General features: G+C 40.3%; 1 protein-coding gene and 1 pseudogene across 2 annotated transcripts; both read left to right on the top strand.

The window, feature by feature from the left end:
- Window positions 1-12,892: 12,892 nt before the first annotated feature.
- On the top strand, window positions 12,893-32,826 carry LOC308104991 (integrin alpha-M-like). The gene is made up of 30 exons (XM_080455626.1): window positions 12,893-13,024; window positions 14,061-14,163; window positions 14,375-14,478; window positions 17,976-18,046; window positions 18,271-18,382; window positions 18,766-18,899; window positions 19,992-20,137; window positions 20,515-20,665; window positions 21,785-21,941; window positions 22,043-22,107; window positions 22,415-22,538; window positions 22,851-22,990; window positions 23,096-23,242; window positions 23,338-23,550; window positions 23,667-23,800; window positions 24,772-24,923; window positions 25,006-25,163; window positions 25,243-25,368; window positions 26,725-26,798; window positions 27,724-27,865; window positions 27,985-28,098; window positions 28,233-28,312; window positions 28,856-28,948; window positions 29,092-29,161; window positions 29,279-29,377; window positions 29,551-29,631; window positions 29,822-29,932; window positions 30,829-30,942; window positions 31,039-31,155; window positions 32,663-32,826. The coding sequence occupies exons 1-30, from the start codon at window positions 12,994-12,996 to the stop codon at window positions 32,777-32,779; spliced, it is 3,480 nt and encodes a 1,159-aa protein (XP_080311752.1). The 5' UTR covers window positions 12,893-12,993; the 3' UTR covers window positions 32,780-32,826.
- An 8,802-nt stretch (window positions 32,827-41,628) lies between these two features.
- Window positions 41,629-70,783, top strand: LOC308104990 (integrin alpha-M-like; annotated as a pseudogene). The gene is made up of 30 exons (XR_013935010.1): window positions 41,629-41,683; window positions 43,474-43,576; window positions 44,097-44,194; window positions 44,675-44,745; window positions 45,078-45,192; window positions 45,496-45,623; window positions 46,609-46,802; window positions 46,895-47,045; window positions 48,242-48,442; window positions 49,759-49,882; window positions 51,943-52,082; window positions 52,190-52,336; window positions 52,438-52,650; window positions 53,932-54,065; window positions 58,250-58,380; window positions 58,531-58,585; window positions 59,098-59,216; window positions 59,334-59,485; window positions 59,588-59,713; window positions 59,979-60,052; window positions 62,590-62,731; window positions 62,857-62,954; window positions 63,114-63,193; window positions 63,276-63,402; window positions 63,528-63,626; window positions 63,777-63,863; window positions 65,135-65,245; window positions 69,466-69,579; window positions 69,676-69,789; window positions 70,667-70,783. The product of XR_013935010.1 is annotated as an integrin alpha-M-like (transcript).
- Window positions 70,784-72,089: the final 1,306 nt, after the last annotated feature.

The following is a 72,089-nucleotide window of genomic DNA, read 5'->3' as shown; positions in this document are numbered from 1 at the left end:
CAAAAAAACGCAACCCGCAACTACCAATATTTACAAGCAACTTTACAGAAATACAAGCCCAAAGTCGCTTATAATACACGGACATGGCAACACAGGTGTGTGTGTGTGTGTGTGTGTGTGTGTGTGTGTGTGTGTGTGTGTGTGTGTGTGTGTGTGAACGGCAGGTTCACGCTGCCCTAGCAGCGAGAGCCGCTCGCTCAGCGCTCGTCTCTGATTGGCTGCCATCCTCGTGCCGAAGGAGGGGCTGCGCAGGTGTGCATTAACAAAGATGGTTAATTTATGAAGACTAGACTAGAAATGCAAATTTGCCCGATATGCCCTCTATTCCCACATATCTGAGTAAATACCTCCAAAAAGTTAGCGACACCCACAGTCACAAAACTAGAGGGAGCATTAACAACGATCTGGTACCACCCACCCATAAAACAAACATGGGCAAATTCTCCTTCTACAGCACTGCCACCCAGGTTTGGAATAGTCTAACCCCTTCCCTCAAAGTGCAGTTCGCTGGGCCCTTTTAAAACATCCCTGAAAATTCACCTTTCAGGAGGCCAAAAAAGGAGGTAGTACTATTTTCCCGTTAGACAGACGACCCCCCCCCCCCCTGTTCTTGTTGCGAACGCAGCGGAAGGAGGCGCGCCGAAGGCGCAAGTGGAGCTTACTATGAAACCGTGCTCGGGTTGTGCGTCTGTCTGTGTGCACTGAAATCCGCCTGCCCCTGGGTGACTAATTACACTCCTATGAGAGAAATATAGCAGCTACAGTCAAAAATAACACATCTAAAAGCATCTAGACGAGTTCAGCTATTGGGATATCTAAGAATGACATTAGTAGCAACACATGGGCCAGATTTGAGAAAATCAACAAGGCAAAGGGCCATGAAGAACGCAGGAATGTAGACAATGCTCTGATTAAAATGCACAACAGCCACAACATGCCTAAACCAAACACATTTCAAAAACTACAAAGACAAAAAACATTTACAAAAAAAACAAAAAAAACAACAAACAAACATAACAATTTAAAAAAGACAAAACATTTTTTGGGGCTATAGCGGTATGGAGCCTTCTTGTGGCAGCCCTGTTCTCACTAATTTCACTGTACCACCCACTTCTCTTCAATTGCTCATTCCTTTCGATTCTTCTTATTGTTATTTTCGAGCTGCGTTTGCTTCCCGCGTTCGCGCGTCTTACTTGTACATATAGTTTTATTTTATTTTTTCCCCCTTTTTTATTTTTTTTTGTTGTACATAGTGTTATCTTTTTCTGTTTTTTTGTATTGATATTTGAACTGTGGTGCCACTATATATGTATATGAATTGAAGGACCTCATTGGAAACAAGACCTTTTATGAACGGACCTTTTAGACAAAGTATTTTAAATGCTCTTTTACATTTTTTTGCCTAATAAAATATTCAATCAATATTCAATCAAACCTGTGCCCGTTGGGCAACGGCCTACTCGGGAACGATGCAAGTTGGGAACGATTCAATACCCGTTATATGCCATTGTAACTGTCTTTCTGTCTGTGCCCATATATGGAGATCTGTGTATCTGTCTGTCTGTCTGTCTGTCTGTCTGTCTGTCTGTCTGTCTGTCTGTCTGTCTGTCCTTCTCATGGCCATATGGAGTCCTTGTGCAGTGGTAAACGTCTGTGGAGAATGTGTAGAGAAAGTCTGAAGTGTGCAAAGTGACTGTGGAAACTGATAAGTGGACTGACTAAAAGTAATCAAATGGCAGGTGTGGGGAATTCAACAGGTGTGGGGAATTTGGCGAATCAAGCTAAGGCTGGGGTTGCCATGGCAATCAATTGGCTCATTTGGCCCACAGCCAGAGCCTTTTCTGGCACAACCGCCTATCCGACTGAGTCGACGACGGGCACTGCACTCCCTCGTGTCGTCTACGTGTGTGCCGAAGTTGAAGTCGGACGGTCGAACGGTTCTCGTGGATTACAGACATACAGAGATTCGGTGCATTTATTGTAAGAAGATAGACCATCCCAATTGGAGCCACTAGGCGACATGGTACACAAATCCTAATGGTCTCCTAAGTGGGCGCCGGCGTCTGACGGAAATTCTCGCAAACGTCTTATGTTTATTGGTGCCAGATCCCGCGAGAGTGTGTTGTTGGGACAGGGAAAGGTCGATAATAAAGTAGATTTTCTCCTGATTTGTCTCACAATTGTAAATCATAGTCACCACAAAGTGTTATCTCATTTCTTCATTTGGGGTAAAATAGAATGTGAAACTTTTAAAAATGATTTAGTTTGCTCATGTTGTTATAATTATTATAATCATAGTTAGTATAGACAGGTTTCCTGTTTGTAAACATGAGAGGATATGCGCGCGCAGTGGAGGGGTGAGCCTATAGAGGGCGCTATTACCCGCAGCAGCTCTGGTCAAATCTACATTCATAAAAGAAATGGTCTTCACCGGGTTTAATGAAAGTAGATTCAATTATGCAGTTTGTAATATCTTGTTTACTCAATACAAATTATTTGTCGGAAGTTAGATCTGTTCGTCTTTTATTTGTATACAATAGCAGCATTACGCCTATTATGCCTATAATAGCAGCATTATGCCTATCTAACTCCCGAACACAACAACAGAGTGAAGGGCACTTCCGGGTTCGTTCTACCCCGGGCATGCGCAGATTGCGCATTCTGCTCTGTGATGACGTCGCGCGGAAACCTATGTATTAGTATTAGTATTATTAGTAGTAGTATTAGTAATATTATTATTGTTATTATTATTATGGCCTGTGTCTACAAGTCTAACTTTTTCTTTTTTTACCAAGATGTAAATACATTGTCAAGTTACAAGCTCATTAATAATCTAGGGAGAAATGTCAAACTTAACTTACACAGACCAACTGCATTATATCAGTATTTATAATTGTCCATGGAACCCGAAAGCTTTTTGCCCCAACAAGAGCTTAAACATTGAACCATGTAGAGGTTTATAAGCACACTGCAGAGACATTCTCAATATTACCATAATGAAAGGTTCAAAAATTAAATGCCTTCCAGCTGTCAGGTGAAAAGCTAAGGCTGGTGGTGACTCCATGTGTATTGGAGGAGACCGTGTTGTGGTAGTCTACTCCCTCTCCAGGCCAACGGTGGGGGTTAGCAGCATGGGACTGCAGTACACAGAATTGCAGTACAACTAAGGATAAATGCAGTACAACTAGGGATAAATGCAGTACAACTAGGGATAAATGCAGTACAACTAAATGCAGTACAGATAGGGATAAATGCAGTACAAATGGGGATATGACAATAACTAAAACTGTGAGGAAATAACTACTTATAGCTGCTGCGGGGGGGAAAACACATTAAGCCATGAGATATACAAGTATGAATACAGCTTTCCAGTGAAAGGCTTTTGACTTAAGTCAATCAAACATAGGCTATTCTATACAAAATAATAATAATACAGCACAAACCAAAAGTGCTGAGCTGTGATTAACAGTGTGCATTATGCGATCTGTCATTTATCATATCAGGTTTCTCAATCATGGAAGAATGTGATTTTAGAATTACATTTATTCTACAATAAAACTAAATCAGAGATGTTTCAGCTGCAATACAGAGTTGACGTTGGTTCAACATATACAAAAACATAATTTAACACAACACAATCACATACAGAGGTGCATTATGAAGCGCACGCACGCACGCACGCACGCACGCACGCACGCACGCACGCACGCACGCACGCACGCACGCACACACACACACACACACACACACACACACACACACACACACACACAGACAGACAGACAGACAGACAGACAGACAGACAGACAGACAGACAGACAGACAGACAGACAGACAGACAGACAGACAGACAGACAGACAGACAGACACACACACACACACACACACACACACACACACACACACACACAACTGGATGTATATACAGTTAACAATCCACAAGCAATGTTACAGGTAATTGTTGGTCATTCACAACCTACATGTGAGACCATTCCCCATCTAATGTTTCCCAGAGCATATTGGAGCATATTTACCCAAAAGGTACCAGCGCACCCCCGCGGTAAGAGCGGCCAGTAGAGGGTGACAACACCGTGTTAGCACACACACTGTCCACCCCAGGATTGAGGATTCTCATTCTCCAGCAGCCACTGGCCAGACCTTGCTGGCGGACAGCTTGTCTCACGGTACCAGACGGTCGCAGAGCTAAGCCACTAACAAACCTACTGCTTTGGAAACCAATCATATCACCACCCCAATATGAAAGCCAGCCCCAATGACTTTAGTTCTGCAATGCAGTGGGTCTTATTCTTACTTTTTTTCTCCTCCTTTTTATATATATTTTTGGGCGGTGAAACCGCCCCTATATGTGAGGTTTGGACATCGACACCCATTGCACCCCCCAAACACTGCGCTGTGATTGGCCACCAGTGTACCCCCCTAACCCTGCACCGTGATTGGCCAATCACAGTGAAACATAGTGAAACATGACACATGTGCATAGCCCTATAAATAGGACTATGCACTTAAAAAAAACACATTTATGTTTTTTTGGGCGGTGAAACCGCCCCTATATGTGAGGTTTGGATATTTGCACACCAAATCCTGCGCTGTGATTGGCCACCAGTGTACCCCCCTAATCACAGTCTATTCAGGACTGTGATTGGCTAGGGAAACATGACACATGTGCATAGCCCTATAAATAGAACTATGCACTTAAAAAAAACACATTTATGGTTTTTTGGGCGGTGAAACGCACGCACACACTTAAAAAAACACATTTATGTTTTTTTTTAAGTGAATCACACATTGTGGGTGGAAAGGGTATTAAAAAAAACACATTATTCTTTTGAGCTTCCATCGGAATATGACTTTCATAAAGAGTGTTTCAATAAATGTATTTATTTTTTGTACATGATTGGTTGACTCCATTCAGTATTGTGATTAGCTAGCAAGACACCGCCCACTTCACACTGGGTGTGATTTTTATAATTCTTTCGCATTCATGCCTTACTTTTGGTGACAGCGAAACAGGGAAAACGTTAGACAGAGGGGATGACAGGCAGTCAGGCACCGAAGAGCCTCAGGTTGGATTCAAACCCCAGCGGCTGCAGGAAGGACTATAGCCTTATTTACTGTAAGTCAGTGGTTCTAAAAGTGGCGTGCGGGGACCCCCAGGTGTCCTTGGAAGGTTACCAAGGGGTCCCCAGCAAACTTTGTTAATATAGCGTCACAATCATTTTAACCAACTTAACCATATTGTATACTTCGGCCATTAAAAAATAGCAGATCTGCTATTTTTGAAAAATCGTGAGGATTTGTCCAAATCTTTGAATATATTTTTTTATTCAAAAAATGTAAGCGAACATTTTTAACTCAAATATTTGCTTCTGGAGGAGGTCCCTGGAACAAAACATTTTCAGATGGGGGTCCGCGGCCAAATACAAATCATTGTGGGGGTCCTTGACATGAAAGGGTTTGAGAACCAATGCTGTAAGACAAGTGGTTATATGCTTAATACCAGTAGAGCCATCCAATTGAGCCCAATGCACGTTTGTTTTACTCTAATAGTTTCCAGACAGTTTTAGCAACAAAAACTGTCTTCAGTCTCTAGATGAGCAAAGCAGACTGACTTGTGATTCTAGCAGTGAACTTCTAAAAGAGTAGCCCCCATGTAATGACATGGTGTAATGACACCATTGCAGGTCACAGGGAAGCATTGCGGCCATATGTGCGACATGAGATATTAGAGACAGCCTCTGTTTCAGACTGTCATTATTGTTCTGGGCTCCCCATTCTATTTTGGAGCCACTAGGTGGTGCTTTTAGTCTGTGTCAACTCTATGGTGTCACCACCTCTATCTTTGTCACTATGGTGAAGTTTGTCCATTTTAGGAACCTATAGGTTGATTCAAATGAAATAGCGGGCAGTGGTATATATTTGTGTTGGGTACTAGGGCTGCAAATCTTCAAAGATGCATCTACATTCATCTTGCTTGTAATCGTCTTTGAATCATTGCTTATAAGTCAATATTTTGTTAAAATAGCTTTTTGTACCTCAGATCATGAATATTTGTTGACTTGGTGAAACATCAATGTATTTTGAGACCAACCAATATTGGTCTGGGCGATATATCTACCATTATTTAACTTTTTCGATGACATCGGTATCTGCACTGTTGCCTCCGGACCCGATTCCGGATAAGCGTTTGAAGATGGATGGATGGATGGTGTTGTGTGGAGACAGAGTGCTGTGCATTTTAAATCCTAGTACCTACGGGTTCTTATTTCTTTTTTGCAGTTAGTTATTAGTTAGTTGCAGTTAGTTTGCAGTTAGTTTTGCAGTGTTTGATAAGAGGGTGTCCCCATTTGTAACAACTTTCAACCTCATTATAGGTACAAAAGCTTTCAAAATAGCAGATCTACAGACTCAAGGCATCACGTTGCGTTGATCGGCCCAACATCTGGCATCAGTCAGGCTCTAAATTCTGTAAAATATGAATATCTATTGCAGTCAAGGCCTTATCTACCATCAGAGGCACAGGCTGCAGCGAGAAAGCTTTGAGGTTATGGCTAACACCTCTATCTTGTGCATGTGTGACAGGGTTGTTTTGTACTAGTGCTGTCGCTCTGAGTCGAACTTAAATGTACTTGCTGACTGTCAACCAGCTTGATTGCAATGACCTGCACCTGCTAGATTAAGTTTAGCCAAAAACCTTGAGGCTTGAATTATTATTAAGTGCCGTCTCAAATTGCCTGTACATTTTAGCCTATTGCCTTTATTGTATTTAAATGTGTATAAATGTGAAGAAAAAAAAACACGAAAATGTATTTTTGACAATTTTTCTTATAAGTAATATTCTTAGTATTAATATTCATTTTGACAACACAAGATCTCAAATTTATACATGTACAGTACCTAACATATGAGACGAGTATTGATGCATTTGTATACTCAAATCAAAATTTAGACCTTGAAATAAAGCAAAGCTTTAAATAGAAATAAAAAAATGCTTCAACTTTATTGATTGTCACCAAACAAAATTAAACATTACACATGGTACATTTTGCTCAACACACATGTTCCATACATTAGACCCCAAATGGCAGAAATCAATTAAAATATTGCCCTGCCCCCAACATTTCTACATATATACTACAATAGATGCATTACAGCTCAGAATGAGTACATAATATGGTATTTTATACAATGTTTATTACAATATAACAATGTGTTAATGTCACGGCATGTCTCATGAGTAGATCAGAACAAATGTTACATTTATTGGGTGACAATCACTAAAGCTGAAGCATTTTCTAGGCACTTTTTCTTGGTTCACCAGACGTCCTATGAAGCACAGTGGAAAATTCTGTGTTTCTATGACGTGGGTGTGAAGTCTGGTATCAGGCAATCTCTGACTTCCCAGAAGCTCTCTCTTAAAAAACAGGCTGCGGCGAGAAATCTTTGAGATTACACCTCTATCTTGTGCATGTGTGATGCGGTTGTTTTTTAGTGCTGTCACTCTGTGTTGAACTTAAATGTACTTGCCATAGTCCATATTCACACGGTGGCCATTTTGGAATTTAACATTGCGTTGCTGTGGCAACTGGGGTGGCAACTGGGGTGTAATTTCATTGACTTAATAGCAATATGGCCGCCGTGTGAATATGGTCTATAGACTGTCAACCAGCTTGATTGCAATGACCTGCACCTGCTACATTAGGTTTAGCCAAAAGCCTTGAGGCTTGAATTATTATTAAAGGGATATTTCACTTTCAAATAAAACTGTGTGAAATAAAACCTCGGAGCACAGGTCTCCGCCAGGTCAGGTACGTTATTGTGGCCTCCTGGTGGCGCTATAATAGGCCAATGTGAAAAGGGTGACATTTGTTCAAGGGCTTTTCACTACAATCGGACACTGCATTCATGATTTGAGGCATTTTGTTCCAAAAATGTGTTTTGCAAAATTAGACCTGCTGGTGGTGCTATAACAGGCCAATGTGAAAAGCGTGGCATTTCTTCCTCGGCCTAATAGAAATGTGCGTGTGAAATTTCACGGAAATCGCAAGCTGCGTTCATGATTTGAGGCATTTTGTTCAAAACGGACCAATCCTGCAAACTTTGGAAGCCAATTTTAGGCAATCAGGATGGAATATGGGAAATCGGATAAATCCGTGTTGATCACATGACTATAGAGATACTGTGTACTGATTTGTGTGATGTTTGGACAAAATATGTAGGAGTAGTATCAATAAATGTGTTTTGCACAAATCGGCCTCCTGGTGGCGCTATAACAGGCCAATCTGAAAAATCTGGGCCAGAGGTTCTGAATTGGCATCCAGGGAGTGTGTGTGCACAGTTTCGCAGCGGCCGGGCCAACGGTGCCGGAGATTAGCTGCTAACGGACGGACAGGCAGGTGGACAGGGGGGAAAATATACTCTCTCGCCATGCCTTTCGGCCTGGCGGAGACAGTAAACATTAAAAAATATATCTAAACTAGATAAAGTGCTCCTCGGAGCACAGGTCTCCGCCAGGTCAGGTACATTATTGTGGCCTCCTGTGGCGCTATAATAGGCCAATGTGAAAAGGGTGCCATTTATTCTTAGGCCTTTCACGGCAATCTGACACTGCAGTCATGATTTGAGGCATTTTGTTCCGAAAATTTGTTTTGCTAAATTAGACCTGCTGGTGGCGCTATAACAGGCCAATGTGAAAAGGGTGGCATTTCTTCCTCTGCCTAGTGGGAATGTGCGTACAAAACTTCACGGAAATTGCACGCTGTGTTCACGATTTGAGGCATTTTGTTCAAAACAAACCTATCCTGCAAACTTTGGAAGTCAATGTTAGCCAATTAGGATGGAATGTGAAATGTCGGATACATTCGTCTTGATCACATGACTGTAGAGATACTGTGTACCGATTTACGATTTTTTGGACAGAATCTGAAGGAGTAATAGGCAGCAAACATTTTTTTTTACAAAAGTCAGCCTCCTAGTGGCGCTCTAAAAGGCAAATGTGAAAAATGAAGGGCAAAGGTTTTTCCTTGGCCTCTATTTGAGGCATTTTGTTCAAAACGCCCCAATCCTGCAAACTTTGGAAGCCATGGAATATGGAAAATCGGACAGATCCGTGTTGATCACATGACTATAGAGATACTGTGAACCGATTTGTGTTCGGTAATCGAAATTGCCTACTGTTGACTCTTGATGTTGAAAGTCTATATACCTGCATCCCCCACCAAGGGGGCTATCATCTTCAGCATACTACCTTAGTAAATATCGCCTAACAAATGACATGCCACCAAATGAATTCATTCTACAGCTAGCAGAATTTGTATTTCAAATTTGAAGAAGACTATTATCTCCAGGTCAATGGTTGTTCAATGGGCAGCACGGTTGCTCCGAGCGCTATGCCAATTTATATGTTGGTCTCTTTGATGTATCTATAATCCCTAGGGGTGTGCCGATACACTAATTTCACGAAACGATACGATACGATATTGGGCTCACAATTTCGATACGATTTCGATATGATACGATACGCACTTTTTTTATTATGAAAATATATGGGGGAGAAAAAAAGGAAATGCAAACAAATAATTCTGTTTTTGCATTATTCAGACATGCAAACTTGTAGCTTTTCAGTTACAATAGCCGTTTTGAATCCAAATAGGGCAATAGTGTGACACCTGACCCGAACAAAAACAACATGTTGTCACCCTTTTCACCTCGGGGCTGTTTGCATGCCTGATTATTATTACGAGAACTTCGGCCGCGCTGCGACCTCAGCTCTATCGCCCGCGCCCACATAGCACCTGCGCCCACACAGCGATCTGTGCGCCCGCCCTGCACCCCTCCTCCTCCCCCAATGTGCAGTATTGAGAGCCCTGACGTCACAACATTTGGAGTGATGGCCACTGCACTCTGGTTGATTGGAATACACCTAGGGCCCAGGTACAGCTGATATGAGAGAGGAGATGTGTATGTTAGACACAAATTATGACTCTGAGCAGGCATCACAGTGTTTAAATTGCATCTGGTGAAGAAGAGACTTTATTTTCCTACGTAGGTAGTATTGTGTAAATACTGTATGTACAGTACAGTACAGTACGTACTGTACTGTACGTACTGTACTTGTACTGTACTGTACTGTACCTGTACGTACTGTACTGTGCTGTACCTGTACTGTACTGTACCTGCACTGTACTGTACTGTACTGTACGTACTGCACTGTACTGTACGTACTGTACTGTACGTACTGTACTGTACCTGTACTGTACATACTGTACCTGTACTGTACTGTACCTGTACTGTACGTACTGTACTGTACCTGCACTGTACTGTACGTACTGTACTGTACCTGCACTGTACTGTACCTGTACGTACTGTACTGTACTGTACGTACTGTACTGTACATGCACTGTACTGTACTGTACGTACTGTACTGTACCTGTACGTACGTACTGTACTGTACTGTACTGTACTGTACTGTACTGTACTGTACTGTACTGTACTGTACTGTACTGTACTGTACTGTACCTGCACTGTACTGTATGTACTGTACTGTACGTTACTGTACTGTACTGTACCTGCACTGTACTGTACGTACTGTACTGTACTGTACTGTACTGTACTGTACTGTACTGTACTGTACTGTACTGTACCTGCACTGTACTGTATGTACTGTACTGTACCTGTACTGTACGTACTGTTCTGTACTGTACCTGCACTGTACTGTACCTGCACTGTACTGTACCCGCACGTACTGTACTGTACTGTACTGTACTGTACTGTACTGTACTGTACTGTACTGTACTGTACTGTACTGTACTGTACTGTACGTACTGTACCTGTACTGTACCTGTACTGTACCTGTACTGTACCTGTACTGTACGTACTGTACTGTACTGTACTGTACTGTACTGTACTGTACTGTACTGTACTGTACCTGCACTGCACTGTACTGTACTGTACGTACTGTACTGTACCTGTACTGTACTGTACCTGCACGTACTGCACTGTACTGTACCTGTACTGTACGTACTGTACTGTACTGTACTGTACTGTACTGTACTGTACTGTACTGTACTGTACTGTACTGTACGTACTGTACTGTACCTGTACTGTACTGTACTGTACTGTACTGTACTGTACTGTACTGTACTGTACTGTACTGTACTGTACCTGTACTGTACCTGCACGTACTGCACTGTACTGTACCTGTACAGTACCTGTACTGTACCTGTACTGTACGTACTGTACTGTACGTACTGTACTGTACCTGCACGTACTGTACCTGTACTGCACTGTACTGTACGTACTGTACCTGTACTTGTACTGTACGTACTGTACTGTACCTGTACCAGTACTGTACTGTACTGTACTGTACTGTACTGTACTGTACTGTACTGTACGGTACTGTACTGTCCTGTACCTCTACCTGTACTGTACTGTACGTACTGTACTGGGCAGCGCTTGTTTCTGTGTGCTCTGCAGGGGAACGAAGGTGCTGAGGTTTTGTGGCAGATGATGATGATTGGCTGTTAAAAGAACCCTCAGGAAGTAAATTGCAGCTGGCGAAGTGATTTGCATAAGTATTGGGGCATAATGCGTTTGTTATTGATTGTACATCCTGCAAGTACAGTAACGGTATGGGAAGCAGCTGTAAACACAGGCAGAATATTGAGGAATTTTGGGGGAAAATGTGGAGTTAGTTGGGCCATGTGTCTGCTCGGCCATGAGCCTCATACACTCGTGTACACTCCATGAGTGTGGCCGCCAATTATGGTAGCAGGATTGTAAAATTGTATTTTTTTCAAAACGATATTTTTTTTCCCCAAAACGATACATATCGTCACGAAAACGTATCGCGATATATCGCGGGACGATATATCGGCACACCCCTAATAATCCCACAGAGAATCCATTCTGATAAAATCACTAAATGGTACCGATATATTGATGACATCTTCTGTGGGGGACACAGATGAATTGAATGAGTTTGTAACACTTCTCAATAAAAAAGACCCGAATTCTGTTGTTTACAGTAGAATATGCTAGGGATAGAGTAGCCTGGTAAACCCCTCCCTCCGGAAATCTCATTTGTATTTGATTTCAGTAGTGATTCTGGCCTACAGGCCTGTCTGGGCGTTTCTCCGGAGTTCATAACATGAACTCTCCTATCAGCGTCCTCGCTCACTGTTCTGTGATTGACAGCGAAGGTTGGCCAATCAGGTGGCAAGTTCGAGTGAAACCGAATGGAACAGAGTGCAGCCGACAAAAATGGGACAGGCGGCCATTGTTTCTGTGCGGTGTTTTTCGGTTTTAAAACTTTAAAACGCTCTCAAACTTATTTTTTGAGGCACGGAATTTACTTTTAAGATATCGTTTGGATATAATTTCGTTGTTTAACTTCATATATGTGGTCAATTAATCATGACAGAGCCTATTTAAAAAAAAAAAATGCAGGGGCGGGCAGTGACACGTATGTATCCGAATAAAGCAACCTATTTTCGGCATAGCCCCTTCAAAAGTCCCCTTGCGTCATATTGACTGGTGGTTTGGAAAATTAGCTGCTGATTGTCTGAAGGGGAACGAACTGCTGAAAGGGGTTGTCAGTATAGCATATATATAGTATATATAGTACCATTTTGTATTATACATGAAGACATCCACACAAATGCACGCATGCTCACTCGAGCGTGTTCGTGTGTATACACACGCACACTTGTACGTGCAAAATAGTAATACTTGGAAATACTAATGATGGAGGTTTATGTTAGTCACTGTGGTTTGACACACACCAGTAGGCTGTCTAGAAGAAGCGAAAGTCATCAAAGTGACAATCAATATCAAGATCAAGAACTGATGGGCGGACACGTATGGGCAGATACGATTTCTCTCTCTCATTTCTCTATTTCACACAGCAGTAGCTAATAATTCACTGTGAATATAGGAAGCAGAAAGGTTTTTCAGAGTTGTTCATCACAGGAGAGGATGGGTCACGCTTTACCTTGTGTGATCCTCTGTGAGTATATCAATATCATTAATAAGTCTATTGAACTAGTATATTAACTATTTCAATGTAGATGTAGTGGCTGTACTTAAAAAACAACGTGTTCAAGTTAAGCTGTTATAGTTGATTTTATGCTGGATGTCAGATGTTTTTGCCTGGCTGGAAATGTATAATTTCAGCATTTTAATTTACAAGATTTTATTCTAACGATAACAACAAAACAGGTGCGCACAATACGCCATAGTGACAGCATGGGGTAAATGCTCCATTTTCCTTTTGGAAAAATCGGCATGGTCATTGTTTGGCCTAAACTGGAAATAATAAGCTATCTAGCAACACCTTTTTGTTTTCATGGGCCAATAATGGAGGGCCGACTTCTGCTTGTCTGCTGATAAGCAATACACAGTTTTGTGGTGTTACGTCAAAACATTTGTGAGTTACAGTATTTGCATCTTTATGAATATGCCCTCTATAATATTAATTTGCTCATGGAGACTTCATTTTTTTATGTACCAGCTTTTCATCAACTGGGATTTTTGATATTGTTCCCTAGAGATTGTGTGTTGACAGATTGGGGAAAAAAATCCTAGGAGTCGGGACGCACACACACACACACGCTTTGAAACATTTGTCCCATTTGTTATCTCTGCCAGGCTGAAGATTATGTGTGCGTGTTACTCATGCAGTTCCTCGCTAACACAACTTAATATGCTGTACACAGACAGAATGACACACACACACACACACACACACACACACACACACACACACACACACACACACACACACACACACACACACACACACACACACACACACACACACACACACATGGACGGACGGACGGACGGACAGACATGGGGTAAAAAAATCGGCCTGGCGGAGACAATTATAGCAAATACATTGGAGAGTGTATCCTACAGCTTCTCTCCCCTTCACGCAGGGAGTTGCAAACTTGACAAATGTCACCTGTATGAATATACAGTAGTACAGTAACATTTCTTAATTATAATACTTTGATGAGCTGTTGTTCCTTGTTTTTGCTCAGTGTTCCAAGCTGCATTTGGTTTTAACATTGATCCTGTGGTTTGGAAATCCTTGAGTTCACCTGGTGATGGATTTGGATACAAGGTGGTTCAAAGACAATCAAGGTAAATAAAAGACAGAGCATGGATTTGTGTGACTGAACACAAGTCTAAAACACTGACATGCTTGTCATCTTTTTCCTTTTACCCATCACACTAATTTCTCCCAATGTTAAAACAGTCATTAATTGCCACTGGATAAGTTTCAGAAAATTACATTTCTGCGTGTATTCAATATTTTGTTAACACTTTTCATGTCACGGATTGCTCCCTTTAGCATACTGGTCAGTGCACCCACTGCACCCCTTTCACAAGACATGAGTGGACAAATATATAAGTGTTCTGCTTCTACAGAGTCATGCAGCCCCATGCCTATTAAAGGTAGGAAACATTAACATCAACATAAAAAGTTAATTAAAAATGATATGCCATTTTTGATAAACTGAATCATCATTACATGATGTTCATTATTCAGTACAAATGGTCTCAGCCGCAATTGTGATTTAAAGTTACTTAAAAACAACTTCAGTTTAACCAAGTAACGTGATTTGTGATTATTGTCTCCGCCAGGCCGAAAGGCATGGCAAGAGTATGTTTTACCCCCTGTCCGTCCGTACGTGTGTCCGTCCGTCCGTCCGCGCCGCGGACGGACGTGTGTCATTCTGTCTGTGTACAGCTAATCTCTGGCACCGTTGGCTTGATCGCAGCGAAACTGTGCACACACACTCCCTGGATGCCAGAACAGAACCTCTGCCCCAAAATGTTCACATGGGCCTTTTATAGCGCCACCAGGAGGCTGATTTGTGCAAAACAACTTTTGACAGTACTCCTACAGAATCCTGCAAATCGGTAGACAGTATCTCTATAGTCATTAAATGAAGTCTTTCAGATTTTTCATATTCCACCCTGATTGGCAAAAATTGGCTTCCAAAGTTGGCTGTTTTGAACAAAATGCCTCAAATCATGAACACAGCTAGCGTGCAATTTCCGTGAAATTTTGCACGCACATTCCCATTAGGCCGAGGAAGAAATGCCACATGAAATTTTTCAAATCAGCCTCATGGTGGCGTGATAACAGGCCGATTTGTGTTTTTACCTACTGTATAACTGCACCGATCCGTGTAAAACTTTGTATGCACACTCTCTAGAGGCCAAGGAAAAACCTTTGCCCTGCATTTTTCACATTTGCCTTTTATAGCGCCACCAGGAGGCCGACTTAGGTAAAATGTATTTTTTGATATTAAGCCTTCAGATTTTATTCAAATTTCACGCAAATCGGTACACATGATCTCTATAGCTACAGTATGTGATCAAGATGGATCTGTTTGATTTTTCATATTCCATCCTGATTGACTTTGTACTCCATGGTTGGCTTTACTATGCTGATAGCGGACTGTGGGGCGCAACTCCTCGCAGTCCCGGTTTTAATTCAGAGTTACCTTCTCCTAGACAGGTTGCCATCCAAGGCTATGAGCCCCATCTGCCCATGCATTTTGACCCTTAGCTGGGACAGTGGTTGGCAGACGCCAGGGCGTGTCCACACACCGGTGGGCCTGCACGTCGTGCCTCTGGGGTCCACTGCTACTCCGAGATCCCCTACAGATTAGCCTGGGACCTCGCGGAACCCAGTATCCGTGTGTGGCCACGTGGAGGCACTGCAGGAGTCTTGGTGGTGGAGAGGCTGTGTACCGGCAGGAGGAGGCTTACGCACTCGGCTCCTCTTTTCACCCCCGCTAGGAGGCTAGCCGGTGGTAGTAGCTGAAAGCAGAGAGTAGCAAGCAGGAGCAACATGCAACACACAACATGCAACATGCACTGACTACAAGTACTTCTACGCACTACTGCACATGACGCATCACACACACCCTGTGCGCAAGCGCACGCACACACGACGACATCATTCTAGAGTTCTGTAACCTTGCCCTGTTGCATCGGCGGCCTGACATGTGGTCTCTGTCAAACATCATCCCAGTGCCCAAATCCGGGGACCTCTCAAAGCCGGACAACTACCGAGGCATCAGTCTGACATCATTGCTAAAGCTTACAACCGCATGATCCTAAACAGGGTCCGGCAAGCAATTGACCCTCACCTGAGGGAGAATCAGAACGGCTTCCGAGAGGGACGAACTACAACAGCTCAGATCTTGGCACTTAGGAGAATGATTGAGGAGGTAAAGAGGGACAACCTGACTGCAGTCCTATGCTTTATAGACTTCAAAAAGGCATTTGACACGATCCACCGAGGCATGATGGTGAAGATCCTGAAGGCATACCGGATTCCTCCCAACCTACTCCGAGCAATAGAGTCCATGTACGCAGGAACAAGGGCCAAGGTGGTGACCCCAGACGGCAACAGCGAGGAGTTTGACATCCTGGCTGGGGTTATGCAAGGGGATACACTAGCCCCCTTTCTCTTCATTATAGTCCTCGATTATGCGCTCAGGAAAGCAATCAGTGGGCGAGAGCAGGAACTTGGCTTCACACTAACGCCAAGGAAGTCGAGGCGACACCCCGCAGTGGTCCTCACAGACCTTGACTATGCGGATGACATCAGTTTGCTCTCTGACAACGTGGAACAAGCACAAGAACTACTGAACAGGGTAGAGCTAGAGTGCGCCAAGGTCGGCCTCAGGCTAAACGCCAAGAAAACTGAGGTCCTCACCTACAACGTTCCACCAGAACATCAACCTCTGACTACAGCAGGAGGCACTGTGCTGAAAGAAGTCGAGGACTTCAAATACCTGGGCTCATGGGTCAACTCAACTGAGCAAGATCTTAAAGTGAGGAAGGCAATTGCATGGAGGGCCCTGAATGGCATGACCAGTGTATGGAACTCCAATCTCCCCCGCCAAATCAAACTCAGCTTCTTCTACGCGACAGTAGAGTCCGTTCTTCTCTATGGCAGTGAATGCTGGACCCTGAAACCAGCCCTTGAGAAGTCCCTGGACGGGTGCTACACCAGGATGCTGCGTGCAGTGCTTAACATCAGCAAGAGTGCGCATGTTACCAACATAATCCTGTATGAGGGAATACCAAGGGTGAGCGAGAAGATTGCTGTAAGGAGAATGAGACTAGCAGGACACTGCCAAAGGCACCGAGAGCTGCCAGCCAGCAAACTGGTGCTGTGGGAACCAACACATGGGCACCGGTCAAGAGGACGCCCCACACCAACATATGTGGACACGCTCAAGAAGGATGCAGGAGCCCATAGCACCAATGAGCTGGCCAGATGTATGGAGAGTCGGGATGACTGGAAGCAACGATGGAGGGCTCGTCTGAGGACGACCTAGAGAGAGAGATCCTGATTGGCTAAGATTGACATTTAAAGTTTGCAGGAGTGGCCCGTTTTGAACAAAATGCCGCAAATCATGAACGCAGTGTCCGATTGCGGTGACACTTTGCGCATACTTTTTTCCAACCCTTTTCTTTTTTATATTACTCCTACAAATTTTGTCCAAACATCATGCAAACATCATGCAAATTATACACATTATCTCTATTATCACATTATCTCTATTATCAAGATGGTTCCGTTTTTCATATTCCATCCTGATTGGCGAATTCCGAACATTGCTAGCCCACAATAACCTACCTGACCTGGCGGAGACCTGTGCTCCGAGGAGCACTTTTTCGAGTTTTGTTTGCATTCACTCATTCATAAGGGGCGGTATCACTTTGTTCAAGTGGTGACTACAGGATTTTAGAAAAAAACTACATTAACTACATTAATAACATTGGATATGTATTCATGACGTCCTCTAAAGTATTTAGAGGAATCCTGACATAATAAGCTGATGGTAGACTGGGATTTCATTTGTGACTGTGATTTTAATCTGTACATTTATCTTTCCATCTTCCTTGTATTATGTTAAATACAGTGCCAGCTTTTGCAGTCAACATGTCCCTTGGCTTGACAATGACAAATGACCCTATCACAGGAAAGACAATTGTGAGTTAATTAACAGCAGTTATGTTAATTGTAAAAAAATATATACTAAAACTAAGTTGGAGACCTATTTACTTGGTTTGTGTTTTTAAAGTATTTTCTCTCTCTCTCCCTCTCTCTCTCCCTCATTTTCATTTGTTCCTAAGCATCTGTGACAGTATAATGCATTTTCTCCACACAACTAGAGCTTCTATTTTCAGTTCAGATATTCTGTTCTCCCATTCCAGGCATGTGGTCCAACCATTCCAAGAGAGTGCCCAACTATCACAACATACAATGGTGCATGCTTAGAGATTAGAGAGGTTGGAAATGGAGCATTGGTGCCGTCATCTCTTGAAGGTAAATAAATACTGTATGTTGATTTAAATAGAAGTACTGACTGCAAGATATATATATTTTTACTAGAGGTGATTACACAGTACCATCAGTCAATACCGTCCCCCAGTAATCCAAAAATCAATATGAACATGGTCTTTCACGCCATTCATTCAGGCCACATTTAGGGCTCGTCTGAGGACGACCTAGAGAGAGAGACATCGATACGCTACTTAACTTCACACAGGGTTCTGAAATGTGCCTGTGTAAATCTGTCATTCCACGTCTTACCGTCCTTCCTCCTCAGGAGCCAATACTGTACAAAGACCATGCCAAAAAACAAAACTTTATGATTTTTGATATATTCCCTCCCATGCCCTTTTGATTTTGTTCTTATCTTTTAACAGAGTGTCCAGCAGGAGCGGCAGCAGATATTGCATTCTTACTGGATGGTTCAGGCAGTATTTCCCCCTCTGATTTCAACACAATGAAGACTTTTGTGAAAAGTGTGATTGGCTCACTAATGAGAAGAGATACAAAGGTGGGACTAGCCTAATTGGTCAAGTAAAATTTTAACTTTAAGTGTTCTTCCAAACTGCTTGGGCCATATTTTCTATGCCAATGAAAACATGCTGATCGGATAAAAACTCAATGTAGAGCTTCACTTGCTTAGAGGCAATATTGATATAGAAAGCCACATATAATGAGCAGCAAAATTATGTTCATCTGTGCAGAACTTAAAGTATCAAAGAGACCAGGGTGGGTGGTTTTACTTTCCATGTGTCAGTGGTATTTTTTTTTTTAACATAATGGGTCAACCACAACAACAAACTTTATAAACCAATTTTATAAACCAGTTAAGATACCATTGCAGTACAGTTCAGATGCTGAGATCTAACATTATTGCTGATACTGTAGCTTTCTGAAATTGTTAGGTGTTTAAAAATAAGCAAATATTATTTTTGTAATTTTTGATAAGCTAGCTCAAAGTAACATTTAGTAATGTTATAAACACAGGTACCTTACCAACAAACCACACTCCACACTCCTGGCACTCCTAAGCCTAGGCCTACCTGATGTTAGCATGTAGCCTACTCACCACATCTAGCTAAACCAAAATGAGCCACTTTTAATCCTGCAATTACTCATACAGTATATTAACATCACTTGATTTGTTCTCTTGAAGCTATTATCAATTTTCAGCCTTTCTTTTGTTCATTCTAGACACAGGCACAGTTGTCTTCTCATTATAAATTTTTTTATTTAATGTAATTATAAAGAAAAATACCACACCTGTGGTGTGGAAACCCACCAACATGCTTTGTTATACATTTCTCCATTTGAGATATGACCGATTAGATTATGTAATTTGTATCATTCCTGCATTAAAGTCCGAGTTACATTGTTCCAAGACACGAAAATTGCAATTGCATTGCACTGCTCCTAAAGGCTGCTGTTTCAGCTAAATCTGACATCTGGTCATGTCATTTCAACAGCCATGCAGACGTTTGCTAGATGAACGTGAAAAGAGCCCATTTTCATTCTCTATAATCACTTCAATTGCTTGACTGTAAATAAATGCAACATATATTTCAGTGAGTTCAATGTTTTTCTATTCTTCCTGTGTTTGCAGTTTGCAATTGTCCTGTACTCAAGCCATACCACCATCCAGTATTATTTTGATGCTTTTGCCACATCAGGATCTTGGGAATATCAAATGAATTCTATTATCCAAATAGGTGGAGGCACTAATACAGCTGCAGCAATTAAAGCAGTTGTGTAAGTGACTTTATATTGACAATGTAGCAATGCTGTCAAACATTTTATGACAAGTTTTCATATATATATATATATATATATATATATATATATATATATATATATATATATATATATATATATATATATATATATATATGTATATATATATGTACATATATATATATATATATATATATATGTATATATATACACACACACACACACACGCACGCACGCACGCACGCACGCACGCACGCACGCACGCACGCACGCACGCACGCACGCACGCACGCACGCACACACACACACACACACACACACACACACACACACACACACACACACACACACACATATATGTAAAAATAATATATCATTTTGTTTTATTCCGACAGCCAAGATGTTTTTTCAGGAAACAGAGGATCGAGATCAAGCGTGAACAAGTTCCTTATAGTCATTACTGATGGAGAGTCTCATGACAGACAAGATTTACCTGATGCTGCTTTCCTAGCAAAAAAGCAAAACATTGTTCGATTTGCCATTGGGGTAAGTGGTTACACTCACTCATCATTTTTTAAATGTATACTTAAAATAAAAATAAATAATAATACTTATGAGATCTTTTTTTTACATAGTTGTAGCTAATAGCCTACCACAACCTGACGCAGCTGTTTAACAGCTGCAACAGTGGCCAGTACAACAACTGTGGCTAGAAATGTTGCCCCAAAACAGACATTAGTCTCTACAGATACTAAAGTGTGGACACAAAAAGACATTTAGACTGAGATAACAATGTACAACATATATAATTAAAGCAAGGTACTATAATACAAGTAGGCAATAATGGTTACGGTAATAAGTAGAAATATAGCTGCAAGCAGCAACAAGCGGTTTCGAGGGAGAGGGAGAGAGGGAAAGAGGGAGATAGGGAGAGAAGGCGAGAGAGAGAGAGAGAGAGAGAGAGAGAGAGAGAGAGAGAGAGAGAGAGAGAGGCAGTTAGTGAGAGAGAGAGAGAGAGGCAGTGAGAGAGAGAGAGAGAGAGAGAGAGAGAGAGAGAGAGAGAGAGAGAGAGAGAGAGAGAGAGAGAGAGAGAGAGAGAGACTAATGAGGAGTGAGTGATGTGAGTGATGTTTCGAGCCTTACAGGCCTCGAAACCTTAATAAGTAATGAAGTACAGCACTATACACCGACATTTGTGTAGAGAATGACCAGAATATGTTAAAGCAAAACTGTGCTTCAGTTTCAAACACGACAAAGGAAGTAGTAAATCCAGAGGGTGCCTCTGTTTTGTGTTTGCTCAATACAAATGATGCTTTTGCTTGATACGGATATGTGTTGGTTTTGCACCATATAGCAATTTGCATCATTGGGTCCCTCCTCAAAGTAGGTGGCTGTGAAAATGGAAGTATGTGACCGCCCATCCGTCTGTGGGTCTGTGTACAGTTAATCTTGGGACACCGTTGGGCCGATCGGCGTGAAACACATGGTCACATGGTAGCATTATATCTGACCACTTTACGTTCTTAAGTGGCCATGTGAAAAGAAAATCACTTTTGAATCTGTTTTGAGATTCGATTCCAAAATTATTAACCAATACATTATATTATTTTTTACAGTAACATTGTCATTCAAAATATTGTAAACACTGTATCTTGGTATCCTTAGGTTGGAAGTGCTTTTGATAGTGATTCAGCGAGAGCAGAGTTGGAAACCATTGCAACTGATCCATCGAAGCACGTGTATCGAGTGAACAACTTTCAAGCTCTTCAAGGATCCAAGGAAATCAAGGATTCTTTGCAGAACAGCATCTTTTCAATTGAAGGTATAGTTCCAAACTTCCAATGTCCACATAAAATCTGGATCAGCAGGAAAATCATAATTGAGTAGTGAGATATTTCTTGTTGATTTATTTTTCCTGTACAGGAAGTGGTGGTTCACTGAAACTGGAAATGGCTCAAGAGGGATTCAGTGCTGCTTATGTGCCTGGGGTAATCAAAAACACTGTGCAATAAGAAACCTATGCAGCTAAATGAAGTTAATATTTTCATTCCTTGGTTAATTTCTGTATTTGACAAAAAAGTTGTCTCTTCGCATGATAAAACTCTATTACAGCAGATGGGCAAATTGAAAATTTAGGGAGGCGAGGATGCCACTCCCACATGGAGCTCGCTGAGGGAATGCGTTGTTTGACTATCTGGGGGCAAGCTAGTAGGGGATAAAATGTCCAATTATAAGAACAACCATGTTTTTAGGTAAGTTTAAAATTTGGGTTCCTGTTTACTGTACCTATACTAGGGAGGATTCCAGATGGCAGCTGTTGGTGCCTTCCAGTGGAGGGGGAGCTACCAAAAAATATCAGCACAAGGCCAGAGGGATGACTTCAAGGAGCTTACAGATATGGTTCCTGACAGTTATCTTGGTGAGAAAGTACTAAATTAACATCTTAATACTGTAGTGTATGCAGTTACCACCAATATACCGCTATGTCTATCTAAATAATCAAAGACTTTAATCTTCTGCATGTTAATCTTCTAGCCATAGCTTTCATTTGTGAGTCATTGTTTAGTCCAATGTAATCCGACACACCACATCTGAAAAATGTTTTTTTTTGTTCTTGGTGAGAAGGTCATGTGATAACCAACATTAGCAACATATAAATGCACCCAAAGCATAATTAATTATTTTAAAAAATCTAGCACTTTAATGTTTACCCTGTGCTGTTTTCTCCTAGGTTACTCCATGGCCATTGCCATAGGAAGAAGTGGCTATCTCACCATTGTAGGTGCTCCAAGATATAAACACATGGGGATGGTGATGGTGTTCTCCTCCAGCAATACCCCCCAAAAGATCGACCCCTCGACAGATCCACAGGTTTGTGCTCCAAATATTATTCACAGTACATGAAGAAAAATAGAAAAATATTTTATGATAAATGTAATGAATCCTGCTTTGAATGATGATTTTTGGCTTGCTCAGTTTCAGATTGGGGCATATTTTGGGGCAGAGGTTTGTACCATGGATGTGGATCAAAGTGGATACACTGACATAATCCTCATATCTGCTCCTTCATTCGCGGAGAAAGATCGAGAGGGCAGGGTTTACGTCTGTAGCCTTACTCACGAGGTAAAGAATGTTTAACTTTCTGTCATCAAATGCATACATTTGACATTGGTATTAAAATTATAATTCTCATTCCTGTTTTTCTGTTTTCCCATCAGAGAGCTGATTGTCTATCCGATAGTCAAACAGTGTTGAAAGGTGTTGCAGGAGAAAGAGGAAGGTTTGGTTCCTCTCTTGCTCCACTGCCTGATCTCAACAGAGATGGATTCAGAGATTTGGCTGTGGGAGCACCACTAGAGAATGGTGGTCAAGGAAGCATCTATATTTTCCATGGTGATGGAAAAAAAACTATCAATCCCATGTATTCACAGGTGTGTGAGAGTCAAAGGTTAATCATGGATTCATGCGTTCTGCATTTGCTGGACAAGTACGACCCAGACATTTTAACTTGATCACTTAATTTCTCTTTACTTTTGACCTTATTTAGAGAATTCCTGGCTCTGATGTCCAGTCTGGACTGCGGTTCTTTGGTCTGTCTATTAGCCAGTCTTCTTTTGACCTCAGTGGAGACAATCTGCCTGATTTGGCAGTGGGTTCAAAGGGTGCTGTCCTCCTACTCAGGTAAATATAAAGAATACTGTAATTCTATCACTGGTGTAATTCTAGTATGTTATAAGACATCAAACCTCCGAAACGTTTTGAGCTCTTTCCAGTTGATTTACAACTAGTGTAATATGATTTAAAGGGGTGCAGCAGCATTTTAGATTTAAAATGTGGCCTAGAACAGACATGTTTATTTGTCTTCTCTTTCTTTCATTTGGGGTTTCATAATTCAGCATGACATCCTATTAACACAATACAAATCTGAAAACTGGCCTGGCATATCCATGCTTTAACTCAAATAGTCATTATGTATGCATGCATCCTCCTCTTTTCCAATGCCACACACACTACACAGAGCCCACCTGAGGGTTCTAAACCAGGGCTACTCAACTTAAGATGGCTCAGGGGCCACTCAGCAAAATACCAAAAGTCCAAGGGGCCGCCATAAAAATGACGGTCCTATTTTGGATTTTTTGATTTTGTAACACACAAGAAAATGTACATTTTGACATCATATTCTTTTCACTGTACCAGTTTATTTTGTGTGTATGTCCAGTGGCATCAGTTCAGCTAAAGCTAAGGTATGGCAAGGTTAGGGTTTTGCCGCACGGCCGGAAAAAATTGGGGGTCAAACCCCCCCAAAAACCCGAAATGCATAGAAAACTATGCATTATACCTGTAACAATTGACGCACCTGTATGTATGTCTGTCTGTTTGTTTTTGAAAAATGTTTTAGCAACCCATATATTTGAACGGAAATGTATATTTTTATCCTGTGCTTTTTTTTTTACCATGAGGGGGCCGCCAAGACGCTGCGTTCGGGCCGCATGCTTTCTGAGCATCGATACAAACACAGTTGCCCGTGTTCATGGGAGGCACTATGTCCTCTCGGTGGGGGCTCCACACTGCCAAGTGAACTAGTAGTAGGGTAAAATTTGTGGTACATTTTGACGCCGGTATGCTCCCCATATGACACTGTCCATTTCCAGATCTAAGCCAGTCGTGATGGTAGAGGCACAGGTGACATTCAGCCCAGCCCAGATCCCCACCAACAACTCGGACTGCAATTCTCCCTTGAATAACACAGCTGAAATCTGCTTCACTATGACTTGGCACTCAGGTTTTTCACCTTTTCTTCTAAGTACACTACAGAGCCAATTTAGCCTTTAGAAATACTTTTATGCAGAGAATAGATGTTTTTATAAAAGTCTAAACTGTTCCAGCTCAAGCACGGATTAATTATACATTGACACTGGATTCAAATCGCAAGACCCCAAACAACCGTGCTTACATCATGACACCAAAACAACAAGAGGTGTTCAACTCGTTTACTCTTGACATGGCAAAGCCACACTGCTTTTCACATGAATTTGACATTGAGGTAGGTTGGTAACCTAAATATAATCATAAATTAAAGGTTAGACTGTGATTATTTTCATGATAATGCTCTGTCATTGCAGGCTTGTCCAGAGGATGCTCTGAATGAACTGCATAATGAACTTAGATTCACCTTTGAAGGCGTTCCATCTTCCAACAACCTCAGTCCAAGCCTTGCACAGCAAGCTCAGACAACCACCTATCATCCTGTAAGTTATCTTTAAATGATGCCTACATTTGTCTGTCTGTCTGTCTGTCTGTCTGTCTGTCTGTCTGTCTGTCTGTCTGTCTGTCTGTCTGTCTGTCTGTCTGTCTGTCTGTCATTTCATGGGCACAAATATTTAGAATATATATATATATTCGAATATATGGAATATATTCATTCATGTGACATTGAGCAAAACATTTATGGGAGGGAATTTGGATTATATTTTGTAACAGAAAATGCCATATATCATGAATGCAACATCTAACCAAATGCAAAAAGATGAACCATATGTCATAGAAATGCCATTTCCCCCACAGTTTACAATGCACATAGACAAAGAGAGAAACACAGAGATACCGCAACACCTATTATGCCTGCCTATACGTGCAACCCACACAGACAAATACAGAGACACAGTCACAGTCACATGATGTCCCACACACAATGAGAGAGAGACACAGTAACATCACAGCAACTAAGCTGCATATGCATGTGCACACACACAGGACGGAAACAGCGTTCAGTTAAAGCCCAGGTAATGTGACAACAAGCCAACGTGACAACATACACTTTGCACCTATCACACTTGTGAAATGTGTGTGCACTCACCGGACAGAGAGACAGAGAGAGGAAGAGAGACACAGTTTGACATTTCTGCATCAGATAGTGTAAGTATTATTATAATATTGGAGCATACCTCCTGGTACTGTAACAACATTACAGTACAGTATGTAACATTGTTACATTACATGTAATAATATAATTTCTGCCATCCAATCTTGCTACAACAAACAGTTTGAATTAATTCCGCCCTGTAACTCTTTGCACTCCACTACTCAAACATAACACTATCATAGGACGACAGCTTTACGCTCCAATATTATAACCTCATCTACAACACATTATCAACACTCATTGTACTCCGTGTTTACTATGCAAGTCAGTGTATGCATTCAACTAAATTCATGCATCTTGGTTTGCAGCAATGCCACACATCATCCCTGCCAAATATCACATTATGCCTCTTAAAATCAAAGGGCTTTCAAAACCCTGAAGAAGACCTCAGTGGTCGAAACGTTGGTTTTATAAAATTATACTCTGTATCGTGGCAACGAGTGTGCAACCTCATCCTTTGATTTAAATATTTTACACCGTGGTCAGCACCCCTACAATATTGGATGGTGTGTGTGCACTCTGTGGTGTGCCGCTTTCTCTCATATTTTGTGCAAAGCTTGAACTTTATGGCTACCAGTTCAGAGTAAAATCACATTCAAAGACTTTTGAAGCTTGCAGGACCATCATCTCATTATCTCTGTTTGACACCTACAGAAAATGTGATTCCTCCCTTGTACCACAGTTAGGGTTTGAAATCAACTGTGGTGCTGATGACCTTTGTACTGACAACCTCAAAGTTGATTTAAACTTTACCAGGTGAGTCATAATGTACACATGTCATCTATGTGTGTGGTTACATTGTCGGTGAACCTGTGTTGCTTGATACCTATCAAAACATGATTTATTGAGTGATTGTTTATGAATACGCCCCTATGCAATTGATTTCTTTATTGATACAGAAATTTGCTTCGCACATGTACAGGCATTTCTACTGTCAGCTGATTTCCAAAACTCAATCAAAACTACGGTACAACAAGGTCATTTGCTGAGGCCATTAACACTCAATAATTTTCTGGGCTTGCTTGTTTGTTAAGTTGAGTCAAATGTATTTATACAGTATATTAAAAAAATACTCTCCCTGACCAAAGTGTTGTATAGACCGGGAGGTAGTTAAAATCACAAATACAATAACCTTAGACAAAACAAACAAGACAGCCAATAAGTACAAACAACAATAAAAATGGCCACGTCAGGAGGTTTAAGAGAGGGGATCTTACAGGGGAGAGAATGCTGTTCAACAGTCTAGGCCTCTAGGGGCTGAGAGCAAAGGGACGGTCAACCCTTAAGTTAAATTTGGATGGTGGACAGTCAGTTGACCCGAGGGACTCCTCAAACATAGACCTGAAGGACCCCCTCTACTACCTGGAGGTAGAAGGAGGGATTTTGTGTGAGCGAATAGCTATTACCAAAAAATCACTATTTTTATCAGAAAGTAATACATTTGTCTTTTGTGGCTGCTGGGAGTACAAACTGAACTGTTCTAGGCATTTGAAAAAAAATATTCCTCTTCATTAGCAACCTGATTCCTTAGATGTCGTTTGTCAAGCAATGTACAGTATTAGTAATATGTATTATTTGGGTTGACCAGCAGAGGATGTTGTAAACCACATTTTTTTGTTTAGAAGGACAGTATGTAAGCTACAGTAAGTGAATGGCAAACATGAATTTTACCTTTCCCCAGCTCTACAGAGGTTAAAGTGGGCATAGATGAACTGTTGAACGTAATGGTGTCAGTTGAGAACAGAGAGGAGAACTCGTATAGCAGTCGTGTCTCTCTCACATACCCTCCTGGGCTCTCATACAGGAAGTTCACCATACAGCAGGTAAGGCAGTATTGCCAAGGTAACGTAACTAACCCCAAGTTCAGCCTTAATAAATTGTTGTCATTGGTCAAAGAAGATGTGTGATTAACATGCATTGTGGTTTTCTTTGTCTTTACCAGTGTGGTAATGCAACTCTGAGAGTGGAATGCAACTCTTTAGACAGTGAGGATGGTGTATCACAGGGGAAGAGTGACTGCACCATTGACAAGCCTATTTTCAAAAGCAATGCCAAGGTTCACGTTTTAGATCTCTAACTTCTCTTCTGCTCACAAAAATCTGCAAGGACATTCAGTTCATTCAATGTATTTTTGTTTTGGTAGATGAATGCAGTGGTTTAAAGCACTTTCTCTGATCCATTCCCTCCTAGGCTTTTTTCACTGTCTCCTATGGGATTGATATCAACAGTAAACTTGACGGAAAGATGCTGATCACTGCAAATGCCACAAGGTACTGTTGTCTAGTCACTAGTGGAAGGCCCTGCTCTATGTTGCTTGTGAATTAATAAATGTTGTGAATATTGAATGAATATTGTTCATTCATTTATCCATTCATAGATGTTTATTTTTTAGTCTTGAGGTCAAATCCACCCCTTACACAATTATAAAACATTCAAAAAACATAATTATAGAACTTCACATTCACTTCTCAATAAATTAAAGCTGCAAAACATATAATGTTTAAATAATTATAATTTGTAACACAAGAGCCAAGATAAACACATGTTCTCTTTGTTTGCTTATCCATTTCTCTCCACATAATCAGCAAATGCAAATATCTTGTGTTCAAAAAGCCATTAGAGTTTTGACAACTATTAAATCATTTTAAGTGTACCTCATGAAATAAAGGACAATAAAACACAAAATGCACAAACACATTATTGATTTCAGTGATAAATAATAATTACAAAAACTTTTCTTCTACAACACCTTAGTAACAGACACACAAGGCTTGTGTGTGCATTCTATTTTCTATCAATCTCTTCTGTTTCAGTGGAAATGCTAAACATTCCAATAACAGTGAACTTTACCAAAGGAAGGAGATTGATGTGAAGTACAGCATTTTTCTTGCCATTTCCAATCCAAGGTTTGCATTGTTTCTTTTCATTCACATAATTACAGCAGTGTGATTAAATTAACAATTATGAATTGGGAGCAGATCAAAACTTGCCACGGTTTTATAATGAAGTAAAACAATTAATCGATTAAATGTTTACTATTTCCATTCAGTTCACTCAGCTACACCAATTTTACTTTTGGAAAAGATGATCTGCAGACACCACATACGCAATCAATTACGGTAAAACATGTTACAAAATGTAAATATTTCATGTTTATCAATTCAAGCTTTTAGGTTTACTGCTAAGTGATACCAAGGAATATATCCCCCTTTCTATCATGTTCTATCTGCTCTCAGGTTTTAAACCTTGTGAGAGCCTTTAACGTTACTGTGGTCATCAAGGTGCCGGTGAAGCTGGGTAAAAAAAGTATCTGGGTGGATCCTTGTTATATAAAGGTGACTCACATCATGGATGAACACTTGAGTGCATGTTGGAGCTCAAGCACACCAACCTTCAAACTGCTCCGTGACCAACTTTTTCTCATGCCACATTCAATTGAGTTCAATGAGTTGCACCTATTGATGTGACTCTAATGTTATATTCTCCATTGGACTGGCATAACTTACAGATTCCAGGCTGCTACAGAGATAAGGATGAGGAACCTACTCTCTCACATTTTGTGGATAACATCAAGAAAACACATACAGTGGTAAAGTGGCCTGCGCTTTGGCAGCTACTATCCACGAAATACAAACAAGTATCAGTTATGTGTAGTTAGAAATATCACTTACGGCATTTAGTAAAAGTTATAATTTAGTGTATGCTGAAATGATTATGATTGCATTTATATATTTATTTTGCTTTGAATTTGGTTTAATCTGTCCTTTAATTGCCCATAGGATTGCACCGTTGCCAGATGTACAGTGTTCAGATGCAACGTGTTCATGGTGAAAGATCAGCGTGACGTTTACATCATCTCTGCTATCCTGAGCTCAGAATGGATCAATCAGGTGAATATTATTTCCAAAATCCGTGCTGTTCTGTTAAGACTTAAAATTACAGTTTAAATCTACATTTTTGGGTAAAGTCATTAATTTAGTTATAAATTTTACTTGAAAATTGTAATAATAAGGCTGCAGGTAACCCTGCAATCCAAGCCAAGCTGGGTCAGAAAAAAAATATCAGAATAATCACTGGTGGTTGAAGATTTTAACAATTCAGTTTAGATGATCACAAATCCTTGACTAAATTAGTATCATTCCCTTATCTTTCTCAGATAGAAATGTGGGTTCATGTGGATTTGGGTTTATTATGATAATATTGTTACTTTTCACTACTTTGGGAGGTTGCAGGTGGCTGAATATAAAATTCTGTGTGATGTCAGAGCTGATCTGTGCATCAGCTAATCTACAGCAGTGGTTCTCAACCTTCTCTGGATCAGGGCCCACTTGAAAATATCAAAAGCTTTCACGGCCCACCTTTTTGACCACTTAAAGAACAAATGAAATAAAAAAATAGTTTTTCACACTTTTAGAGCGGTCATAATGAGGACATATCTATCCTTAGATGCCAAAATAATTGAAAACAAAAATATTTTTTTACTTTGTCAAAAGTCAAATTTTAATTACTTCCTGTAAATGAAAATGTACTGCGTGATGACATAGACAGACCCTTATGAATAAATATGAATCATTCACCTGTTTGATTCCCATAGCTATAGTGTTACTCCACTCGCACCTGATTTTAAATAGGGAGACATTCTTGGCTGCTACGTTCTTTAAGATGACGGCCAGACGGTGCACCGCTCGTTTTAAACTTAAACAGTACATTACAATATGTATCTGAAAACAGGTTCTCTAACAAATAATGTTCCTCATCCTCTTCCCTCTTTGTTTCCGACCCACAGATTGGTCTCCAGTCCGCCAAATTCCTTTTGATCAGCACAGCCACTTTGGAGTATGACAGAAACCAATACATCTTCCTTTCAACAGACTCTGAGAATAATCCCCCAGTTCAAAAGGTAACATTGCATCTCTACTTTAATTTCACTCTTCATTTTCACTATTTAGAAGACTTAGAAGAAAGTAATTTAATTGTTCTCACGACCGCCCCTCAGATTGAGTCCGTGGTAGAGGTGTGCACTGAGAAAGAGACAGACCTCATCACACTGATTATTGTTGAAACCCTGCGAGGCCTGGCTGTTTTGGCTTTGATCACTACTGGCTTATATAAGGTAATGTATTGCGCATAGTCTGCATACTGTAAGTTAATTTCAAGGCATATTAGGCTGTCTCTCCGTCGGTTGGTCAGTATGTCAGTATGTCAGTCTGTCCGTCCACCACTTTGGTCCCAAACAACATATCTACAGTAGCTACTATTGAAGTACTAGCTTGGTGCTAGTTGATAGCCGAATGGTTAGGGCGCATGCCACAGGGGCTCTGATTCATGACCATTAGTCCCCGGTTCAATTCCCAGCCATTTGCTGCATGTCACTCCCCTGCTCTTTCTCCATGTTTTCTGTCAATAAAGGCAAAAACAAAAAGAGGAAAAAAAGAAAACTGCATGCAAGCTGGATTGTCTTGACATTTTCTGTGCACCATCATGAACCACAGAGGATAACCCCTACAGAATTTGATGATGCCATGGCCTTTTCCACCAATGCCACCCTTAGGCCAAACTTTCCAGCTTGCACGCAGGTTATCTCAAAATCTTAACCACTTTCAACCTGGCATCCCTATTTTTTGAAAGCCAATCGAACTGACAGATACATCAGGATTACGTGACCACAGACCATGATACCGATTGAGTTTTGGACAAAATCTGTAGGAGTAGTATCACAAAGTGTTTGGAATAAAAACGGAAAATGGCCGAAAATCTTGTCATGCAGAAATAGGCGTGGACTACAGAAGTTGTGTCATGATCCAAGGAATCCAGATTTTTAAAAATAATTGATTGGACGCCCTACGGTTCAAGAGTTATAGGCCAAAACGCGAATTGGCCTGTTATAGTGCCACTATGAGGCCGATTTGAAACATTTGGGACAGAGGTTCTTCCTTCGCCTACTGAGTGGATGGGTCCAATGACACCGGAGATTAGCTGTTCACAGACACACACACAGACAGACGGACAGACTCATAATCCTCCACCTTCGGCCATTCTGGCCTCCTGGTGCGGATAACAGGGTGGTAATGGGCAGATGAGATGTGATGAGCCTCAACTATTTGAGTCACCTATCCTTTAGCGCCACCCTCAGGCCAAAATATCAACTTATCACACAAGACATCTCACAATCTAGCAGTTTCCAGAACGACCCTATGGATTTTCCTCTGTGCCACCCTTCAGACAATTTCCAGTTCCGTCTGCAGCATGTAATCTAAGAGCTGCAAATGGGTTTTTACTCTTGGTCTTGTTTCTCTCAGTGTTGCAAATGAGATATACATTAAAATATTAATGAAGAATATGCTGTCAATTCAATCAATACTGAAGGCAATGATGTCTGAAAAGGTGCTGTGTTACTTTCAACAAAACCAAAATACATTTCTCTGACATAGAAGTGGAACTTCAAATTTGGAGATGTGGAACACCTTGATTAGGAAGGTGTTTTGCTTCCAGACCATTTCTATTCCATTGTACTGTATGTATATATTGCATTTTGCCATAATTTTATTATGGGCTCTTAATGTGCTGGTTTATTTGTAATTGTTTTTTCTCTTCATGTGTATCTTGGTGTATCCTCTCAGGCTGGGTTTTTCAAGAGTCAGTACAAGCAGATGATTGCTGATAAGTATGGAGTACAAGGTCTAGAAGATGGTGGAGAACAACCACCAGAGGAAGAACAGCTTTATGTTAACTGTTGACATCAGGGACTCAACCATGTACAGTATGGACTGTACTGTGTATTTTGCATTGCATTGCATCATTCATTTCTGTTTTATTGTGATGAGTAAATTGAATCATTTTTTAAAATATTTTTTGTATAATTTGTATAATAACATTTTCAATAATATACAGTAAGAAAGAAAGAATGGATGCATATTGGTCATGACGGATAGGCTTACAGTACATTACATTACATTACATTACAGTCATTTAGCAGACGCTTTTATCCAAAGCGACTTACAATAAGTGTATTCAACATAGGTAGGGAACGAAAACTACTAATCACCAGAAGTCTTTAGTGCATTATCTGCAAAAACAAGCAACCAAGAGTATACCTAGCGCTAAGGTAAAAGTGCAATATATCAGCTACCTATTTCCTTAAACAGATGAGACAAAATAGCTAAATCAAATGAGCATGAGCTAAAACAAATAAGTGAATCGACTAAACAAGATCCAATAAACAATCCAATAATCCAATAAACAATACAGCAATAGAAAACAAGCGTTCGTACAACTAGTTAACAACAAGTAGGTCAGGCAGAGAGGAAGGGTAGTGTTTCCTGAAGAGGTGAGTTTTCAGCCTGCGGCGAAATATGGGCAGTGACTCTGCTGTCCTAACATCAGTGGGAAGTTCATTCCACCACTGTGGGGCCAGAACAGAAAAGAGTCGTGACCGTGTGGATCGGCCAGAAGGACCCTTGAGTGACGAGGCAATCAGTCGCCCCGAGGTGGCAGACCGAAGTGGTCGGGCAGGGGTGTAGGCATCGACCATAGCCCGGAGGTAGGAAGGAGCTGTTCCTTTCACTGCCCTATAGGCTAGCACCAGGGTTTTGAACTGGATGCGAGCCGCTACGGGGAGCCAGTGTAGAGAGCGGAGAAGGATGGTTGTGTGGGAGAACTTGGGGCGGTTGAACACCAGACGAGCCGCAGCTTTCTGAACAAGCTCCAGGGGTTTGATGGCAGATGCCGGAGCACCAGCAAGGAGGGAGTTGCAGTAGTCCAGGCGGGAGATGACGAGAGCCTGGATGAGCACCTGGGCTGCCTTCTCCGTGAGGAAGGGGCGAATCCTCCTGATGTTGTAGAGCAGGAATCTGCAGGACCTCGTCACTGATGCGATGTTTGCCGAGAACGTCAGTTGATCGTCCAGGGTCACACCCAGATTCTTTGCAGTCCGAGTTGAGGTCACCACAGCATTATCAATGGTGATGGCCATGTCTCGGTGCGGACAGCCCTTCCCCGGGAGGAACATCAGCTCGGTCTTGTCCAGGTTGAGTACACATACAGTAGACAGTATACAGCCACAATCCCAGACACTGTCATGTCAAAGCCCAAACCTCTAGCTTGAACTTTAAAGGAAATAGCAAACTCAATAACTTCATCGGCAGTCACAACACAACATACTATAGATTCACATCAGCCTTAGTTTTCAGAGCCAGAAACAGTCACTGAACATGTTTAATGGCGCTCGGGTGGTGCAGTGGTAAAGTCACCAATGAGAGGAAAAGGGTCCCTGTGGATAAGAACCTGCACCACGGAAGTCTGGCTGACTAACATCCATCATGCATCATTGGTTTGGACCTACAGTATTTGATCGGAGTGATCAAATAGGTCCAAACCAATGATTGTGGATGTACCCTGGGCCCTCGTCTATCTGGGCTTTGTACATTATATTACTATATTAAACAGTCAGAGAGTTGAGACTGCAACTGCATTTTTCCTTCTTGGACCTGGAGTTTTTTTTTTGCTGATCAAGCAAGGTATATGGTAAAAAATAGAATAAAAACTAGAAAAAGTGCTCCTCGGAGCACAGGTCTCCGCCAGGTCAGGTAGGTTATTTTGGCCTCCTGGTGGCACTATAATAGGCCAATGTGAAAAGGGTGCGATTTATTCCTAGGCCGTGCACGGCAATCGGACATGCATTCATGATTTGAGGCATTTTGTTCTAAAAATGTGTTTTGCTAAATTTGACCTGCTGGTGGCGCTATAACAGGCCAATGTTAAAAGGGTGGCATTTGTTCCTCAACGTAGTGCAAATGTGCATTCAAAGTTTCACCGCAATCGGACGCTGCGTTCATGATTCGCGGCATTTTGTTCAAAACGGGCCACTCCTGCAAACATTACATGTCAATGTTAGCCAATCAGGATGGAATATGAAAAATCTAACAGATTCGTTTTGATCACATGACTATAGAGATCATGTGTACCGATTTGCATGAATTTTTGATCAAATCTGAATGCTTAATATCAAAAAAATTGATTTACATAAGTCTGCCTCCTGGTGGCGCTATAAAAGGCAAATGTGAAAAATGCAGGGCAAAGGTTTTTCCTTGGCCTCTAGAGAGTGTGCATACAAAGTTTTACACTGATCGGTGCAGTTATAGGTAAAAACACGAATCGCCCTGTTACAGCGCGACCATGAGGCTGATTTGAACATTTTCAAATGGCATTTCTTCCTTGGCCTAATGGGAATGAGTGTGCAAAATTTCGGAGTACTCCTGCAAACTTTGAAAGGCAATTTCTGCCAATCAGGATGTAATATGAAAAATCTGAAATTAGCCATTTCTTTTAATGACTATAGAGATACTGTGTACCGATTTGCGGGATTTTTGGCCAAAATCTGTAGGAGTACTGTCCAAAAATGGGTTTTGCACAAGTCGGCCTCCTGGTGGCGCTATAACAGGCCCAGGTGAAAAATTTGGGGCAGAGGTTCTGCTCTGGCATCCAGGGAGTGTGTGTGCACAGTTTCTCTGCGATCAAGCCAACGGTGCCAGAGATTAGCTGTACACAAAATGACAGAATGACGGACGGACGGACGGACGGACACACGGACACACGGACGGACGGACAGGGGGCAAAACATACTGTCTCCGCCAGGCCGAAACGGACGGACAGGGGGCAAAACATACTCTCGCCACAAAAAAGCATGCAATTCAGATTTCCTCCGCGCACCATGAGACACCATTTCACAGGGAAGCATTGTGGCCATGTGTGCGACATGAGACATGACATTAGAGACAGCCTCTGTTTCAGACTGTGTCAACTCTATGGTGTCGCCACCTCAATCTTTGTCACTATGGTGAAGTTTGTCTATTTTAGAAACCTATAAGTTGATTCAAATGAAATAGCGGGCAGTGGTATATACTGTATGTGTTGGGTACTAGGGCTGCAAATCTTCAAAGATGCATCTACATTCATCTTGCTTGTAGTCTTCATTGAATCATTGCTTGTAAGTCAATATTTTGTTAATATAGCTTTTTGTACCTCAGATCATGTATATTTGTTGACTTGGTGAAACATCAATGTATTTTGAGACCAACCAATATTGCCATTGCCAATGACTGTCAACCAGCTTGATTGCAATGACCTGCACCTGCTGGATTAGGTTTAGTCAAGAGCCTTGAATTATTAAGCGCTGTCTCCAATTGCATGTACATTTTAGCCTATTGCCTTTATTGTATTTAAATGTGTATAAATGTGAATAAAAAAAACACGAAAATCTATTGTTGATCGTTTTGCTTATAAATGTATTAATATTCATTTTGACAACACAAAATCTCATGTACAGTACATAACATAATGAGACAAGTATTGAGGCATTAGTATACTCAAATCTAAATTTAGACCTTGAAATAAAGCAAACCTTTAAAAAGAAAAAAAAGCTTCAACTTTAATGATTGTCACCAAACACAATACATATGGTACATTTTGCTCAACACATGTTTCATACATTAAAAATGTCAGAACCTACTGTGTAATGAGAGGGGAAAAAATGCTTTGACCCCAAACGGTAGGAATCAATTAAAATACTGCCCTGCCCCCAAAATTTCAAATAATGCAAAAGAAATGTACAATACTACAGTAGATGCATTACAGCTCAGAATGAGTACATAACATGGTATATTATACAATGTTAATTACAATATAACGATGTGTTAATGTCACGGCATGTCTCATGAGTAGATCAGAACAAATGTTAATTTTGTTGGGTGACAATCATTAAAGCTGAAGCATTTTCTGGGCACTTTTTCTTGGTTCACCAGACGGCCTATGAAGCACAGTGGAAAATTCTGTGTTTCTATGACGAGGCTCGCGTGAGAGGAGTGAAGTCTGGTATCAGGTAATCTCTGACTTCCCAGAAGCTCTCTCTTAAAAAACAGTGTGCAGCGAGAAAGCTTTGTGGTTATGGCTAACACCTCTATCTTGTGCATGTGTGGTTGTTTTTGCACAGGGTTGTTTTGTAGTGCTGTCACTCTGAGTTGAATTTAAATTTATTTGCCAATGACTGTCAACCAACCATTAATAAGCTTACTTACCACAGCACTGAACGTTTCCTGACTACTTCACCACAAGCTGTTATCACTGAATAACAAAAAACACTTCCTTTTTCAGCTAAGACTACACTATATTGATCTCTTTTAGAGTTTCATGACACTGTCGTTTTGGTGATAATGTTTGTATATGGCATATGTGTACATTTGTAACATTGTGACCAAAGCCTTTTTGGGGCCCTAAGCAGGATTTCAGAGAGAGAGAGAGAGAGAGAGAGAGAGAGAGAGAGAGAGAGAGAGATAGAGAGAGAGAGAGAGAGAGAGAGAGAGAGAGAGAGAGAGAGAGAGAGAGAGAGAGAGAGATGGAGCAAGAGTTGTTGCTTATAGTGGAGCTTTTATCAGCTGAGGCTCTTATAGCCAAAGTCAAGTCTGCTGTAACCCTTTCTGATCTTGCCTCCCTAAACTGGCTCCCTGTTCGTTACATGATTCAGTTTAAGACTTTAATGTTTGTCTTTAAGTCTTTAAATGGGCTGGCACCACTGTACATATCTGAACTTCTACCTCCCAATAACGCTACAAGGGTCTTGAGGTCTACTGACCAGTCACTCCTTAAGGTCCCAGCAACAAAGTTGAAAACACGGGGAGATAGATAATTTTCCTTCATAGCGCCCACACTGTGGAACGAGCTTCCTCCCCATGTTAGAGCGTCTCTAACCCTGCCTATGTTTAAATCACGTTTGAAAACTCACTTGTTCTCCTTGGCGTTTGAAAATTCAGATTGAGAAGCTGCTGATTCCTCCAGGCATTGTGTAAAATGTTGTCCTGTTTTTTGTGCGTTCTCTTGTTTATTTTAGTATTTTTTTACTGAGTGTACAGCACTTTGGTTCAGCACTGTTGTTTTAAATGTGCTCGATAAATAAAGTGGATTGGATTGGATTATTAACACAGGATGAGATTCATAGATTCATCGAATGAGAGGAGGACAGAGTGAAACTGTGGTTCGGCAAGAGAGGTAAGTGAGAAAGATTATGTAAGCATAAAAAAGGGCACTTTCTCCTATATGGTGGCAATCGGGCAGGTGCTCGGGCACTGGTTGCCTCTTATGTGTGCATGTGCCTGCAGCACATTCTTTTTGATTCAACTTTTGGCAGTGCCATTTCAGCAAATAAGGGGAGTGAAAAAGTTGATTGTTTATTTATTTATTTTACAGCTTTAATGTAGGTTATTGAATGTTCATTTTCACACCTATCCAGGCGCGCTGGAAGTCATTTATTCCAAGGGGGGCTGGGCTGGGTGGGGGGACTTTTTTTTCCACATTTTTCAGCAAATATTTTATTCCCCAAAGTTAAATACATAATTGTTTTAATATATATGTGTGTGTATAGACTTTAAAAATGATATGTATTTTTTAAATACATTTTCTTTTGCTTCCCACCACCAGGGGGGCTGCAGCCCCCATAGCCCCCCCTTCCCGCGCCACTGCACCTCTCTCATGGTGCTGAATAAGCCCATTGCCAGCTGCCAGATGAACAACACTAGCATGTCTTCTTGCCCAAAAGATTTTTGGATAAAGCCTACATAGGTAATCTCTGCATCTTGCAGCATGTCTAAACCAATCAAAATCTAAGCTTAGAATACGTAGCCTTTTATAGACAAGTACTAGTCCTTATAGACGACACAATTTGGAGCAGTTCCCAGTTGTCTGTTACAGTAACATACATGTGCTGCTCTGCTACAAATTAATAGACACACACACTGTACTTGCGTAAGGTAAGTAGCATTTTGAGATACTTTTACATTACTTGAGTATTTCAATACTTTATACTTCTACACTACATCTCAGAGGTTAAATTATACTCCACTACAATTATTTGAAAACTTAAGTTACTAGTTACTTTATAGATTTAGATTGTTATTACAAAACCTACATCAACCAATTAAGCCCCATTTTCTAGTCTATTTTAATATAGCCTATCTAAAAGCTCATAACACGTTGTGATGCAACGTGTTGTGAACTTGTAGATCTGCAATTTTTGAAAACATTAGAAAAATTCGGGTACTTTTATGTTTGTACTGTAAGTATATTCTGATGCCAATACTTTTGCACTTTTACTCAAGTAAAATTCTAAACACAGGAAGCTTACTTCTAACAGAGTATTTATACATTGTAAGTAAAACATCATCAGTACACTACTTTTTCCATTTTCCCACTTTTAACATGCACAAAAAACACAGTTAAAGGGTTAGTTCAGATTTTTTGAGTATTTTCTGTAGGAAATACTTACCATTAATGTAGTGGTTGCAAAGGTATTAATTGATTGCCCGAGTCCCGTGGTCAGAGTTATGGTCTGTTTCTGATAAATATGAAGTAGTTCCGGTAGATTAGTAGATTTGGTGGGGGCCGCTCATTAAAAATTGATTAATTAAAAAAATTAGCGTCATTTGTATTGTTGATCTATTTCTACCATATAGAGCAGGTTTCGTTCAATTTTGACCCCTCTGTCACATGGTACTATTTTTTGTGTCATATATTTTGTGCGTGAGTAGGCTGCCACGGCGCAATGATTCTGGACACAAACATTAGCTGTGTTGAGTTAAAACGTGTCTTTTCACATGAGAAGCTCAGTGTGACCTCGCGGATCCCAGTGAGAACGCAGGTGTTTAAGCCCCTAGGGTTCAGAGCAAAGTAAGTAGATGAAATACTGCTATTTTTTAAACCATTTTGCATACTTTTTTATAATTCAAATTTGTCTGGGAGGTTTATAACACATTATTCTATGGTGGGACAAACTTTGAATACATACTGTATTATACTGCATTACATTAATGGAAATGCTTAATACAGTAGGACAAATTTACACAACTGCAAAAAATGCAACAGAGTGTGGGTTGGCGCACGTAAGTGTGGGTTGGTGTACGTCTTCTTTACATCTGCGCTAATTTTCCCAGCGCTTCTGCTGCACAGACTGCATTTTGGAAGCATTTGTAAATTGTGTGAACCAACAGTCTGTCTCGGTTGGCTAGATGCATGTGAGCCAGTACAAGTAACAACATTAAGACAGCAGTCATAGTACTATTTCTGCGTTTTGATTTCAAACTCTCTCTATGCCAGATGCAGTTTCACCAATGAAAACATTTTCATCCTGTTGACTACTACAATGGGATGGACACTTTCTCTCGCAGTTTACCTGTCAGGTAAGACCATTGTTAACTCAAAACAAGAATGTAATTTAACTAAGGCCCAGTCCACAACTGTTGTATTAACTGTAGAAACATCACCACTGAAGCTCCACTGTGATGGATGCTCTATTCCATGAAGCAGCTATTAATTCACTGTGAATAGGAAATAGAACACTTTTTCAGAGTTGTTCATCACAGGAGAGCATGGGTCACGCCTTGTCTTGCCTCGTGTGATCCTCTGTGAGTATATTGACATCAGGGATCTCGATATATGGGCGTAAAAGGGACACAGGCAGACGGGTACAACAGGTACTCTGACAACGGGTACAACGAGTAGGCCTATTACAAAACCGGGTGGGGTATGCATTCACAACTTGCATTGTTCCCGAGTAGGCCAGTGTCGAACGGGCAATAGATCCCTAGGCTATAGCATTTATGGAGATTTGACAAATTTTGGTACATTTCCTAGTTTTGGCCAAATTATTACAAAATTCATGCAAATTGCAACAACAAAAAAAGTCTGTGACTGGAGACGGTGGCCAGTGAGGTGGCCAGTAATTTTTATCAGGGAGGTCATGGCTCCCTGGCCACCGCTCCACATCTGCGCATGTCTTTGGCTGATTCTGCAATTCAGGAAAATGTGTATAAATAATATATGTTTTTACTATTATTTAGATCCCTGGGTGCCAGATATGTGTAATTAGGTCGCTGCTAGCATATTGTAATCAGTACCACTGTTTTCCCTTTCCTTGAAAATATAGGATTAGCCACTGGAAACAAGATCCTAGGTGGTCTAGAACCTGAGTTACTGGTAAAATAAGAGCAGGTGGTGGCCATTTCTGAAAATGTCAGTGTAGGACCCGCCTTCTGAACTTTCACACAGAAAAAATAATCAGAGAGAGAAAAAAAAATCTGAGAGTGAGGGCTTTTGCAATCGCAAAAGATTAACTTTAATTAATCTTTTTAATTAGCATTAATTACACTACATTATGTTTTACTTGCAAGAAAATATTTTGTTTTGTTGTATTCTTTGATTGATTGATTGATTGATTGATTGATTGATTGAAGGTACTGGGCAAATTAGGGCAGAGCCAGGTAATCAGAGCACAGTCAGCACACAGTCGGCAGGCACCAGTGCCTCAGCCTCACTGGCATTTATAGTTTAACCTATAAGTGCTGCTTGGTGTGGACAAAGCTTTAAGCCTTCGCCACACCATGCACTTCCCACCTCTCCCGGAAGTTCCGGGAGTCTCCCGGGAATTAGTGTCCGCTCCCGGACACCCGCGAGCGGCCATAAATATCTTTGGTGGTATATTTACTGCTCAGTGCTCAGATCCGGTATAGAGACAAACCACTGGAAATATGTGGATGATATGACTATGGCCCAGTCGTGGAGGCCCACGGTACCTTGCACCCTCCAACAGACCCTGAATGGTCTGGACATCTGGGTAAACAAGCACAAAATGAAACTCAATCCAAGCAAATGCAAAGTTGTACATGTCACTTTCATGAGACAAAAAACGGCCCTGCCAACACTTTCCATTGACCAAAACATACTAGAAGTCTGTGACACAGTAAAGGTTCTGGGGGTCACCATTCAAGCTGACTTGAGCCAGGTGGACTATATGTTGACCTCAGCCAATAGAAAGCTTTTTGGCCTATGTCGCCTGAAGAAATTTGGGGTCCATGCAATGAATAGGTTTCGATCTACACAGGCTACGTGCTCCCGGTGCTGGAGTATGCAGTCCCTGTCTGGCACAGTTCCTTGACTGTCGACCAGACTAAAAGACTGGAAAGAGTTCAGAAACTGGCTTGCAAAATCATACTTGGCCCGGAGGTACTCGGGATACACAGAGGCTCTCCGCACCCTCACATGTGCACCCTAGCAGAGAGGCGCACTTAACTGTGTCTCGACTTTGCCAGGAAGCTGTTTAAGTCCAACTTCAGAAACTGGCTACCCAGCCTCAGGAAGGAGATCTCTGGTCGCCAAACAAGGAATGGAGACGACCTGGACACTCTAGCATGCTGAACTGAGAGATACAAGAAATCACCAATCCCATATATGTGCAGACTTTTAAATGATATGATATGATTTTAGATTTGTGTTTTAGGATATTAGATTTTTAGATAGGCAATTGCATTTTGCTGATTATATTGTAATCAGCAAAATAATTCAGTGTTTTAATGGCACCTGTCTTTTTAAACATCTGTGATCATGCTGAAAGCTGAATAAACATAAACAAGAGCCCACCTACAAGCGATGTAAGTTGCACACATTAACAAATTCAGGGCAGGCACGGATCTGCAACCTGCAATGCCTCTTCTACAATGTGACACGTTATGAGCTTGTAGATCTACCATTACTTTATTTTTAAAAAGCTTGTACATCTCAAGCTCCAATTTTCCAAAATATAACCCCACACAACAACTACTGAAGCAACATGCTGCTTCAGTAGTTCAGTAGTAGCTGAACTTTGTGATCTGTAAAAGTATTGGTAATATGGCATACTTAAAGGGAACTTTTGCTCATTTTATCGTCTACTCAGGCTTTAGTGAGCCCCCCAGACAGTTTTTAAGTTGCTTGATTCATTATTTAGATATTTGATATTCATTTTATCAGACACGCCCCCTTCCTATACAAACCCATTGTAACTTCAAACTCCATTTTTAACCCGTTCGATTCATCAAAAACACCCGTCCTTGGCTCTGGTGACTCACACTGCCCTCCTAATACGCGAGGGGGCCGTGTTTTTTCGATAACTTTTTTCATTTATTTTTAAAAGGGTTAGGGTTAGGGTTAGGGTTTTTTTGAAAGTGAAATATCCCTTTAAGAACATCATAAACTAATAGGTCATCGCCAATTGGAATGGAATATGGGAAATCTGATGAAATGCAGAAAAGGCAAAATGACGGAAAATTTTGTCTGGCATAAATAACTAGGCATTATGATCCAATTCTTTTTTTTATATTGTACGACCGGTTCAAGAGTTATAGGCCAAAATGTCAGAGTGTTTGAAGTAATAACTCATTGACAACTCTTACAGCTTCTCTCCCAAGGAACTTGTATCCAACAAGGAACTTGTATTCCTTCACACATGAAGTTTCAGTCTTCACCATCACCTGCATGAATGGATACAGTAGTACAGGCTGCTGGTATGGACATAACATAACATAACATGTCCTAATTATTACCTTGGTGAGCTGTTGTTCCTTGTTTTTCTCAGTGTTCCAAGTTGCATTTGGTTTTAACATTGATCCTGTGGTGTGGAAATCCTTGAGTTCGCCTGGTGATGGATTTGGATACAAGGTGGTTCAAAGACAATCAAGGTAAATAAAGGGAGAGCATGAAATCGTACCCTGGAATCCGTTTTTTTTTTCACTTTGCTTGTCCGCCTGCCTGGCTTTCATCCTATTTGAAAGGGGCAGCCAAGGATTCTGATTGGTCTGTGGGCGGGACAGAGCCTTCCAATGTAAAATTCTAGTCACTTTCTACTGTGATTCGTTGAGCACTATCCAATCAGCGATGTCGTGCCAACACAGGTGACGTTTGGAAATCCGGCTCAAACAGGATGACTGGCAGACAGACAAGCAAAGTGAAAAAAAAAGAAGATGCTGAACGAGCGCCTCCGCCTGGATTCCAGGCTAATGGATTTGTGTGATTGAACACAAGTCTAAAACACTCACATACTTGACATATTTTATAATACAACATTTGCACTTCTCACTATGATAAATAAATTTACAGTAACATCCATTAATAGCCAGTGCATAAGCATCAGAAGATAACATTTCTGGATGTTTTCAATAATTTGTTAACACTTTTCTTGTCACGGATTGCTCTCCTTAGCTTACTGGTCAGTGCACCCCTTGCACCCCTTTCACAAGACAGGAGCGGACAAATATATAAATGTTCTACAGAGTCATGTAGTCCCATGTCTATTGAAGGTAGGCAACAACATTAAAATCAATATAAAGGCTTCATTAAAAAATAATTATAACGCTATTATCATCATTACATGATGTTCATTATTATACCACACAAATGGTCTCAGCTGTAAATATTACAACTTCAGTTTAAAAAAAGTAACATTCATAAGAGCAAGTATCACTTTGTGCAAGTGGTGAATATCAGATTTTAGAACCTTTACAGTCATACTGGATGTGTAATAATGAAAAGTATTTATTTGCTGTGTATTTATTTATTGACATAATATGGCCGCAGACTATTAAAGAAAGATACAGTACTGAATGTTACACTTGATGTAACAGGGAAGGGATTTTAGTTGTGACTGTAGTTTTTCTGTTTATTTCTGCAGATATTATTAATGTGTTTTTTTAACCTATGATTGTAAAATTACAATAGCACAATATAATTTAATATGCTGACATTTATCTTTACATCTTCCTTATGTTATATTAATGCAGTGCCAGAGTTTGCAGTCAACATGTCCCTTGGCTTGACAATGACAAATGACCCTACCACAGGAAAGACAATTGTGAGTTAATTAACTACAGTTATGTTATGCTGTGTCAAAGTTAGAGTCTACTTGTTGTTTTGAAACAATCATGTCAACATAAATCTTTCAGGGAAATAATGGTTATTATTCCAAAGTTAAAATATTCCTAAACATTAAGTTTATTATAATTTATTTACAAAATTCATTAACTGGCTTCTGGAGGAAAACTTTCCGATTTATTTTCTCTATTTCACATGTGTTCTCTTTTTTAATTTGCATTCATTCCTAACCTTACACTGTGTGACAGCGTAATTTCTCCACAAAACTAAATCTTCCATTTTGAATTCAGACATTCTGTTCTCCCGTTGCAGGCATGTGGTCCAACCATTCCAAGAGAGTGCAAAACTATCACCACACTCAACGGTTTATGCTTAGAGATAAGTGCAAATTACATTGTTGGATTATCTGCGCCATCATCTCTTGAAGGTAAATGTATTGATTTAAATAGAAGTACTGACTGCAAATTACACCCCATGGGTGATTTGTGTCATTTTTAGCTAAACTGGCCCCTCCCACATGTTCATATTTAGGCACAATCCACACGCCCGCAACAGACAAGTTGAACATTATATAGTACATTTATTATTATATACGCACATACATAAATATGAAAATGCTTAAGAAAATTGTATGTTGTAAGTTGTGTAAAAATTGCTGAAAAGCTTTAGAATGGAACAAATAAAAGAAGAGCATGCCCATAATCTTTTCTTCTAATACATTTTTTAACAGAGTGTCCAGAGGCAGCAGATATTGCATTCTTACTGGATGGCTCAGGCAGCGTTAAACCCGCTGAATTCACCACAATGAAGACATTTGTGAAAAGAATGATTAGCTCACTATTGGATAATTCTACACAGGTGGGACTCGTAGAATTGGCCAAATGGAAAAGTCAAATTCTAACTTTAAAGATAAGTCAGTTTTCTTCCAAACTGTGCCATATTTTCTATGCTGATGAAAACATGCTGATCGCACATAACAATTTCCATCGCTTTTTTCTGCACAATTATAGAACGATAGATGTGACATAGCATCATCAATGATGGGATAACATCCAGCATCTTATCTGGGCACTGTACAATGCCACATAATGAGCAGAAACATGATGTTCAATTAAAGGGCCAAAGAGACCAGGGAGGGTGGCTTTACTTTCCACATGTCTGTATAGAAGAGAGATTTTTGTTTTGTTTTACCTGTATGGGTCAACCACAACTACCTAAGGAGTAATGAACAGCGTGGAGGTCATTATTGAGAAATAAACCCGAGGTGATGCAGACCCTGACAAATTACAAAGGAATGATCAAACTGGTTAACATTAATATTACTGCAGTATGGACCAGTCAAATGTCTAACATTATTGCTGAAAGCAGACTACTGATCATCCCTATCAATTTTCACAAGTTATTTAGTTTCATTATTTTGTTTCATTATTTTGTTCACAGACAGGAGCCATGCATTGCTGTGGGCAGGCTAATAATCATCTTGCACCATAGAGTAGGATCCAGGTTTAGAACAGGACTCAGGCTATACAGTATGGTACCATTCTAAATGGGGATTCTTAATGTCATGTTGCTCGGATGCACTGCTCCCCGTAGCAGCTAAATACAGTTTGACATATCCAAAACGGAGGCATACAAATACAATACGTAATTTCTGCTCATGCAGATGTTTGCTAGAAGATGAATGTGAAACGGGCCCAGTTTGAGAAGAAATTGCAGGAGCAGCGAGTTCCTCAGAAAATGGGAATATAATTTAACTGACACGATTAACGATTGATGGCATTTAAAATAGAACTGCTTGTATGTTCTTTTTTCAACCTCTCCAATTGCTTGACTGTAATTGCAGCATAATGTATATTTCATTGAATTAAATATTTCTTTCCTGTATTTTCAGTTCGCAGTTGCCCAGTACTCAACAGACCCCTACATCCACTATCATTTTGATGATTTTGTCACCTCAGGATCTTGGGAATCTCAAATTGATCGTATTAGTCAACAAAGAGGTTGGACGTATACAGCCAGAGCAATTAGACGTGTTGTGTAAGTGCCTTTACGCATATTGACAATGTACCTCAATTGTCAAACATTTTATGACAAGAGTTTGCAAGTACAGTTTTTTTGTATTTCGACAGCGAAGGTGTTTTTTCAGGAAATAGAGGATCAAGACAAAAGGTGAAAAAGTTCCTGATAGTCATTACTGATGGAGAGTCTAATGATCGAAATGAATTAGCTAATGCTGCTTCCTTTGCTGCAAGGGAAGGCATTGTTCGATTTGTAATTGGGGTAAGTTGTTAAACTCACTCATCAAACCTAAACGAACCGAAACGACTTGCCTGGTAGCATCACTGCCTGGTGTGGAAAATGTACTGATCTAAACCGCAAAGCAATATAGAGGCTCATGTGAACAGCCGAGTGCATTAGGGCATTCACGAATAGTGATTTTTAGCATTCGAATTATTCGACCTATAAGTATTCGAATATTCGATTAATCGATTTGATTACAAAAAATAAAAAAAAATAAAAAACGTTTTTTTTTTTTTTTTTGTTTTTTAATGGCATTGATGACTCGACTCAAGAAATGCGAGTTGACGTCACACCAGAGCTCACAGCTGCGTGTCTGCTGTAGAAAAGCCACAAAAAAAATCTAGAAAACCCCCCCCCTTTTTTTTTTTTTTTTTTTTTAATAGAATAATCGAATAGTGGTTTGATAGTCGAATAGTCGGTTTGATAGTCGAATATTCGAATATTCGACTATTCTGTTAATGCCCTAGAGTGCATCAGAGGGTACAGGCTGACTTCTATATAGGACAGAGCCACCCCAACCACAGATTGTTTCACATGTTACCAAACTTGTGGCAAGTGGCTTCCTAGCCATTACTAGCAGTACATGTGTGAAACAGCTACAGTACTTCCCTCAATCAGGTTTATCAATGATCAGGCCAGAAAAGAAAAACAACTGAAAATACAATGCTAATAGCTAAAATGGCCGATCCACAAGTTCACAAGCTTGGAGATGAGCCATTTCCACTATTTGTTTTAATTGTTTGCCTATTGACATGCCCAAAATAGTGTGTGTGTGTGTGTGTGTGTGTGTGTGTGTGTGTGTGTGTGTGTGTGTGTGTGTGTGTGTGTGTGTGTGTGTGTGTGTGTGTGTGTGTGTGTGTGTGTGTGAACCGAAACGTAAATGTGTGTGTGTGTGTGTGTGTGTGTTTCTTACTGTTACTATTTTTAATGCTGCTACAATGTTAATAAGTAACCAGAAAAACAAACATTTTACTCGTATGTACATGTACACAAGATGTAACAACAGACACCTTCACCTCAACCTTGAGGATTGATATGCTCAGTTTTGAATCTACGTCTAAATATCGATGTCAATATATATAAGCTTAGGATTATACACCAATAACTGTAAGTAATTTATACAGCAGCATTGTCATTCACAAGATGGTAAACATCCTGTATTTTGATATCCTAAGGTTGGAAGAGCTTTTAATGAAACTTCAGCAAAAGCAGAGTTGGACATCATTGCTACCGATCCATCGAAGCACGTGTTTCAAGTGACCAACTTTCAAGCTCTTGATGGAATCGGGAAAGCTTTGCAGAACAGCATCTTGAGCGGTGGCTCATTGAAACTGGAATTGGCTCAAGAGGGATTCAGTGCTGCTAATGTACCTGGGGTAATCAAAAACCTGTTCATTCCTTATGTTTTGTTGTTGACAATTTGTTTTTACAATACTGTCTTTTACATATAGAGCCCTATTTTAGGGCAAGCAAATTGGTGTGGAGGTGTAAAGCAGACAGGAAATATTTGGGCAAGTTTTAGCTCTCGTGCGTGTGTTTGGTGTTTGGTGTTTATGGTTCTCAAAGTGGGTGCCGAGTGGCGACACACCTTACCTGGAAATATAAATATATTTTACTGAGTTTTTTTTTATGAATTCTAACCCACACTTGAAAATGGATAAATGTTGGTAGGCTATCCAACAAAACTGCTGTGCTTCAGGACAAAGCCTTTCATATAGTCCATTGTACTCAAAGCATAGCATACAAACCAATATTATTGTGGCCAATCTCACAAACTACTACACTGATCGGTGTAAAATGTCTTGTGCATGCTGCCAAGGAAATAAAATATACAATGTATAACCTCAAACCCACCATCCTTGCAGGCTATGGGATATGGAATGGGACACAAACTGTCCTTCCAGAATATGAGATCTATATTATGGCTTTAGCTGAAAAAATATGCAAATTTTGCCTCATAGTTGATAATTCACCTGTGTACACAGCACACAGAGAGAGCAACACACGCTACTGTACGTGTGTGTGATGCATAGGAGAGATAACCCTGTCTGGTTAACCCATTAAGACCTGAGGCCGATTCTAAAAACGCCTTCTAAAACCTAACCACATTTTTCTGAAAACATTCAAATTTTAACAAAAAAAAAAAAATGATGATGATGATACTATATGTATAGCAACAACTAATGAGACACAGAGGTGGCTCCCGGATTCAAAGGTATAAGAACGTATAGGTAGCAACAGGTCTCAATGGGTATGGCAAGTTAGCAACGCACGCACCTATGACATGCATGTACAGTAGAGAGAGAGAGAGAGAGAGAGAGAGAGAGAGAGAGAGAGAGAGAGAGAGAGAGAGAGAGAGAGACTTGTTACTGCCTGGAACATTGTACGTTTTCTGATTGGGGCGATTTGCTCTCCACTGAGCGGCCCTTTCTAGATAGTGTTTTCTCAGTGGTACATTTTAGTTTCAACAAAGTGCATTAGGTCTGCTCCATTTTGCAGCCTGTGATATACAGCAAGTAATAATTACATATTTAAACAGATCCATCTTTTGTAGATCGAGGTACGGCACAAACAGTGATCTCAGTGGATACCCTAACAATTTTCCCTTGAAAGTTGGAAGTACAGTATGGAACAAAATGTTGTAGAAATTATACATTAAAACAAAACTGTTTACTGTGCCTACGTATACTAGGGAGAATTCCAAATGGCAGCTGTTGGTGCCTACCAGTGGAGGGGGAGCTACCAGGAAGTCTCAACAGAAGGTCAGAGGGAAGACCTCAAGGAGCTTACAGATATGGATCCTGACAGTTATCTTGGTGAGAAAGTACAAAATGAACTTCATATTATATTACTGTATTGTGTACTGTATAGTGATCATCAAGAACCTACCATGGGTCACAGACAAAGTCAGAGAGAGAAGGATGAGGCAGGGCACTGCGTCAGGGACCCATAACTAGTGGCAAGCAAACTAACACTATGAGAGCCAACCCAGGGCAAAGCCAGGAGAGACAAGAAGTGCACCACCTACGTAGATGCACTTCGGCGTAACAGCTTAGCCAACAATACTGTAGAGCTCAAGACCCTGATGCTAGATAGGAGAGTGTGGAGGGCAGCGATTCAGGAGTCCCAAGTTGGTGTTGGCTAGACCACACTCACACATCGCAAAGACCCTATTCTGTGTGATCCGGCCTAACTGGCCTATGCCCCCCTCAACATAATCCCCCCCATACCCTATACCCCCCAACTCCACCTACTGCAATACTCCCCCACTCCCACAACCCCCCCCCCCCAACTGCCAGCCCACACCTCTCCACCTCCATAACTCAAAACCCCATCCCACTTCAGGGGTCCCGAATTGGTGTTGGCTAGACCACACTCTCGCATCGCAAAGACCCTATCCTGTGTGATCCGGCCTAACTGGCCTATGCCCCCCTCAACATAATCCCCCCCATACCCTATACCCCCCAACTCCACCTACTGCAATACTCCCCCACTCCCACAACCCCCCCCCCCCCCCAACTGCCAGCCCACACCTCTCCACCTCCCTAACTCAAAACCCCATCCCACTTCAGTAGTCCTGAGTTGGTGTTGGCTAGACCACACTTTCGCATCACAAAGACCCTATCCTGTATGATCCGGCCTAACTGGCCTATGCCCCCCTCAACATAATCCCCACCATACCCTCTACCCCCCCAACTCCACCACCTGCAATACTCCCCCACTCCCACAAACCCCATACCGCCCAACTGCCAGCCCACACCTCACAACCCCCATAACTCAAAACCCCATCCCACCCCATACCCTCATACCCCCAAATCCCACCCAACCCATTACCCCCACTCCCAGAACCCCCGGTCCCCATGCCCCCAACCAGCACACCACAACCCCCAAACTCCACCCACCCAAACCCTCATGCACCCCCCACCCCATACCCCCCCAACCACCACCCACACCTCCCACACCCTATAACTCCAAACCCCATCCCACCCCCATACCCTCATACCCCCCAACCAACACACCACAATATTTTCAAAGGGTTGTTGGCTGCCACGGTGTTCACGTGTGATTTTGATCTGCAATTAATAAAAAATCACGAAAATGACGTTCACATTTAAGCAGCAATGACAACTCTAACCACAAGTTCAAAATGTTCAATGCCAAAACCTCCTATCTATACCTAAAAATGACCTCCTATCTACATAGATGCACATAGGAGGTTTTTACCTAGAAATAGTTAGGCTTACAAACAAACAAACAGTATTTTTGTGAAATAATGCTTTTTTTATGCTCATTTTGAGATCAAGACATTCTACAGTACTGTATCAAGTATTACCATTAATTTTTTTTATCAACTCACACTCTTGGTGTTATAAAAGTGTCACCACCTGACACTAATCATTAGCAATCAACAAGGCAATGCAATTAACTTGACAGAGTTACTAACAAATACTTAACTAGTAAGGGGGGAAGACACTTTTTTATTTTGAAAATAATAGATGACTACAAACTGAAAGACATTTAGACGGTCTACATAACATAACATTCCCAAGTTTCAGCTCTGTCTGCTGCTCAACTAGTTCTGGTGCAGATAAGAGGCTTTGCTCTTCAACATTTTAGCACTAATTGGCACTGAACAAGATAGGAGGTTTTAGTCAAATGACATTTTCTGACAAAATGAGGGGCGGGACTATCTTGCAGACAGACTGAGCATGTGCAGCATAGCCTATAGTCCTCATCCACAGTGAAATCCGAAAATCATAAAATTTGCACATAGGAGGTTTTGCATTTTGGCCATCGATATGATAATCAGCATTAGCAACCTACTGTATATGCACCCCACTCATAATTATTTCTAATGTTTACTCTGTGCTCCTAGGTTACTCCATGGCAATTGCCATTAGAAAAAGTGGCTTCCTCACCGTTATAGGTGCTCCAAGATTTAAACACATGGGGATGGTAATGGTGTTCTCCTCCGGGGAACTCCTTCAAAAGATCGACCCTTCGACAAATCCACAGGTTTGTGTTCAAATTATTATTCACAGTACATGAAGGAACGTAGATTTATTTTTCTTCTAATAAATGTAATTATTCCTCCGTTAAATGATGATTTCTGGTTTGCTCAGTTTCCGATTGGGGCATATTTTGGGGCAGAGGTTTGTACCATGGATATGGATCGAAGTAGATACACTGACATAATCCTCATATCTGCTCCTTCATTCACGGAGAGAGATAGAGAAGGCAGGGTCTACGTCTGTAGCATTGCTGGCCTGGTAAGTGTTTTTACTTTCTGTCATCATACATCAGTTTGACCTCAGGTATGAGAATTTAAATTATAATTCTCATTCCTGTTTTATTTATTTTTTTCCCCCAGAGAGCTGATTGTCTATCCGATAGACAAACAGTGTTGAAAGGTGTTGCAGGAGAAAGAGGAAGGTTTGGTTCCTCTCTTGCTCCACTGCCTGACCTCAATAGTGATGGATTCAATGATTTGGCTGTGGGAGCACCACTAGAGAATGATGGTCAAGGAAGCATCTATATTTTCCATGGTTATGGAAGACTAACAATCAATCCCATGTACTCACAGGTGTGTGAGAGTCAATACAGTGGCTATGGATTGAAGCAACGTTTTGTATTTTTGTCTCCGCCAGGCCGAAAGGCATGGCGAGAGAGTATGTTTTACCCTCCGTCCGTCCGTCCGTCCGTCCGTCCGTGTGTGTGTGTGTCCTGTCCGTGTGTTACCAGCTAATCTCCGGCACCGTTGGCCCGGTCGCTGCGAAACTGTGCAAACCCACTCCCTGGATGCCAATTCAGAACCTCTGCCCCACATTTTTCACATGGGCCTGTTATAGCGCCACCAGGAGGCCGATTTGTGCAAAACTATTTTTTTTCCCATTACACCTACAGCTTTTAACCAAACGTCGCGCAAATCGGTACACAGTATCTCTATAGTCATGTGATCAACCCGGATCTGTCCGATTTCCCATATTGCATCCTCATTGGCTAAGGTTGGCTTCCAAAGTTTGCAGGATTGGTCCGTTTTGAACAAACTGCCTCCAATCACGAACGCAGCTTGCCATTTCTATAAAATTGCACACGCAAATTCACTAGGCCGAGGAAGAAATGCCACTTGGTGGCGCTATAACTGGCCGATTTGCATTTTTAACTATAACTGCACCGATCTGCGTGAAACTTTGCACGCACACTCCCTAGAGGCCAAGGAAAAACATCTGGACTGCATTTTTCACATCTGCTTTTTACAGCGCCACCAATATACATATTTACATATTTACATATACACATTTACATATACATATTTACAGCGCCACAAATATCTCCAAAATATTTTTTTGGAGATTATTCCTTCAGATTCTGTCCAAAAAACACGCAAATTGGTACACTGCATCTCCATAGTCATGTGATTCTGATGGATCTGTCCGATATTTCATATTCCATCCTATTTGGCTTACAGTGGCTTCCAAAGTTTGCAGGATTGGTCAGTTTTGAACAAAATGCCTCAAAACATGAACGCAGAGTGCAATTTCCGTGAAATTTTGCATGCAGATTCCCACTAGGCCGAGGAAGAAATGCCCCCCTTTTCACATTCACATTGGCCTGTTATAACGCCACCAGCAGGTCTAATTTAGCAAAACACATTTTTGGAACAAAATGCCTCAAATCATGAATGCAGTGTCCGATTGAAAGGCCTAAGAAGAAATGCCACCCTTTTCACATTGGCCTATTATAGTGCCACCAGGAGGCCACAATAACCTACCTGACCTGGCGGAGACCTGTGCTCCGAGGAGCACTTTTTCTAGTTTATAACTCGATCTCTTAAAACATTCTGTTACCTTTCTTCCTCATCTAGAGAATCCCTGGCTCTGATGTCCAGCCTGGACTGCGGTTCTTTGGTCTGTCCATTAGCCAGTCTTCTTTTGACCTCAGTGGAGACTGCCTGCCTGACTTGGCAGTGGGTTCAAAGGGTGCTGTCCTCCTACTCAGGTAAATATAAAGAATGGTGTAATTCTATCCCTGGTGTTATTCTGGTCTTCTATACCTCTACCTCAATACATCAAACCCTTTTACACTTATTGCTTGAGCCTGTTTCTAGCACATCTGAAGACTTCTGCATACAGAAGGCACTAAAAAGGGCCTTTCATCCAACTTTTTTTTTTTACTTGATCTGAAAGAAATACATGTGACACAATTTCATCATTAGTGTCATCAGAATATGTTACCAGACTCCAACTCTAATAATATAATAAAATAAAATAAAAAACACCAACCAAATGTTCACAATGAATGAACACAGCAACACAGAATTGTATTGATCACCAATTTCAGTGTAACAGAGACTCATCAACTTTGTTCTGGGCTTGTTATGACCTCTACGCATGCATAGACCCATGAACTCTCCATAGCCATTTGTGTTTGGCTGGCACTCTTATGATCAGTGCTGGCTTAATGCAAGGACATTAAGTGCTGCAGCACTGGGCACCAACCTTGGGGGGCACCAAACGGCAGGGCAAAAGTGAAAGAAGACTATTATCGTAGAAAGACCGGCAAAATATTGAAACAGTGGCTGCTGAAGAACCGGTAAACAGTTAAACGCGTCGGCAACACCCGTTTGTGAAAACTTGCCGCTGCAAAGAGCTGAGCTAAATTGGCAGAGCCAGGTCACTCACTACATCACCTCACACAAGAACCTCCTCCATGTCTTTCCGACTACACCAGATGTAATGATTTAGACCCGAGCTGCGATCAAACCCCAGCCTCCCACTCGGCAAACCGACGCACAAACTATCGTGCCAATAGAGTTGAGCTCGATTGGCAGAGCTGTTGTGGCCGGGTCTTGTCTGGGCCACTACATTTAATTAGCATTTGGCCGTATTAAACCACCGGCTTCGGATGCTGCCAATGCACTGAATGGGACATTATCACGTTTAATCAGACTATTGATTTGTCAAAGTAGGTGAGATACTGACCTACCCACGTTTAATCAAACTATTGATTGGTGAGATACTGACCTACCCGCTGACCTACCACGCTCACCCCAAAACATGATTTAAGATTCTGTGCCTATCGGTACATAACTCGGACGGCGCTGAGTCGGCTCAAGCGAACTTTGCAACGTTCGGCACGGCAACTTGCTCGCTTTAGCTCGGTCGGTGGTGCCTCTCGTGGCTCAAGTTCGCATGAGACGATGCGCCTCCGACGCGAATGCACTGGAATGCAAAGCATAGACTCCAACAGCACGGTTTGGTAGGAACACAGGACCAGGGCCAAGAGGAGGGCCAGTCTTTCTGCTGTCAATGAAAGAAGATGGTGAGCTGGGTAGCAAAGGTTCGATGAAATTGCTCTACCAGCATTGTGGGTGTACATGCTTGGCATCTTAGCATCTTGGCAACCAGTTTCTCTGCCATGGTACCAGTACTGAGGTCCAGAACCACGTATGTCTCTGGCCACTTGCTGAAATAGTCCTTCACTGCCATAATGTAGCAGTTTCCATGGTCCATGAAAGTAAACGGGCCCAGAATGTGTTCCAGGGTGGCGCACACCTGGTATTGTTGTGTGAGTGCTGGGTAGGGTCCAGACTTGTGGAGCTGTGTGTCCATAAGTGTGACTGTCACTGCTCAGAAAAGTGCAACAGTCACAATTGTGGACACACAGCTCCATATCTTTGTTGCCAGTTTGGGTAATAGAAAACAGTCTCCCATTCTGTTTGTAATGATTGTATTATGGAGAAAATTGTTGACTGTCTTGCATTTACTTTTAGCAAACGATTGCTGCACATTATAAGAAAGAAAAATTTGATTAGATAATAGATTATTGCACCATCGTACTTGTGATGGCTGACTCAGCAGCCACACATAGAGACTATAATGTATGGTAACTCTTCCTTTTGCTTTATATATTTAGTGTTTATTTTCAGTTGTTCATTATTAACCAGTTGAAATGACATAATTTATTGTTTAGTTTTCTATGAGTTCATTTACGAGTTTTCTTTGAGATACCAGTTCTGTAGGAGGCTGCTGACATAAATGGACATTATGGGCTGGCCAAAGGAATGGGGATCAGCTGCTCCAGATCTGCAGCTAATCTGGACAATTGGACTGCACCACAGTCCCTCTGCACTATGGGGTGGGGCAGGGGTTCTTAGAGTGTGTGTCAATGGTAGTCTTTGTCTTTTCCCCCTTTTGTGTTAACAGTGGTCTGACCCGTCCCTATATATGCCCACCTCCTGTGTCAATCTAGTTAGTTCAGTTTTCAGTTCAGTTGTGTTGTTTGTCTGTTTAGTTTAATTTATTTTCTGTTGAGCACATTTGTTTTGTTAAACCATTTATTTGCAACAACGAAAAAAGAAAAGAGATAAAAAAAGAACAATATTTTAAAAACAACAAAGTTTTCCCTGTGTCTCTCCTTCCGACCAACTCGGTCCCTGACAGTACTCTTAAGGTAAATCAAGTGAATTCTGTACTATTGCCCTTTCCCTTATAGTCCATGAGCCAGACAAGATTTCATTATCGAAAGAGTGGGCAAAACCATACCTATATTAAATTGTTTATAGGGTCAATACGAGTAAATAAATATATGATAACCTTTCCACAGGAGCAGCTTTTTCATGGTTATCACACATTTTGTTATTTTTCCCATACGTACATGACAGGTGAAAAAAATGACAAAATAAAAAAAAAGAGTTATCATAATGAAACTTCCTGAGTTGATTACTTACATGAAGACAATGATTTATCGTATTACAAGTTTTCTGAAATTGTATATTTAAATATGCAAATGAGGCATTACGAAAATATGCCCGAATTTGTATAACTTTCCAGAATCAACATTGGAACATTGGACAAAGCCAGAGTGAACATACTTATTTCATTTTGTTAAGATGTTGGAGTCAAAGGTTTTTAACGAGGGAATATTCAATATCTGGCTCAATTTTGGGGCTCTGGCTCATGGACTAAATGCCTAATTTGCATATTTAAATGTACAATTTCAGAAAACTTGTAATACGATAAATCATTGTCTTCATGCAAGTAATCAACTCAGGCAGTTTCATTATGATAACTCTTTTTTAAATTTTGTAATTTTTTTCACCTGTCATGTACGTATGGGGAAAATAACAAAATGTGTGATAACTATGAAAAAGCTACTCCTGTGGAAAGGTTATCATATATTTATTTACTCGTATTGACTATGAACAATTTAATATAGTTTTGGTTTTGCCCACACTTTCGATAATCATTGGTCAATTTTGGGGCTCTGGCTCATGGACTATTACTAAGTAAATGAGAGTAAAGGAGGTGATTCCAGTGATTCTGTCCATTTCCAGATCTAAGCCAATAGTAATGGTGGAAGCACAGGTGACATTCAGCCCAGCTCAGATCCCCACCAACAACACAGACTGCAATTCTCCTTTGAACAACCGAGCTAAAGTCTGCTTCACTATGACTCGCCACTCAGGTTTTTGCTTTTTTTTTTAAGTCTATACACCGCAGAGCCATTTTAGCATTTAAAGTACTTTTATGTTGGGAGTAACTTTTTTAATGAAAGTCTAAACTGTTCCAGCTCAAGCACGGATGAATTATACATTGACGCTGGATTGTCCAGAGGATGCTCTGAATGAACTGTCTAATGAATTTAGATGCACCATTGTACTCTTAAGGTAAATCAGGTGAATTCTGTACTATTGCCCTTTCCCTCACTAAGTAAATGAGAGTAAAGGAAGAGGTGATTCTGTCCATTTCCAGATCTAAGCCAATAGTAATGGTGGAAGCACAGGTGACATTCAGCCCAGCTCAGATACCCACCAACAACACAGACTGCGATTCTCCCTTGAAAAACAGAACTACAGTCTGCTTCACTATGACTCGCCACTCAGGTTTTTGCTTTTTTTTTTTAAAGTATAGACACCACAGAGCCATTTTAGCATTTAAAATACTTTTATGTTGAGAGTAACTTTTTTAATGAAAGTCTAAAATGTTCCAGCTCAAGCGCGGATTAATCATACATTGAAAATGGATTGTCCAGAGGATGCTCTGAATGAACTGTCTAATGAACTTAGATGCACAATCGTACTCTTAAGGTAAATCAAGTGAATTCATTACTATTGCCCTTTCCCTCACTAAGTAAATGAGAGTAAAGGAAGAGGTGATTCCAGTGATTCTGTCCATTTCCAGATCTAAGCCAATAGTAATGGTGGAAGCACAGGTGACATTCAGCCCAGCTCAGATCCCCACCAACAACACAGACTACAGTTCTCCTTTGAATAACAGAGCTAAAGTCTGCTTCACTATGACTAACCACTCAGGTATTTTTTTTAAATTTTTTTTACTCTATACACCACAGAGCCATTTTAGCATTTAAAGTACTTTTATGTCGGGAGTAACTTTTTTAATGAAAGTCTAAACTGTTCCAGCTCAAGCACGGATTAATTATACATTGACGCTGGATTGTCCAGAGGATGCTCTGAATGAACTGTCTAATGAACTTAGATGCACCATCGTACTCTTAAGGTAAATCAGGTGAATTCTGTACTATTGCCCTTTCCCTCACTAAGTAAATGAGAGTAAAGGAAGAGGTGATTCTGTCCATTTCCAGATCTAAGCCAATAGTAATGGTGGAAGCACAGGTCACATTCAGCCCAGCTCAGATACCCACCAACAACACAGACTGCGATTCTCCCTTGAAAAACAGAACTAGAGTCTGCTTCACTACGACTCGCCACTCAGGTTTTTGCATTTGTTTTTAAGTATAGACACCACAGAGCCATTTTAGCATTTAAAACTCTTTTATGTTGGGAGTAACTTTTTTAATGAAAGTCTAAAATGTTCCAGCTCAAGCGCAGATTAATTATACATTGACGCTGGATTGTCCAGAGGATGCTCTGAATGAACTGTCTAATGAACTTAGATGCACCATCGTACTCTTAAGGTAAATCAAGTGAATTCTGTACTATTGCCCTTTCCCTTACTAATTAAATGAGAGTAAAGGAAGAGGTGATTCCAGTGATTCTGTCCATTTCCAGATCTAAGCCAATAGTAATGGTGGAAGCACAGGTGACATTCAGCCCAGCTCAGATCCCCACCAACAACACAGACTGCGAGAACACAGCTACAGTCTGCTTCACTATGACTCGCCACTCAGGTTTTTAAAAATGTCCTCTATTTCTTCTATTTTCTAGTCTTTACCACAGAGCCATTTTAGCATTTAAAATACTTTTATGTAAAGATTAACTTTTTAATGAAGTCTAAACTGTTCCAGCTCAGATTAATTATACATTGACGCTGGATTCAACCCGCAAAACTCCAAACAATCGTGCTTACATCGAGACACCAAAACAACGAGAGCTGTTCAAGTCTTTTACCCTTGACATGACAAAGCCACACTGCTTTTCACATGCATTTGACATTGAGGTAGGTTGGTGAATTTAAATGAGCATAAATTAGAGAAATATTTTTTTATTTAAGGTTGGACTACTGTATGAATCTTTTCATAATAATGCACTCGCATTGCAGGCTTGTCCAGAGGATGCTCTGAATGAACTCTCTAATGAACTTAGATTCACCTTTGAAGACGTTCCATCTTCCAACAACCTCAGTCCAAGCCTTGCTCAGCAAGCTCAGACAACCACATATCACCCTGTAAGTCTGTCTGCCTGCCTGCCTATAATTTTATTTAGAGTTTGAGAGAGTACAGACTACCCTTGCCAAGAGAGCTTGACATTAGAGTTTGCAGATTAGCCAGAATGATTGGCCATTGGAATAATCGGCATATACTGTAGCTAGCTTTATGGCTTTCCAGTTCAGAGTAAATTCATCCTCAAAAAGCTTGTATGACCATCATGTCATTATTGCTGTTTGAAAGAAAACGTGATTAACACGGTTGACTTCCTCCCTTGTACAACAGTTATTGTTTGAAATCAACTGTGGCACTGATGACAACTGTACTGACAACCTCAAAGTTGATTTCAACTTTACCAGGTGAGACATGTACACATGTCCTCTAAGAGTGTGGTTACTTTGTTGATGAACCAGTGCCATTTCTTACCCTATAAAAAGTTTTAATAAATATGGAAAATCTACAGCCTGTTGTGGCCCTTAACAATGAAGGCAAAACTGATTTTGTGGGCTTGCTTGTCTGTCCAGTCATGTCCCATTTAGTGATAAAGGACATTTTAAAAATAACTATCCTTTGCCACAATGCTAGACAGCAAGGGATTAAAAAAAATCCACAGACATAAATAACAAGACACACAGCTCAAAGGCACAAACACTCAATAATAATAATAATAAAACATCAGGGGGATTGAAATGATAGAAAACAAAACTGAGTTCTTGAGCCTTAAAAGATTCAATGGAGTGATGGGGAGATCAAACAGGGAGAGGAAAGCTGTTCCACAGTCTAGGGGCTGTGTCAGCAAAGACCCCTGAACTTAAGTTTGGGTCAGGGGACAGCCAATCTGGGAACCCATAGTAAAAAAAGGGAAAAAACAGCGCCCTCTGCTGAATCTGTCTTGAGAGATTAGGGGATAGCTAGGTCAGTTGACCTAAGAGACTTTTGTTAGAAGGAGGCGTTTTGTTTGTCCTTTTAAAGCAGCTCTCCACCGCACCGACGTCGGCGGCGGTAAGTGTTGGAAAGCATCTGTGACTGAAAATCTGTTGTCGAATGGGTGGTGTGCACACTGACGTGTCGGGTCGGAACTTGTAGGATAGCGTCGAAAGCCGACCAAACATGTTCGGTCGGCTCCCGACCGTCGGTCTGGCGGAGAGGAGACGGAGCTGTCTGGTTGTACAATACAGAGTAGTGCCATTGGAATCATACAGGTGCTCCCAAATAATTAATTACATCATATCAGCGCACTGCACAAAAATAGGTCCAATCAATTATGCTGTCACTCCAGCTACGAAGTACACTACTGACTGACCAGCTGTAAAAACCTTTATTTTATTTTATTGGATTAATGAAGGAATAAGCCTTTGAAATTCCACCTAATTTGTGAGTGGAACATGAGTCTTTTAGATCGGATGGATTGATACAGGGTGAGTAGACAGTGTTGATCAGGCATGCGTGCGCAAGTGTCTCCCGGCACCTTGATTTTCCCATCATAACGTTTGATAGAGGATAATAAAAACATGATTGATAAACTGACTGAACATAGACACTTCGCAAATTATAAAGAACTTTGAATTATAACAAGCGCTTGAGAATTGGCCGCGTATGGCCGAGCTAAACTGCCAGTTGTTATGCCACATAACACCTGTGTCCTACAACCAAAAACCCGCTCATCTCATTCAAACATCAGCTGAAAGATTTTCTCTGAAACAAAAGTATCATATTATTATGCCATATCTTTAACTTATCAATATCATTAGCACTTACTAGTTACTGCTGCTTTTCCTTAAGGTGAAAAAGGTCTGTAAAATCACTGAAGCAGCCGGTGGTTTTCTATAGGTTTCCCTCGAGTTTTGTTTTATCATTGCAAACCCGAATGCTCATTCTCCAACTATTTCATGGGACAATGGATAGGCTATACAGGAGGATAGATTTGCCATTTTAGTTGAAACTGATGATGATTATGATGATGAAACATTGGATTAGCCTACTTCGTGGATAAGCTTGTGCAGTGCGTTCATACAATAGGCTATTCGAACAGAAATGACAGGCTTCCATTTTTTTCCTAACCATTCTAGCTAATTATTATATTATTGATCATTAGTTGAAGCAAAATGATATGGCCATGTGTGCATCGCGGGTGCAGGCATGCAGTAGCCTGTTTATTGTTTTAATTAACATTAAATACAAAAGATATAGGCTACACCAAAATAGTCTAATACAGATAACATGTGCCCATGCCCTAAGCACCCTGCAGCGCAGTAGTTATCTTTATAATTTCTCAAATGATTTAAGCATCTACGTGTTCATGTGTTTGTTGTTGAAAAAGACATCAGGCCATTGGCTATTTTTAGCACCATAGTAGCCGTCTGTCGGTGTCGGCTCTCAGGTGCACAGAAAGAAACACACCTTCCATCCGACTGATCTCCAGAATCGTCCCGATTTCATTCGACTGCCGGTCTGTAGTAGTCTGAAGTAGTCTATTTGGCTCCACCAAATTTAGCCACATTTAGATTTAAATGTGATATAGAGTACTTACTGTATAATGTCTATTAACAAAAATGCACCGATTTAACCGAAAGTAATGTATTTGTCTGTTGTGACTGCTGGGAGGTCAGGTTGTATGTTTACATACAACCTGAACTGGTCTAGGTCGCTGAACAATCTTTTTAAAACAGACGTTCCTCTTCAATAGCAATCTGATTGATTCCTTAGATGCAAGCATGTATTAGTAACATTTCTTGGGTTGACCAACAGATAAGAGGATGTATTTTACATTTCTTACATGTCTCATATAAAATCGAAGTGAATGGCTAACTTGATCTTTCCCCTTTGCCCTAATGATTCCTCATACACTTGAGAAGACATAATGTAAAAACTATTTTCTTTTCTGTTTTTGCATCAGCTCTAGAGAAGTTAAAGTGGGCATAGATGAACTGTTGAACGTAATGGTGTCCGTTGAGAACAGAGAGCAGAACTCGTATAACAGTCGTGTCACTATCACATACCCTCCTGGGCTCTCATACAGGAAGTTAACCATACAGCAGGTAAGGCAGTATCACCAAGGTAACGTCAATGCAACGTAACTAACCCCAAGTTCAGCCTTAATAAATTGTTCTCATTGATCAAAGAAGATGTGTGATTAACATGCTTTGTGGTTTTCTTTACCAAGGGAAGAGTGGAATGTAACTCTTTAGACAGTGAGGATGGTTTATCACGTGGGAAGAGTGACTGCACCATTGACAGCCTATTTTCAAAAGCAATGCCAAGGTTCAACTTTTAGATTTTTGACATATCTTCTCCTCTCACATACAGTATCTGCAAGGACAGATACAATAATTGTCAAAAGTTTTTTTAGTTTTTTACTATTTTGTTAGATGAATAGGCTTAAGTGTTTTAAAGTGCTTTGTCTGATCCATTCCATTCTAGGCTTTTTTCACTGTCTCCTATGGGATAGATATCAACAGTAAACTTGACAGAAAGATGCTGATCACTGCAAATGCAACAAGGTACTGATGTCTGGTGGAAAACCTTGTTGATTGTGTGCTTTCTATTATTACATTACTAGGAATAATTTGTCTTCTGTTTCAGTGGAAATGCTGAGCATTCCCAAGAAAGTGAACTTTATCAACAGAAGGAGATTGATGTGAAGTACAGCATTTTTCTTTCCATTTCCAATCTGAATCATCTGCAGACACCACTTCCACAATCATTTACGGTAAAACATCTTATGTAAATATTTGATATTCATTTATTCAATTCAGCTTTTAGGTTTACTGTTGAGACATCAAGCGACATCAAGGAATACATCCCCCTTCTTTCTATCATGTCCTATCTCCTCAGGTTTTAAATTCTGTGAGAGCCTTTAATGTTACTGTGGTCATCAAGGTGCCGGTGAGGCTCGGTGATAAAGACATCTGGGTGAATCCTGGTAGTATAAAGGTAACTTACAAACACAAACACACCAACCTTCAAACTGCTCTGTGACAAACTGTTTCTCATGTCAGATTCAGTTCAATGAGTTAGGGTTATTTGATCTGCTATTGATGTGACTCTAATGTTATATTTTCCATTTGACTAACCAACTTTCAGATTCCAGGCTGCAGCAGATCTAAGGACGAGGAACCTAACTTTCCAGATTTTGTGGATAACATCAAGATCAATCAATCATCAATCGGGGTGCGCTGTTTTCCCCCTCTTTTGTGTTGGCTAGTGAGGCGCGTCCTAGCGAGACCTGATAGAATGGGTTTCATTTGGAGCCAGTATGACGTTTGGAGCTAGTGTGACGTTGTCTGTTAAGGGGTCTATTCTATTCTCTCTCTGTAAGTGTATCTCAGGCTGCTGCTGCTAAACTTCGCCCCTCCCTCCCCCTACGCACACACTCATGGTGCCGAAGCAGAGAGGACTCGGAAAACTACCCAGTAATGGGGGGGGGGGGGAGGAAGAGAGGAAGAGAGGGAGAGAGGGAGAGAGGGAGACTCTCCACTTTACATGAGTCTTACCCCTTTCTGCACATCGTATCCAAAAAGTAAAGGTTTTCTGCAATGCTCTCAGATGTTTTAACTTTTAACGCGAAATAAAATATATCCAACGAGTTGAAAAAACGTTTAAATCGCTTATCTACTCGGCTGGTTCCATGTTTTTAAGACATTCTGGAAGTTGCGCCCGCAGAGGCGACATTACTGATCCCCTGGTCAAATGTTGAATTGCATCTTCCACCTGATGAAACCAGATGTTATTTATCCGACCAGGAGTGGCAGCACCGCTGCCAAAAGGATGATACTTCCGGGTGGTATTCACCTGTTTCCTAGGCTGTGTGTTTTCCACTTCCTGTCGATTTGATCCAATGAAATCCAATGAAACTGGTCAGATGACCAATGATATCCAATGAAATCGACAGGAAGTGGAAAACACACAGCCTAGGAAACGGGTGAATAAACACAACAAATAAGAGTAAAAATATTATGGAACCGGCTGAGTAAATAAGCGATTTAAACGCTTTTTTTCAACTCGTTGGATAGATATTATTTGGCGCTAAAAGTTCAAACATCTGACAGCATTGCAGAAAACCATTACTTTTTGGATACGATGTGTCTTACAGGGGTAAGAATCATGTAAAGTGGAAAATATTCGAAAATGTCCTGCTCAAACGGCACCGACCCACGTAGGACCTCATCTCAGAGCTACATAGCGGAGGGAGAGGTTCTAAATGAGGCTAACACAGAGGGAGAGAGAGAGACACAGAGGGAGAGAGACAGACACGGGGGAGGGAGAGAGAGAGAGAGGGAGGATGCGCACTTTTTATGTGCGATCTCACCACGTGTCACAAAGTACATTCTTTCAACTATTTCCAAGTTGTCAGACCAGACAAGTGTGCGTGCGTGCGTGCGTGCGTTAAAAAAATAGATTTCATAACATTTTGCTTTGAATTTGTCTTTACTTGCTCATAGGACTGTTCCGTTGCCACGTGTACAGTGTTCAGATGTAACGTGTTCATGGTTAAAGATCAGCTTGACGTTTACACCATCTCTGCTATCCTGAGCTCAGGATGGCTCGAGCAGGTAAATGTTATGTCTAAAAATGTGGTGTTTATTCAACACTGAACATTACATTTTAGATCTCAATCATTTACAGTAGGTGAAGTAGCCTAAGGGAACTGTAGTGTTAAACACGTCAAGAATTAATTTTACACTGAGTTGAAACAAAGTAATCATTGATGGTTGAAGATGGTTAAAATAAATCATATCTTTCCTCAGATTAAAATCTGTTTAATAATTATTATTTCCACTACGTTGGATGGTTGTGACTGAGTGGGTGAATGTTAAATTCTGGGTGATGTCAGAGCTGATTGATGCATCCCTACCCAAGTGAAAAAATAATGTATTTTTTTTGTGCTAAAGTATACTTTTAGCACAATAAGTATGTTAATTGTCAATTTGAACTTTTGTCAAAGCATACTAACAGTGCATTTTTTGCCCAAATATATTTAGCAAATATAATCAGAGTGCATTCAAAAATATATTTCTTCAATGCACTTAAATGTCAACATGAATTAATTGTCATTTAGCACATTTGTTAAAGTTGTACAATGCAGAATCACAAATAACGATTTTTAGCAACCTCTGCTGGTCACTACCGTCACTGCATACAATTTCCGTAGTCCTCGATTACCCAGAATTCCATTCGTTTTCACCGGAAGCCGGAAGCGTTTCAAAAAGCTATCTTTTAATTGTTTTTGCGAACGCCGCGCCTCCGACCAAGTGGAGCTTACTATGTAACCCTGCTCAGGTTGTGTGTCTGTGTGTCTGTCTGTGTGCATGCACTACCTATGTAGAGGGCGCCAGAGTGCAGGAATTTAGACAATGCTCTGATTTAAATGCAACACACACACACACACACACACACACACACACACACACACACACACACACACACACACACACACACACACACACAGTTCTCTCCCCATCACAGTCAAATAACAGTCCGTAAATACACTATTTTCGAGCTGCGTTCGCTTCCAGCGTTCGCGCGTCTTACTTGTATACTATCTACGGATCGTTTCTCTTAGCCAGTGGAGCATTAGTTACCATGAGCTGTGCTTTCTTTTTCTGTTCTTTTTCGATCTTCCAATCCTACATTCTCTTAAAATCAGCGTGAGGTTCCTTTTTGTTATTAGCGCGGTAGTTCCTGGCCAAACAGGAAACCGTTGCGGTAGTTGACGTCGGCCAGGACGTCGGCCACGACGTCATGACGTTGGCCAGGAACGTCATTTTCCCGGGAAAGTCCCCCCCGTCCACGTTCAATAGAAAATATATAAATAAAAGGCTTCCGGGGGTGAAATTCATGGAGTGGGTGTTGTGAAACTTTTGCCACTCACAAAAGATATACAATTTAACTTTAGTTTTGTTGAAAACGTTACCTAGTATGCCTTTAAAAGTGTACTAAACAAAAAAGATATATTTAATTAAATAAAAATGTACTTTTCAAAAGTCCATTCATATAATGTTTAATTTTTGTTTAACTTAAGTACATTTAATGTTAAATAGATTTTAAATTATTATATTTTAAGTGTTTATAGTATATTCATAGCAAATTATCCTCAATATGCACTTAATTTAAGATACTATATATGCTTATTAAAAGTATACTTTTCACAAAAACTATTTAAAATATGTTCAAGTATATATTTTTGTAAGTATGTTAATGCCTATTTTATTGAAGTTTCACTTAAGTACTACTTCGTAAAAGTACAATTTTCATCAGTGTATTGCCTTATACTATAGTATAAGGCTGAAAAAATATACTGAAAAAGGCATTATACTTAAAGTTTGCTTTAGTATACTTTTTAAGTATACTATTTATGAATATGTTCCCGGATGCTATTAGTAATATACTTCTTAATTATACTTGTAATATACTTGTTTTAAAGTGCATTCAATATATATTTATACAAAGCACATTAAATACTGACATAAATTAATTTGTAATTTAGCATTTCTTTTTTAAAGTTTACTAATGTGCTTTGTAAAAAATACATTTTGAATGCACTTTAAAACAAGTATATTACAAGTATAATTTTAAGAAGTACATTACTCCTGGACGCTATTAGTAATACTTCTTAACATTATACTTGTAATATACTTGTTTTAAAGTGCATTTAATATATATTTCTACAAAGCACATTAGTAAACTTAAAAAGAAATGTGCTAAATTACAAATTAATTTATGTTAGTATTTAATGTGCTTTGTAGAAATATATATTGAATGCACTTTAAGACAAGTATATTACAAGTATAATAAAAGGAGTATATTACTAATAGCATCCAGGAACATATTCAAAATAGTATACTTAAAAAGTATACTAAAGCAAACTTTAAGTATAATGCTTTTTCGGTATATTTTTTCAGCCTTATACTATAAATGCACTGAAAAAGTGTACTTTTAGGAAGTAGTACTTAAGTGAAACTTCAATAAAATAGACATTAACATACTTACAAAAATATATACTTGAACATATTTTAAATAGTTTTTGTGAAAAGTATACTTTTAATAAGCATATTATAGTATATCTTAAAATAAATGCATATTGAGGATAATCTACCATAAATATACTGTAAAAGCACATACTATAATCATTTAAAATATATTTAACATTAAATGTACTTAAGTTAAACAAAAATTAAACATTATATGAATACACTTTTGAAAAGCACATTTTTATTTAATCAAATATACATATATATATATATATATACTTTAATTACAATACTTACAGTATCTGAAGTACACTTTTGCTGATGTCATTAAAGTATACTATCATTACATTTATGGTGGCTAGAGGAAGTCCATTTCCCAGCATGCGCCCCAGTGCATGCTGGGAAATGTGTGTTATTGTTCCTATTTGTGTTATTATTTGAATATGGGAATGCGTAGTGGGGTTATGCTATGGGTCATTGAGTTTAGTGTTTTGTTGTGGTGCTATTTGGTGATTTATGGTATTTTATGTAATTTGTTAGTAAAACTATGAGTGTAAATGTCTGTTTCTTTAGTCAGTCTCTCTCCCCTTTCCCACCCTTGCATATAACGTAAGTGTGTTGTTGATGGTTGCACCAACCGAGAGTTGTCATGGCTCTTACAGACAACTAAACCTCAAGCCTCCACGTTACATTGCTCTTCCATTCGTGTAGGTTAATCTTGAAAAAATATTAAATTTCATTTCAAGTATATTGAATATACTAATTTGTACTTTTTATAAAATTCAATTTAAATTATGTTTGGAAACACTTGAGTTGTACTTAATATACTAAAAGTTGCACTAAAGATATGCTAAAACATATCATTAATATACTTTTATGTACTTTTGCCCCCCCAAAAATACAATTTAATTACAAATATACTTCTAGTATCTGAAGTACAGTTTTGCTGATGTCATTAAAGTGTACTATCATTCAATTTATAGTGTATTACCAATACATATCAAGTACTAAATAAATAAATATAGAGTACATAGCAACTATGCTTAAAATATACTTTCAATGTAATAATAGTATATTCTTAATTAACTAACTGTGTACATTTAGTTAAATTAAGTTGTAGTTGAAATACATTATTATTACATTGAAAGTATATTTTAGCACATTTGGATTGTAGTTTAATTACTTTATTATTACATTGATAGTATACTTGAAACTATTAAAAGTATACTTCACATTCATTTATTTTATACTCCAAGTATATTTGTAATACATTGATTGTATATTTTAAGCATAATTGCTATATACTCTATATATATTTAGTACTTGATATGTATTTGTAATGCACTATAAATGTAATGATAGTATACTTCAGCAATTGTACTTCAGATAAGTACATTTGTAATTAAATTGTATTTTTTTGGGGGGGGGAAAGTACATAAAAGTATATTAATGATATGTTTTAGCATATCTTTAGTTCAACTTTTAATATACTAAGTACTAAAGTCTTTCCAAAATAAGACAATTTAAATGTAATTTATAAAAAGTACAAAAATAGTATATTAAGTATACTTCTGAAAAATATATTTAGTATATTTATTTTTCACTTGGGTAATTTACACATTTTAGCCCTTGGTGACTCATTAGAAATGCAACCAACCATCCTTGATTACCACCATTACAAGCAAACAACCAGTAAAGCTAGTAAAGATCAGAGCTTTGATTTGAGCAAAATGAACTGTCTCTTAATTGTCTCTAACATAGACTGCTCCTCATCCTCTTCCCTCTTTACTTCTGACCCACAGATTAGTCTCCATTCTGCCGAATACCTTTTGATCAGCACAGCCACTTTGGAGTATGACAGAGACCAATACATCTTCTTTTCAACAGACTCTAAAAACAATCCCCCAGTTCGAAAGGTAACATTGCATCTCTACTTTCATTTCACTCTTCATTTTCACTATTTAGAAGACTTAGAAGAAAGACATTTAATTGTTCTCATGACCTCCCCTCAGATTGTGTCCAGGGTAATGTACACTGAGACAGAGACAGACCTCATCACACTGATTATTGTTGAAACCCTGCGAGGCCTGGCTGTTTTGGCTTTGATCACTACAGGCTTATATAAGGTAATGTGCATAGTCTGCATACTGTAAGTTCATTTCAAGGCATTAGGCTGTCTCTCCGTCGGTTGGTCAGTATGTCAGTCTGTCCGTCCACCACTTTGGTCCCAGACAACATATCTAGCTACTATTGACGTACTAGCTTGGGGCGACTTGATAGCCGAATGGTTAGGGCGCATGCCACAGGGGCTCTGATTCATGACCATCAGTCCCCTGTTCGATTCCCAGCCATTTGCTGCATGTCACTCCGCTGCATGTTTTCTGTCAATAAAGGCTAAAAAAATAACAAAACAGAAAGCTGCATGCAAGCTGGATTGCCTTGACATTTTCTGTGCACCATCATGAACCACAGAGGATAACCCCCACTGAATTTGATGATGCCATGGCCTTTCCTCTATTGCCACCCTATGGCCAAACTTTCCAACTTTCTCAAAATCTTTCAACCTGGCATCCCTATTTTTTGAAAGCTAGTCATAGCCAATCAGAAGGGCATCTGAAAAAACTGACAGATGATCACGTGACCACAGCCATGGTACCAATTTGCAGTTTTGGACAAAACCTGAAGGAGTAGTATCACAAAGTGTGTTTTGAATAAAACGCAAAATGGCCGATAATCTTGTCAGGCGGAAATAGGCGTGGATGACAGAAGTTGCGTCATGATCCAAGGAATCCAGATTTAAAAATATTTTGATTGTTGGTGTTTTGCACAGCATTACCACAGACATTCCAGGCCATTTTTATTTTATTATTTTAGTCTTCCATTGTATTCCATTGTATGTGTATATTGTATTTTGCCATTATTTTATTATGGGCTCTTAATGTGCTGTTTTTTTTAATAATAGTTTTTTCTCTTCATGTATATCTTGGTGTATCCTACTCTCAGGCTGGGTTTTTCAAGAGTCAGTTGAAGCAGATGATTGCTGATAAGTATGGAGTACAAGATCCAGAAGATGGTGGAGAACAACCACCAGAGGAAGAACAGCTTTATGTTAACTGTTGACATCAGGGACTCAACCATGTACAGTATGGACTGTACTGTGTATTTTGCATTGCATTGCATCATTCATTTCTGTTTTATTGTCATGAGTGAATTTAATCGTTTTTTATATATTTTTTTGTATGATTTGTATAATAACATTTCCAATAATATACGGTAAGAAAGAAAGAAAGAATGAATGAATATTGGTCATGACGGATAGGCCTACAGTACATACAGTAGACAGTATACAGCCACAATCCCAGACACACTGTTAAGTCAAAGCCCAAAACCTCTAGCTTGAACTTAAAAGGAAATAGCAAACTCACGCATAGGATAATATCAATAACTTCAACGGCAGTCACAACACAACATACACTATATAGATTCACATCAGCCTTCATTTTCAGAGCCAGAAACAGTCACTGAACATGTTTAATTGCACTCGGGTGGCGCAGTGGTAAAGTAGTTGTCGTGTAGAGGTAGAGGTCGTTAATTGGCACTGCACGTACTGTAATCCTACGGCCTGCGGCGGCACCTGTCAGCAGGGAATGTTTGGCAGGAGAAGTGGCTCTACGTCCTCCCGGTGGGGGCTCCTCACCGGTAGGTGAGTCAGTAGGATATAACAGCAGTGACAACACAGAAATGTGTTGTGTGGGGCGGAATCAATTGGCATAACGTCTTCCCCTCCCACTGAGCAGAGGATTGGTAGGATAGGCCAAGCTGAAGGACCTGCATGAGGTTCAGTGCCAAGCCTTCATTAACATGGGTGCACCTCACTCCTTGGTCCACTCCCACAACTCCCTGTCCCCGGTTTAGTCACTGATAGAGAAATGTATTTGAACTGTGACCAGGGATAAAGCCCCAATGAGAGGAAAAGGGTCCCTGTGGATAAGAACCTGCACCACAGAAGTCTGGCTGGCTAACATCTATCATGCATCATTGGTTTGGACCTATTTGTGTGATCAAATACAGTAGGCCCAAACCAATGATTGTGAATGTTTCCTTCTTGGACCTGGAGTTTTTTTTTTGCTGATCAAGCAAGGTATATGGTAAAAATAGAATAAAAATAAAAGCATGCAATTCAGATTTCCTCCGCGCACCATGAGACACCATTTCAGGTCACAGGGAAGCAGTGCGGCCATATGTGCGACATGAGACATGACATTAGAGACAGCCTCTGTTTCAGACTGTCATTATTGTTCTGGGCTCCCCATTCTATTTTGGAGCCACTAGGTGGTGCTTTTAGTCTTTGTCAACTCTATGGTGTCGCCACCTCAATCTTTGTCACTATGGTGAAGTTCGTCCATTTTAGAAACCTATAGGTTGA

Source organism: Gymnoscopelus braueri (genome assembly GCF_963280865.1).
Source record: "Gymnoscopelus braueri genome assembly, chromosome: 17".
Taxonomy (NCBI): domain Eukaryota; kingdom Metazoa; phylum Chordata; class Actinopteri; order Myctophiformes; family Myctophidae; genus Gymnoscopelus; species Gymnoscopelus braueri.
This window is presented reverse-complemented; position numbering and strand designations above follow the sequence as displayed.

Excerpts from the sequence above, each read along its gene's own strand:
- LOC308104991 (XM_080455626.1), top strand. The coding sequence starts at position 12,994 with ATGGGTCACGCTTTACCTTGTGTGATCCTCT. Across the intron at positions 14,164-14,374 it reads GTGGTTCAAAGACAATCAAG|CATACTGGTCAGTGCACCCA; the intron begins GTAAATAAAAGA and ends TGCTCCCTTTAG. Across the intron at positions 24,924-25,005 it reads TTTTTCACCTTTTCTTCTAA|CTCAAGCACGGATTAATTAT; the intron begins GTACACTACAGA and ends AAACTGTTCCAG.